The sequence below is a fragment of the Lutjanus erythropterus genome, chromosome 2 (genome assembly GCF_056507025.1).
Source record: "Lutjanus erythropterus isolate fLutEry1 chromosome 2, fLutEry1.hap2, whole genome shotgun sequence".
In the NCBI taxonomy this organism is placed as follows: Eukaryota; Metazoa; Chordata; class Actinopteri; order Lutjaniformes; family Lutjanidae; genus Lutjanus; species Lutjanus erythropterus.
In genome coordinates, this window is record NC_139318.1 from 34,815,972 (window position 1) to 34,888,060 (window position 72,089).

At 39.7% G+C, this 72,089-nt stretch overlaps 2 protein-coding genes across 2 annotated transcripts; one reads left to right on the forward strand and one right to left on the reverse strand.

Annotated features, from left to right (window-relative positions):
* Window positions 1-1,026: 1,026 nt before the first annotated feature.
* On the forward strand, window positions 1,027-26,912 carry LOC146332011 (vesicle-associated membrane protein-associated protein B/C-like). The gene is made up of 6 exons (XM_084738076.1): window positions 1,027-1,292; window positions 9,330-9,482; window positions 18,176-18,279; window positions 20,021-20,101; window positions 21,587-21,766; window positions 24,968-26,912. Exons 1-6 carry the CDS (start codon window positions 1,235-1,237, stop codon window positions 25,121-25,123), a joined length of 732 nt encoding a protein of 243 aa, XP_084594202.1. The 5' UTR covers window positions 1,027-1,234; the 3' UTR covers window positions 25,124-26,912.
* Window positions 26,913-45,248: 18,336 nt separating this feature from the next.
* Window positions 45,249-68,210, reverse strand: apcdd1l (adenomatosis polyposis coli down-regulated 1-like). The gene is made up of 4 exons (XM_084738083.1): window positions 67,691-68,210; window positions 50,260-50,443; window positions 48,097-48,616; window positions 45,249-46,823 (listed from the first exon to the last, which is right to left on the reverse strand). The coding sequence occupies exons 1-4, from the start codon at window positions 67,773-67,775 to the stop codon at window positions 46,053-46,055; spliced, it is 1,560 nt and encodes a 519-aa protein (XP_084594209.1). The 5' UTR covers window positions 67,776-68,210; the 3' UTR covers window positions 45,249-46,052.
* Window positions 68,211-72,089: the final 3,879 nt, after the last annotated feature.

Below are 72,089 nucleotides of genomic sequence, written 5' to 3' on the forward strand. Positions count from 1 at the left end.
AAGATAAAATGAGATTTTTCGTAAATATTCATCAATAGTGTGGATATAATGAGTAAGTTGGTAAAGGCAAATAAATAATACAACAGCTAGAACAGTCTGGTAAGTTTAGCAAATTACTTCCTTTTTACCGTAATGCAGACTTTAAAATTAGGAAAAGCCAAAACTTCTGTCATATCACACTATAATAATATCCAAAATCAAAGACAATATCTAGTCTCATATCATGAGAAAGGGATAACATAAAGTAAATTCTGAAGAGGTTTATTTCACAATAACAACTGCTCACTGTACATTATCCCACTTATTACATGGCTTATTACATGTATATATATATATATATATATATATATATATATATATATATATATATATATATATATATATACATATATATACATATATATGGCACACATTTAAGTGACACAAAATATTGATTTTAAAATTATTTTAGTGATTTAACAATGATTTTATTGTTCCTCCAGAGTTTATGATCAGAACTGTGTTCATAGCAGCAGTCTGTTCTTCATAACAAAGGTCTGCTATATAGAAATAACATTCCTTAGAATTCTGTAATTCACCAATCAGAATTAAGTATTTAACAAAGCCATGTAATTATATTGATATAATACTGATTTATTGTCCAGCCCTATAGTCCACCAGAAGGTGTTGTACTAAAACCTTTACATAAACAAGGTGTTATTATGTAATGTCATAAACTCCTCATAAGTGAAGGTAGTGCCATCCATATGAAGTGACTGACCAGAACAATATTCTTTAAGGACCAAGACAAGATTATTCAAATTTGTACAGCCAGAAAGGTGATAACTAGCAAAATTTTTTTGTGCTGAAATCAAAACCTACATATATACATATGTCTTTTCACTTGGTTGAGGTTTCCTTAAAAAAACAGTGAGGAGGTGGTGTCCCCACCATCCCTGGGTGCACCCTGGCATCACCCATCCTCACCCTGCTGGCTGTCACCCTCCCCGCTGGGTGGCTATGCAGAGGCAGTGACGTCACCGGGCTGTCTCTCAGTCCCTTCCTGCTGCATCACAACAGCCGTTAGTAGCTCGAGTAGCACCAGTGACCGGGGGGGACAGCCTGGATATACATCCACAGCTAATTCATTGATAAAATACCTCTATTGACGTTGCAACACTCAACAACATCCTAACACGGGGGTAGCCGACAGGAACTGGTTGCAGTGCGATAACCCCGCTCCAGCTGTTGGGATATGGCCAGGCCGGAACAGGTTCTGCTCTTGGAGCCTCAGCACGAACTGAAATTCCGAGGTAAGAGAGGGGAGGGAGGGCCTGGCCGGGGAGGGGGGAGCTGCCTCTGCTTGCAGGGTTAGGAGGAGGGGGGAGGACAGTGCTACGGTAACCAAAGAGAGAAGCCACACTACACATTTTGATAATATAGCCCTCGTATAGAAAGATGAAGGCTTCCCTGAAAGGACGGCAGGTCAACTGACAGCACGGCAGCTAGCTAGCTTGTTAGCTAGCTGGATTAGCTTCCAACGGCTAAGCTAGCCAGGCCGATGGAAGCATTTCTGCTGCAGCAGCTGCTTATAAATCACTCTACAAGCACCAGACACGAAACGTTATGTCCAATGGGAAATGAAAATCATAGTGAATATGTGACAGTGTAAACATGCCCTTTAATTTTACAACCTTTCATTGCACATGAAGCTGCAACATCCTTAGCATGTTTAGCTAGCTAACAGTAGCTCGCTCTCTGATTGGCTGTCTCGCTCTGATGGCCAGCCAGCTGTCATTTAATAACTTGACAGCTCACAGGACAAAATAACTGGGCAACCTCTGCTACTCAGTATGTCTTAGCTACGGGTCATCAACATGCCCACCGTCCTTATCATTTGGGCTTTACTATCGCTGAGAGACATCTTAGTCCAGGTCGGCATTTGGCTGCAAGATGTCACGTTGCTTTAGGCCCAAATAATGTTACATAAACACATATGGTACTATTGTATTCAGCAACAGATTGCAGAGATCCTGCCACAGTTTGAAATAAGGCACCTTTGTACTCTCGAGTAAGATGCTGAATAGTTTCATACTTTTTTGAATTATTCAAAGGGCAGTTGGCCTCAGAATACAGTCAAACTTTTACTCTGGTCAGTAGTGAGGTTTCAATATATCACCTACAGGTCTATCAAATACAGTGGTATTTCGTTTATGATGCTCGGAGCACCCCAAACAGTACACTTAAAAGAATCAGCGACACCGAAATATATATATACCACTGTTTACCCCAAAAGTCAGTGAGTTTCATCAAATCATGCCAAACTGATGGATTGCAGTATGGATAAGATGAGAGATTGGTAGGGCTGCATGATTTAGCATTTGTGATTATGATATGTGATACTGCCCACAGGCAGCCAGTTGAATAGCTCTGTTATGTATTGATCATGTTAAGGTGTTGTTATGCTTTAGCTACCTGTGTGGCTGATCAGAGGACTTTGACATGGTAAGCCTGGAAATTGTATGAGTAATAGTATTGAATGAAGTGCCCTGATATGTGGAAATAATTAACAAAGCATAGGTGAAAAATGTCAGTTTACTCCACTCTTATTTTCACTGCAAGACTCCTCAGAGAATATTGTAAGCCACTGTATCACATCATTATCAATCAGGGCAAGGTAGTATAATAATATTAAAAAAATCTCATATCACAAAATTGATATGGGATTTTGATATTGTTTCATTCTGATATGGCTTAAGTGATGTTTTTCCTGGTCATCCCTACAATATTGTTGCAATATTTATATCGGAGTATTTTGTCAAAAATAACATGATATTTGATTTTGTCCGTATTACCCAGCCCTTGCTTCACCTGTGAGAAATCAAAATAAGACTACCGTTATTCTATATTTTTCTTATTGTCTACAAATGCCAGGAAAAGACCCAGAAGGAACAAAATGTTAATCTGTTTCTCAATCCTTTTACAAATTACCTACCCTGTCTGTGAACATCAGCCTCCTGCCTATTATTTCTTACTGAACACATCAATCTTGGTTTAGGTAATGTTGGGGCTAGGGTTGCAAATTTTGTGTTTTCCTTAACCAATAGTTAAACATGCTTACAATCTATAATTAATTAATCAGTAATACGATACAAAACACACATCTTTTTGTAGCAACAATTCTAGCAGTGCATTCTTATGTGAAACATTCATTTATGAAACACAAACAGAACTACAAACAAAAGGCTCTTGTTTGAAAAGAGCTGCTCTTTTCCACCTGTCCTGATTCAACAAATATCTCCACCCAATAAAATAGTGTCAAAAGGAGCTCATTTACTGCTGTTTCTAAACCAACAAGGCAGACCAAACCAAACTGTTACATCCCTAGATTCCTTTGCCCTTATTGAGGCTAGTTTGATCCATAGATTAATGCAATTGTGAGTATTTACAGCACCTTAACTGTGTGGGATTGACTCAAATTATACTATCTTCATTGTAATAAAGGAACATGCCATTTAGTGTAGCAGTGGCTTGTTTATCAGTTCTAAATTGATTTGGGGGAATGAGCTATAAGAAAAAATAGAAAATTGCCAGCTTTATTCTTTAACTGGTAACTTAGCATGAAGCGGATGCTCTGTTGCTATGGTTACTTGTAGTTTAATATACCTCGCTCTGATTTAGAGCTGAGGTAATGAGCTGGTCCACACATGCCAACCAATCAGAACAAGTATGTTACACATAGACCTATATCAAGTGTCTACTCTACTCTAATGTGTTGATGCATGACTGTTTTTCGGACAAAAGGAACTTTGTCCCTTCTCAGTATACTAGACAATACCACAAATCACATGCCAGTACTCCAATATGTAGGCACACAGTGTGAAACTTCAAGGAATAGAGAGTACATCTGTTAGGAGCAACTTGTTAGCTCGAGGCTCAGACCATCTGTGGGCCAAACACTTTTAAGTGTTAAGGACTGGACTTTGTCAGGGGTAATATTAACAAATCTCCACAAAAAATCCTGGCTTCTCACTTTTTATCTGCTATTTATAAAACCTAACCTTGAAAAACGACAGCTTCAAATATCAGTTCTTCATAATAGTTTTTAACTGCAGTTTGTGGTTTTCATGAGTTGGACGCTGTCCCGAGAAACTTTCAGGAAGTAGTAGATCAGGTGTACAGTAGTCGGTGGCGTGAGTCCCTTTCATTAAAAGCCTTTAGAAGTCAGGCCAAGCTTGTGAGGGTCTGAATTTCCTCTCTGTCTTTGCTCAAAGGCGAAGGGAAGTGTCAGTTGCTCTGGATGTTTGCTGAGCTGAAACTTTATCTTGAATCTGGTGTATGTGCTAATTCTGAACTAGCTCCATATTTTCATGCATAGCACGTGTGCCTCTCTTAACTCCAAGGGTTTTTCTAACTATAATAGCTACTGTGGTAGCCTAATTTGTTATTTTATCGGAAAACTAAATTTGATTAGAAAACTTGGCTTGGCTGAGCTTTGGGGTTTGTAATGGGTAGAGTAAAACCACAAGTTAAAATGTTATTTGGATAACTAGAAGTTGGTCAACAAACACTGGTTTCACTGTCAAAACTTTTATGAAGTCATGAGTTGTGCTCTGAAGAATATTTTCAGTGGTTCAACAGCTTGAAAAACACCATCAGAGGATCAATGTCTCAAAACTGGACAGGACTGCAACAAGTTGATTAATCTGTTGACTCTTTTCTCAGTTGATTAGTTGTTTGGTCTATAATATGTCAGAAAATATTGAATAATGTTGATCGGTCTTTCCCAAAGCCCAAGATGACGTGCTCAAATGGCTTGGTTTGTCCACAGCTAGGGCATATGAGGTTAAGACCAAATAAAAATACAGAATGTTATCAGTAAAAGTTATTTTTATCTTTTGCGTATTGTGTGTTTTGTCATGGTGTCACTTCAGTGTGTGTCTGTTTGGAGCATTGGGGGAGGGAGACAAAGCGAGAGCGAAAAGAAAATTCAAAGCATACAGTATGTTTTAGAGGCAATTGACTATTTACACAATATTGTCACATGTGTAATATGATATGGTCAAACAAACATATCTTCTAACATCTGGAGAACAAAATTTGTAGTCCAGGACATACCTACAGCAGTACAGGAATTGTCTTTTTGCAATTTTGATAGTATTTAGACTGATTGTGCAGCCCTTGTTGACAAGTTATTAATCAATGAATTGTTGAAGCTCTTCTCAGAACCCAAATCAACTAATACAGATGTCTATGATGTGCAATATGCAGCAGCAAAGTGTCAAGTAAATTTGGACCTCCTTCATAGACATAAAATCATTTCTGAATAATATTTGTTTTATGTGGTTTTTAACGATACTGTAAAGCTCCAAAATGAAACTTAGTTTCCGTAAGTGTGACTGATGTAAAGTGTGAGTTGTTGGCACTGTATTCCCTAAGTTTGGGAAGTCATACATTCATTCGTCACTGGCCCTCACTTGAGTATGAATTAGCTCTGCTGCTCTCACTAGAGGTACTGGAAAAATACAGGAGTGACTAACTGTTGCCAGCTAGCTATCTGGATACATTTTGCTATGCAGTTTCTGGACTGTCCTGTCAATAAAGAAACTGTTGCCAGAAATAACAGTAATAAATTAATGGCATGTAACATTGTGGTTTTCGGAGGGAGCACTTGGGAAATACATAGAATGAGATTTGTTGGAATTAAACTGGGATACCAGTGAGTGTTGCACTACAATATGTGTAATGTGCCGATAATATCAAAGAAGACTCATTAGACTCTGGACTTTCTCCAGGGTCAGTGCATTAGCCAGATTAGGTTTGCACGTGTTGGTACTTTACTTACTGTACTCATGCAAGAGCTCTCATATCCAACAGATTTTCTGTTAATGTCATTACCACTCAAATGAAAAGAAAACCTTACACCAAAGTGGAAATTCAATCACTTCATTCGTCATTTTAGGATGAATCAAAGTGTTAGTTGCTGCTTGCTCATGTGGTGGTGGGTATTGAATGTGAGTGCAGTAACTCTACTTATGAATCTGCCTTCTGTTTTGGACCTCTGAACTGCTGCCCACATCATATTTTTTTTCAGCAATTCAAGTAGGTCTGGTGTTGTGGCTTTCTCCCCCCAAAAAACAAGCCAATCAGATCTCTGTTGGGGGTTGAGAATGGGGATGTCGTCTTTCAGTGCCAGAGCCAGAAAAACAGTGACAGAAGAATGTGCCCGAAATCAGAGATATCAGTTGCTGCTGATTAGTTTGAGCAAACTTACATGTTAACACATCAGGGTGCATAATGAAATCAAAAGAAATGATATTGATGATGATATTTTGTTAGACTAATCTGAATCCACTGGTCTTGAAAATTAGGCCACCCTAATGACAAACATTATGGGATCATTCAATCCACATACTGAATGTTTAGACTGAATTACTGTCTATATTACCTTCCCACCTTCCAATATTACCTTATTATATATTTTTCATGGGGGAAGGTTGGATTTTCCCCACTCACAAGTAACTGATGTATCTACTTGCTCTGATGTTGGTGAGGCTGCAGTATTACAAGTTATAACATAATAGAAGTTTGCTGTTGAGAATATTTTGTTCAGAGAAATATGATATATATATATGATAAAAAAACAGGTTTGCCTTGCCTCCTGTAGTATTTAAAATATAGTCTAGTATTTCCACAATGCAGTTCCCTCCATTGGCTGATCTTTTTTAGTTGTATCAAGGCATCTCATTTTTTGTTCACTGTAACAGTATGGACATTTAAAATAAATTAATGGGTAGGCTATTAATTTATGAAAAAGTCAGACACAGAAGCAGCATAGAGAATCGGGTCAGTTTTCAAAATAAAACACAAACATGCCCAGTGGAATCAAGAAGTAAGGGATTTCTACTGTTTTCTGTGTGATCACAGATATAACTCTCCCATCCTGGCCAATATCTCCCCTTGTCAGTCCAACCGAAGTGACCCTTGGCTGAAGTTGTTGCTAACTTAGGATTTAACCCCCTTCATCAACACAGGAACTTAAAATGTGACATGCACTCTCTTCTGTATCTCTTGACCACACACTCAGTCATGCACACAATCTACGCAATTTGTGTTATGTCTTACAGGATTTTGCTACTTGTATCCCACATATAATGATTATAGTTTAAAAAAACATCTTAAAAATATATATTTATATTTTTTTTAAATCCCTGATGCTTAGGCCTGGCGGGCTGCTGACCTTGCAAGTACACTGTTGGAAACCCTGAGGGCTAAACGGGGTAATTTCACACAGCAATGTGAACTTGGTTGGTTATTCCCATACCTCTCCTACCTTTCCCCTTCTTCATGTTCTCATTTTTCTTTACTCCCTCAACCTCAGACATTACCCAAGGTCGAGCCGTACCCTGACCACCATATAATTTCATAACCAATAGAAATTATGAGACACTAATTGGATGTAGCTTCTGTCCACCCGGGATTTTTAATGAGGTTAAGACTAAAGGAAAATGTGTCAGAACATAGACTTTCCCAGGTTTGGGAAAGAATTAAACAAAATGAAATTAAGCTAGCCAATTTACCAATACCAATACCAGTAGTTGATACATGTGCAAGAAAGACCAGAGACAAAATACCATTTTAAAATTAACATGAAAAAAGTTTGACTTGCCCTATCAAAACACTTCCAATCTAGTTCTACAGTTTAGATGGATAACTCGCTTAACCTTCACTCACCTTTTAGATAACACTGGGGTTTTTTTCACTGTGACTTTTTGTTGTTCAGGGCTTTTGTGCTTTATTGACAAATCTGTGCAGCCTAATGCATCTGGCCTTGTGAGTGCCTCAGAGAGATGTGGCCTGCATCTACAATGATAGCTGTAATTAGTTGAAGCTAAACTGCATCTTCTCTGATCACGTAGAAGCCCGTGATTGGTAGATTTATACATGCAGTTTACCCTTGTAAACAGATGTTAGAGTTGATTTTCTTAATCAGAAGGACAGAGGAGATATCAGTAGTCACCATCAATCTGGATAGTAACATAAAAAGAAAGTGAAAAAACAGATGGCTTAGTTTGCATCCTTGACATATTTACAGTTTAATTCTCACCACAGTGTGTTACTGAGACGCAATATTTAGGGTGTAATGTGAGAAACAGACTGGAATTATTTATCTTGAGGACAACTTCCAGTCAAACATATTAAAAACCTGCATTAGTTGCATTGGCAGTAAAACTCTGTTTATCTAAATGTCAGGTCAAATAAAGAAAATATGCGGCAGAAGGTCCAAATTCTGTGCAGTAGATTGAATTTGTTATAATTAAAGTCACATTCAGTTAGGCTTTGATAGACCACATTTAAATGTGTTAACATACATGTCATATATTTTTAATTGGCTTTACCCACTGGCATTTTAGTTATCTAATTTATTTAACATTTCCATGGGTTGAAAAAAGCTCAGATCAGCCTGTTTCTGCTATGTATATACATCGTAACAGTGTGTCACTGCTAAATATTTGACAAAACTTTATGAAATTCGGTTCACTGCTGTGACAAAGTGTTTCAATATGAATGATATATATAATTACAGTTTCCACACATCTACTGAATGAAATGAAGCTCCCATTCTACTTTCCTTTTTGATAAGTGTGTAGTGCAGTGTTAAGACGTAATATATTCATTTTATATAACAAGCTGTGTCTGATTGAGCTTTTCTGTTTATTTTTGTGTTTGTCAGGGCTTTTTTTAAAACGCAAACTGGTGTTTTTTTCTGCAGCAGAGGATGATGGATTTGCATTCTGATGTATTTTGATCAGTTGACTAAGAGACACTCATTTGCTGTGATTATGTCACTCTGACGGCTCAGCTCAAACACATTACAGGCTTCTTTGAGTTTACATGCCAGTGGCAGTATTATTCTCCATCAGTCTTTCTGTGTACATGTGTCATTTTCTCCAACCATTTGGCATTTAAACAATTTAACTGACGAATAGTATTTTGAAATTAATGTGTGTGGTGAGTGAGATCATATGTCTTTTTAGCCACGATCAAAATTAAAATGGCTCTCTGTCCAGTTTGAATTAATGTTCCTATGATTTGTTGCCATTTAATAAGACTTGTGCAGTTGAAAGATTTGTCTTTGCCTTTTTTATATTCTTTGCTTCTGCAATTTTTGATCCTTTTTATTTATTTTTTATTTCTGTTGAATGGAAGATTGCAGCCTCTGATGGACAATGTGTAATTTTTAAAAAAGTGTATTTTGTCAAAGACAACTTCATGTTCTCCTGAAGTACTCAAAGACATTCTTGTCAAATACAGTTTCTAAGTGTCCATCTTATTTTCCTTCTTCTCAGGTCCGTTCTCAGACGTGGTCACTACAAATCTCAAGCTCTCCAACCCAACAGACAGGAATGTGTGTTTCAAGGTTAAGACGACAGCGCCGCGCCGGTACTGCGTGCGGCCAAACAGTGGAATCATCGATGCAGGCACCTCAATCAATGTCTCAGGTAAAGTTGCCTGCAAGTTAACTTCATTCACTTAATTATTTACTTATAGGCTACTGTAACATATAGCCGCTACCATAAAATGATTAGTTTATCATCAAAAATGTCTTTGTTTAAAGGATCCCTATGAGCTGATGTTATAGCAATCAGCTAATCTTGTTAGGGTCCACGTTTGACATAAAATACATAACATATTAACTGATGAATATTAATGCATCCATCAATGCACACAAATACATTAAAGCCAGTCCACATTGTACATGTATTTAGGTAAAATACTAATTAACTAATTAGTTATCCTTCAGTCCTCAGTCTGTCACCTGCATGTCAATAAATGTCTCTGCAAAGTCATTAAAGGATTATTTATTTTTTATTAGACCAATATTACAGAGTGAAAATGTAATGTAGATATATGTTGGCTTTGAAACAGAAAATTATACGTACTTGTAGCCCTAATGGATACACCAGTGACTTGTGACGTCATCTAAATCAGGCATCAGCAACTTGCAGCTGTGAATCCGCTAGCCGCTGTGGCTTTGACAAAAAATGATATGGAAATAAATAACAGTTATTTTTTTAACATTGAAATTGGTTTTTAGCCTACAGCTCTACAGCTCGGCACATTTTCCACTACACTTTGCTGATGGCCAGTGTTGAGACTCCCTAGGCTAGCTATGGATGCCAAATCCAAAAAAAGAAAAGTCTCAGAGGAAAATAGATAATTTAATAGTTGCAGCTCCAGACAGATTTTCCTCTTTTTTGGCCTAAAAAACTGCTCTTTCAAGATGATCTAAATATTTGTTTTTATTTGTATTTTGATCTACCTAGTATCCTAAATGGGTGTGCTCTTTGTACATAAACACACACACTACTGTGCATTCCCTCGTCCCTCCTGGCCGGCCTCATTCCCAGTCATGCACTGAGGGAGACAGGTACAGGCTAGTGTTTCCACACTGTGCCACCTCTGCCATTTACAGCCACAGACTCATTTTACAATCTGCCCTATCTGGTGTCAACAACTGCAAACTGTGTCACTGGAGCCTGCGGTCAGCAGTGGGCGACAAATCAGCGCAGTCCTCTCTGTCAGTTGCCATCATTTTTAACCCTTATTAGGCTCAGAAAGGTCACAGGTTTGAGTCCCAAAAGGAGATTACTCTTCTGAGAATGTAGCGACTATAGGCAAACATATGGCATGGTCTGTAACCTCTTTCTGTCCAGTCTGTATTAAGGGAGAAATCTGAAAGCAGTGTACTTAACAAGATAATAAGTTGTTGTGGGTTCTTATCTTGCAGGCATTGTTTGCTTTTAAACTGAACACACATTAATTTACTTTGACAAAAAAAAGTTTTATTAACAGCCCTGCACACCCGTGGTAAACTCAAACAGGTGATTTCACCTGTTCTGGTTGGTTAGACCTCTTCTCAGGAGTGAGGGTGGTTGTGTACAGTACATATGTCTCATGTTTTAACTCGCGTCACATTTCAGTGCCACTCTTTATCATCTATGACATGAAACTAAACTAAAAGAGAGAAACTAAAAGTGTGTGTACTGCTCATAGTTCAGTTATAAAATCCTGCTGGGCTGTCACCCAAAGAGTTAATCACAGTAGAACTGCAGTAGGTTTGAAAGTGGTTTAGCCAACCTCACTGACAGTCGCAGCAGCCGTTGCCCTGCCTCACGGTCTGGTGTTACACTGCCTTCTGTTTCTATCACCTGTCTCCACTTCCATCATTGTTAGTTTTGTGGTTTATGGTGATTTAGATAATTTGCGGTGATTTTACAGCCTGCCATGCTGTTGCTCCTGGATCGCTGACGTAGTTAAAAAACAAAAATACAGAAATTCAAATGACAAAATGCAATTGATTTGGGTTCTTCTTGACTGATGACTCAAATCATCAAAACTATGAGGACAGCCCTACTTCACTGGCTTAAAACAGTATCTCCAACAATACTGTATAGTACTGATTATCAGCTGATTAGGGGTGTTACATTTTAAATATTCAATTAAAAAATCATTCAAAATAAGCATTCAAATTCAATAATAGAAATTAAAAACATAATCTGCTCACAGTATGTTTTTTTTTTTCTCTCCACCCCTGCGTACTTGTGGCATCCGGCATGTGTCTGAAGAAAAAAACACTACTTCAGAGACAACACAGTGTAGCTTACCAGTATATCACAGTTATATCACACATGGATCTTTTTAAAGAATTTGAAAATATAAATGTCATGAGTTGTGAGGGTATAAAACAAATGATCTGTTGAAGCCTCGTCATCTGACAATGGCATAGCTGTCAGTACTAAAAAAAAAATGTTGAAATCGAATTTAATTGTGACTGTAAAATCAAAAGTCAAATTGAATCATGACACCACTACAGCTTACAGAAACTCACTGCCTGGCATTGTCTGATTACCTGCAATCTGAGCAGAGATATGATCAGGAAAAACACCTGTGAGGGTGTGCAAGGCCATCAAATCCTAATAAGAGTTGCATAACAACTGGTCGCTGTGCTGTATTAATAATGTGATGTATGGATAAATATTTTCTGACTGTTGTGATGTAATTCACTATAGCTCAAAGTTGTGGAGTTTTTGGCCTCTAGTAGTGCTATGAGTGGACAAGGATATGAATACACATGCACATGGGTGACAATCTTTGCTGTAGTTTCATATTATTCAGTTGATCTACAGGTGCCTTAATATGCCAAGAAATGCACCACAACATCAGAAAAAGCAGTGAAAAGAGACTAGCAAGCAAATGCACAACAGAGGTTGCAGAATATTTAGAAACTTTGCAACTGTTCTATGTAGACAGAAATGCATTTGTTTGTTAGACCTCAAGGATACACACACTGTGTTTTGTGTAAAACTGAATGTCAGTATTACTTTTGTTTGTTTACCAGAAACCTCCACAGTGTTCTGTTATCCTGGTCTTAAAAACTACATCATAGACTGCTCAAGCTGAGATAAATAAACACTGTTTGGTTGTTCTTGTTCTTCTGTAAAGATACTCTGAAAGCACAGATAGTCATTCCCTAAAATAACATCACACTATCCATATCAGTATTCTGGCCAAAATATTGTACTATTGACTTTTTGTTCTCCATCTAAGCAGATTGCATAGGATTGGTGACTTGTTTCAGTCCAGTTTGTCTCATGTCTCTGGTCTGTCATTTTTAACAAAGCAGCAAAAAAGCTACATAGACGTCTACTTGCAGTCTGTCACTGGATAGTACCTACTCAAGATGTGTCATTTGCTGGCTCAGCTGAAGATACACAGTGCTTTTGAAGCTCAACCCATCTGTAACTGTATATGTTCAACATAGCCATGACCACAGGAATGTTGCTGAGGCTGATTGGTGTTATGTAGCAACAGCATCCAGTGGAAAAATATGTGGCGTGAATGTCTCAAAAATCCTTGTGTCCACAAATATTGAGCTGCTTCTGGGAATGTGTCAGAAGTTCGTCTGACATACTCGGGACATGTTGTCATTCCAAGGGAGGCAGAAAGCAAAATAACATACCACAATAAAAAATAACAATTCTTTTATTGCAGTTATCTAAATTGGCTTCATTAGCTTGTTCTTACACTGCTAATATGGCACACACATACACATGGTCCGCATCAGTATTTAAAAGCCACATTTGCCATTTCACTATTTCAACAGAATTTAACCTCTAAGTGGTAGCTGATTTCTGCTCAATTGTGGTGGATTGAATGCTGTCGACTCCTGGGTTACTTCCCACCCTGAAGTACGTTTGCTTCAGTATTTTCTTTCCTCTTGAATTATATTGAATTAGATGGGCCCAGGGGAGCACAATCAGAAGTGTGAGATCCTGCAACCCTGAGAAGCCTGAATATGAATATGTTTTATGAGAGTTAGCTCTTACATCCTGGTGAGTTTTCCCTCCAGGCCTGTATCTCGACAGCACCGGTTGACTTCACTCTCTTCCTCACTCCCACGCTATATAGTCTCGGTAGGTTTCCTGATCTCTGACCAGGTTTTTGTGTTGAGTAATACCGGACAAAGTAGACGGGGAGCACCCTTTTACATGCAAGGCTTTTATGAATCTGTATGAAAAGGTTACTGTTATAGATATGAGTAGAACAATGAGCGGTATGGTATCATGTGTCATATCACGTCTCGTTTTGTGTCACATCAGTGTGTCGTAATGTTCAAAGTGAATTCACCTTGTATTGTGTTCTGGATTTGTTGATCAGTGCACTGCTTTGGTTGTTGAACTGAGACATGTTTTCTGTTTCTTTATTTTTGTCATATTGTCAAGCACATCTTTTGATTTCTGCTATTCTGTCGAGAATTCACATTAAATGGGTCAGGGAAATGCTGAGGTCTCAAGTTTTATACTTTTATTGAAACTGAGTGACATTTAAAGAAAGGAAATGTAAAAATCTAAGACACATTCTCAGACACTGACTGGCTATTTTTCCTGTACTGAGCACATATCACATCATGACACCATGGTTTTTTATGGAACTGAGACACAGATTTTGTCAGTCATCACACCCAAAGCCAAAGAGAGGACCTGAAACAATTGATTCATAAATCAGTTATTTAGTCATTACAGTCAACTTCTCTGGATTAAATTTCTTTTTTCAAGCAAAGAATGTCCATACTTTCTGTGGTTTTAACTACAGTTGGCTGCTGGTCTTAAATTTTCCAACTGGCCACCGTCAGCCTAACAACCAGCAATTGCCGATATATTTGCACAGGTCTATGTGTCTGTCTCCTGTAGTTTCAGTTGGGAGATGTGTGAGTGGCGTGTTTGCTGTGTACGTTCGCTAATATTCTTTTACCTATTTTCCTTTTTAAACAGAAAAAAGCCCACCATGCACCTGCTGAATCCAAGTTTCTCTCTTTACTCTCTATTGCCTTATTAGCTCATTGTAAGACACACTTCCTTACTGGACAGACAAAAACAAAATAATGTTAAAACTCACCAAAACTGTCTTGATTAGTCTTTTCACTGTTTCAACAATTACCAACTCTGGTTTGGTCAAAGTAAGTCGTCAATTCACCAAGCTAGATGTGAAAATATTCTGACTCTATGAGAGGACTGAACGATTTTGAACAAATATTTAAATATTGTAAGGATTGCATGATTTCCGATATTAGAGGGAATGATCATTTTTATGTCATTATTCTGTTTTTCATTTAAAAACACATTAAAATGATTTGGCGTGATTTTGTGGGGATTTGTGCCAAACAAAGATGTTAAGTCTGTAGAGTCTGATGTTTAGACCATATTAAAATTTTGATAAAACTTCAATTATTTGTTCAGTCATACTTAATGTTGTAACCCTGTCACTCATATTTGTCTCAGTGGATTTGTATTATGCAGCTGAATGAGTCTGTCGCTGAGCAGCGGCTCTCAATTGTTCTTCAGAACACCATCATACTGGCCTAATAAAATGACAAAAATCACACTAAAAAACAACCAGTGATGGACTCAGCCAATCACAGATAGCTGATGTATTTGTCCAGTTGGCTGGCCCTAGTTTTAGCCTCTTAAATGTGATGATTTCCTCCTTTTCTCTTTCCATTGCAAATGGAATATCTTTTAGCTAGGCCTGTTTTCTAACTTTAAATAGACAGAACATCCAAAACCAAACCAAAACAAAGCAAAACAGTGGATTTTTTTTTAAAAAAGAAAGAAAATTATTAGTTGCAGCCCTACGGCAGTAAATCTTGTGCAGGCCCTGTAATAATTCTCTTCTGTTTGTGTGGTCATTATGAGTGAACAAGAACCATGGGTGGAACTCTGTAAGCACTTCAAGGTAAATAGTTAGTGAGCATGTGAGCATCTTGTCTCGTGGGACACAATTAATTAGCGACAGGAAAGGAAAGTTTTCTTGCCTCCCTCCCTCACCCCTCTAATGGTTCCATTCATCATCAACAAGCAGGCAGGCGATTACCATCCTGCTTGACCGTGTTGACTACAATTAGCCTCTGTGAGTTTTATAAATGATTGCCCAGCGTGAAGTACGAATGCTAAATCATGCCATTAGCAGGAGCAGCTTTTTGTGAAGGTGTGTTCAAAGACTGTAGATCAAAGATGATTTAAATAACTTTTTCCCCCCACCGTGTGTTGTTTTTTCCATCTTAGGCTTTGGCTCAGGGCCTTTTTTTATGTTATTCACTGTTGCTCAAAGAACTTACATGCTTTCCTGCCTCCATTCTCTAGTATTGTCCCCTTGGACCGAAGGTAGATGGCCGTGCAAATTGGGTCTGACTCAAACAGGACGTTCTCAATCTGTTCATGCCGTCTGTTTCTGGTTTGCGATATTGAACTGCCCTGATTGCTGTAATGGTGCACTACATCTCTGAGGTTTTCCACTCTGGGGAGAATTGGCATGTGCCATATATGAAAACCATCCTTGATAGCTCCACCGCCTTTGAAATTAGGAGGTCATTTGTTTCTAGTGAAAGCCAAAGAATCACGCAGGCATTGTGGACATAGTTGGTACTGATGTCAAAATATGCCTTTCAATTACACCCTCATTTAAAATACTGAAGTCAAAGGAGGAAAGGATCACCAATCAATAGCTACTTTCATCCCCCTCTGCACTTGAACACTGACATAAGAAAGCGATCATGGTAAATCATCGTTACAGCTTTAAAATACCTTCGCAGTCATTGGAATGACATCAAATAACACACCACTGACTGAGAGGACTGATGTGGTGATGGGTTAAAGTAGTATTCCAAACTCCACACCTGCTTTTTGTTAGAGCGATATGTAATGTTAAGAAAGAAAAAGACAGGGTTGGAAGCTGTTAGAAAGATTACCCCCTGGGGTATTTGTAGGTCTGTCAGTGTTTCGCCGTCATGGTAACACCAACTAAGAAATAAATCATGTCCACTTTTTCCAAGCAGCACGGGCAAGAGCTTCAAGAGCTTTGAAGATGGAGACCCTAGTTTACCGTTTGAAAAATACATGGGTATTTGATCCTCACTAATTCCTCTTTAATCCGAGGAGTGGACACAGTTTAGAAAGGGAGAGAGATGGAAAGTTCCTGACAAAGAGGAGTACTGGCTTAAATGCAGGGGTTCCAGAAGTGTTCATTTCGTATTTATGTATTGTGTCCATGTCTGTCTCCTGTAGTTTGAAGGATACTAACAAGACACTTCATCGGACGTTTTCCTGAGTTTTCCGAGGATGTAAAGTGAGGATGAGGTTTAAAAGAAAAAAAAAAAAACTAAAGGGAAACAAATCATCTTAAAATATGTTGTGTGAAGTTTATTAAAGTGACTTAGTAGTAGAACCATATGTGACTTCTTAGAGAAGTGGTTAACAATCTTTTTGGCTTGTGACATCTATAATAAAGCAAAGGTTATTTAAAAACCTTCATCACAGCACAGATATGTATGGAGGCAAATAATATTCCTAATATTCTTAGTCTTATAATTAAATTAATATGTCTTTGTGCATTTTAACAGCATATGTTGGTATTATTTATACCACTGAATTTATTTTAACTGTGTACTGTTTATGCTTTGGAAACCATGTGTCTGAATTCATGTGGTTTGGATTCCCCTCTTTGTAGATGAGATTTATCATTTCAAAAACTTGATTGTTAGTATTTTTATGGTTCACAAATTTGGATAAAGCACTTAAATAGATCAAAATTGAAAAATGATGAGTTGAGTTTAAACAAGTTGAACACAGTTATTTAAATATTGGACACGTGCATTTTCTATGAGTTTTTCTTTTTTAATTTTTACAGCACCACTTGAAATGACTAACTGTAATTTTAAAAAAAAGGAAATTTTGCCCGTATTCATTCAGACACACAATTTTTAAAGTAAAATATTAAAATGTTGTAGGATGCCCTGATGGACTTCAACCACAAACCTCTCTGTCTTCCTTACTCCTGTTATCTCTCTACTTTTCCTGTCTAATCACAGAATAAAATGCCCCAAAATAATTTAATGTATACAGTGTATCTCAATGCTTTAAAGTCACTGAGGTGCCCTTGGATAAAGTCCTTAACCCAAACTGCTCCAGTGGAGCTGCTCAGTGGCCGGCAGATTAGACTGTGGTTGTACAGGGTGGCTTTTACCAGAGAATGTGTAACTGTGTGAATGTGATCAGGGCATTACTAAAAAAGAGAGCATTGCTATCAGTGGAACTTCATATATTCATAATGGTTAAAAAAAAGATTAATAGTTACATTTCTGCATTTAAATGTGATGTAAACTTAAATACATTACCTCATCCATGAATATGATTTCTGCCAGTCACGTCAGATTTTCATCAGCAGTGGTGGTTGTTTAACAATGAAGACAACAACTCCCACGATCCCCCACACTACTTTATGATGTCCTTAAAGCTATCTTTTGTTGTTATTTTGATTCAGAGAGAAATTACATATTGTGCATTCAAGTTTTAAGTTTCTTACAAGACTCAAATTATTACATCCTTTCTTTGCTTCCTATAATCTGTGAAATGTGAACAGTGACACCAAATAGGGGTTTTCTCCTCCTCTATTCTCACAGCCCTGCAGGATTTTCTTATGAGCCCTTTGAGTGTTCTTAATCCCAGAACCGCTGTCCTCTGTCACTTTACAGCATTGCTATAACATTTCTCTTCATGAGGGTGAGAGAAAACATTGTAAAATCTCTACCTTATGTTTTCCTTCCTATGCTGACACTGACTGTCATTTTGTATTTCAGTTATGCTGCAGCCTTTTGACTACGATCCCAATGAGAAGAGCAAACACAAGTTCATGGTCCAGTCCATGTTAGCACCTCCTGACATGACCGACATGGAGGGAGTGGTGAGTATATCTCCTTCCTAAAGTCATCTTTCACCATCAGTATGTTTTTATCTGCAAATGCTCAAAGACAAAAAGGCTTTCCATGCAGAAGTAACTCCATCACTCATTCATCAGACACTGTGACCCCTCTTGCCCTTGATAGGACAGGAAATACATACATTAAACTATTACGAAAGAGGCCTACAGATCACAATCTCCCAGCTGGGACGAGAGACTGTGCTGCAGTGCTGACATACATGCAGCAATAAAAAAACACAGTGAACTCAGTTCAGTCATGACAGTGTGTGTGGTCTCAGTCATCTTTGCAATCACTGGCCAACGTACTTACAGTTAATCATCATTAACATGCCAAAAAGTGTTTTGAGAATTTGGTATGGTGTTGTGACTCACTCATGAAAATACAGACACTCATAATCAACCTGAGTGACGGTTATAAAAAACATGCTGCACTGAGGTAGAGCCTGAATACCAGTGAGTAATTGTGCAAGCCTGAGACTGTAAAAGAAGTTAGACTTGAAAGCAGATTGAGTGAAACAGAGATGAGCTACAGTCATCCAGGTGGTATATTTTTCTCCATTGTTGTTTCACATTAGATTCAAGGAATAATGGACAGATCAGATCTCCCCAATAACAGTCCAGCTGTGAAAATGAATCAATACTCAATACATGTTTTGAGAGGAGTAATCTGGGATATTATTTCAGGCCCATATCGCCCAGCCGTATTTGGTTCTTTCAATACTATAATTAATGGATTTGTATCGTTTAAAATGTACTGTCTCAAAAAAGGATGGAAGTATTGTTAATTATGACAACTTGACAAACATCCTGAAAGATTCTACTATAACTACTACCACAGAACTACAGCTTATTCTGCATACTGTAAATGCTTTTCCCACATGTATATACATCATTGAAATTTGAAAATATACCTAATTCCACAGAAAACCTAGTTTTAATAAGGATACACTGTCATAGACATGTAAACTGTGAACTGTAAACTGAGAAAGAAGAAGTGGGTGATCTAAAAGCGTTTATCAAACTCAATTTACAATGCAAGTCCAGAATCTAAATTGCTTTTCTGAAACTGTGAAAATACTAGATGAGGTGGTGGCAGAATACATAAAAATTAGGAATTCAGTCAGAAATGCCTTCATCTGGATGCTCTTAGAGAGAAAAGGGCATATTGGTCATCAAATAATAAATGCAATATTTTATTTATTGGAGCCAGACGGTGCAGAAACCTGTTATCATATCATAACTAAGACTCAAAGGATTTTACACAAAGACAAGTAAATCAGACAACAATAAACCCTTATCACCATAATCTCATAATTAAGAGTAAAGCACAAAACATGAACAACTTATTATTCCTCATCTCTGCTGTTTCTGCTCAGTGGCCTCAGCCTCAGACTCTCCGACAGCAGGAGGTTTTAAGTTATGTGAGCCTTCAGTGAAGAGCCATTAACAGCTGTGTGTTACCCTCTTACACTCACTTTGCTGCTCTTGTTCTGACATACTTGAAACCATCTTTTCCCTTTTCTTAGTTCTTAACATACGTGTTCATTGGATTATAACAGCATAGAAGCCAATAAACCTGATATGCTATAAACACATAACAGTACAACACAAATATGGCTGTCGTTTTGACCTTTTAACACAGTTGCAAAGGTGCCTTTTCCTTTGATCAGATAAAGTAACAATGTGTTAATGGTTTTCTTTATTTTTGGTTCTCTGTCTCTAGTGGAAGGAGGCTAAACCAGAAGAGCTGATGGACTCCAAGCTGCGGTGTGTTTTTGAGATGCCAGTGGAGAACGAAAAAACGGTAAGCACACGATACTGCTCCACGTCTCTCCTTGCCTCACCATGTCAGTTATGCGTTGTCACTACAGAGTCTGTATCAAAGAAACTACAGAGAATGATGTGTCCCAGTGCCTCCTGCTGCTATGTTCAACATCCCAGGTCTCAGCAGGGTGCCACGATGTATTTTTAATTTGTTTGTCATTCATTTTCTACCATGCTGCTGGTTTTCAACACATACAACAAATTTATACCTTTCATTGCTTTTTTCTGTAGAGGCATTTGTTTGCTTGTTGCTGTTTGTCTCAAGGAGGTGGAGCATTATTTATAGATGATGTTTATTGTTTTCTAGCACCCCTGGTGGAAAACAACAATGAATACAATGCTGTATCTGCCTTGTCTTTCTCTCTCTCTGTCCTGTACAGTATCTCTTTTGATCACCTGTCGCATTTTAGTTTTCATCTCTCCTCTTCTTTTCACACTCTAATCTTGTCCCAACTTCTTTGTCTTTCCTTTTCTTTCTCATTCTCACTCTGTCTGTCCTCTTTATGCTGTTTTTTAGGGATGTAACAAACAGCGCTTGATGGAAAAGATGTTTTTGCTCTCTTCCCAACCAGCTTCAGCAAGACTTTCAGTTACTAATTGGCTCTGCTGGTAGTAACCTGACATTGTTCTGACTGATTGAAGTTAGCTGTGATAGACAGCTGGTTTATCCAGTCACCTGCCCAGTGTTTTTTGAAAATGCCTGCCCTTTTCCAAACAGTTTCAAAGGACAAATTCGCAAATGGTTCTGTGTAACAAATCATTTGGTGTGTCAGGTTATTAATAAATGACCTAAGCATGAAAAATCGGCAGTCTTAAACAATAAATGCTTGGATTATGTATGCAGAATTTCAAAACAATATCACAATATTCAACATCTTGTAAAATCCCTACTAAATTTTTAGTATTAATCTCGCTCTTTTTCCCTGTCCTCCACCTCAGCCACCCTTTCAGGCATTAACTGCCCTTCAAAGGGCCACTTTGTTCATTCTCACATGCAGTTTGTTATCATTGTGATTCCCTTCAGACCCCACACAGCTGTAGAGACGTTATCTCTTCATGATATGAGCCGAGCCTACTGGCTTCATGAACACAAGGAGGGAAAAGGACCCATAGTAGTTGTTTTCAATTCATTATGAGCTGTGCGATACATACACACGGCTCCCAGTCAGCAGCACTGTGCACCACAGAGTCCGTTAGAGGTAATGCTGATGGAAACCAGCTTGATCCACTTATGAAAGACACTCCTGGGTGAACTCTCCCACAGACACAGAGATAGAGGCTCTGTGTTCCTGCAGCCCTCTGAGTGTGCATATACTGCACATGAAAAGCTGCAAGACTCTAGATATAAACATAAAATTGCACTTGTGTGCCAGCCAAGTCATTGGTCAGAATCACCATGGCAACACTGTAGCAGAAACAGACAACTTATTACATTATAACTTGTCGCCATGTAACCCTCTTACAGCATGACATGGAGTCCAACAAGATGATGTCGTCCAGCTTGCTGAAGTCAGATTCCTCCACGCTGCCTCCGAAGTCACTGAGCTCCACCCTCGATGATGGGGAGGTAAAGAAGATCATGGAGGAGTGTAAGAGGCTGCAGATGGAGGCTCAGAGGCTACGGGAAGAAAACAAACAGATCAGGGTGAGTGAGATGACTCAAAGTCCACAATCAGTTCATTTCGATAGGTAAAGACACAGGTATCACTGTATCTCAGTAGTCTCAGGGTTTTCCCCTGCAGTGGTAAATTATTGATGACACGGGGCCATCTGATTAGTACAAACTTTAAATTAACTTCAAATGGATGCACACTGTTGGCTAAAATGTGTCCCGGTGTACTGGTGATTATCAAACAGCATTTTCCATTTTTTCCCCCTTAACATTGCAACTCATTGCCTTTGATGTGATTGATCAATCAACCACCTGCTGAACTTAATCATATCCTGATGCATCTCATCTTATTATCCATGTTAGATGATGTTTGTATAATAAGCCGTTTATCTTTCATTAAAACAGAATTTCATCTAATGTTAGCAGAGGCACTGAATTTGCAGAAGTTGCTGTATAGATTTACTTTAAATTTAGTGCATTAAAATGAGTAACAAAAACAAACAAACAAACAAACAGTGAGAACAACCATTGATTATATGGCTTGGGTGTATTTTTATACTGAATATACACTCAGTGGCCACTGTATTAGGTACACCCATACATTATAATGCAACCCAATACAACAGTTCTACTATAAAATGTACTTTTATGAAGTTTATATGTTCAGTTTTTTCGTTGATGCGATAAATCAAGATGTCTGCTCTTCCTCTTGGCTCTGTTTTCAGGCTTTTGAAAATCTAGAATGTGACAGTAGACTTTAGCCATTCACAGATCATTTCAGACACAGGGTGCTCCTGTTGGCTATTAAAAGTTGGCTATAAAAATGTGGATGCGTGCATACGTCCCTTCAGATGGTGAAAGCCTGATTCAGTGGCTGAAAAACCTGCAACTTGTGATACATTTCCAGTAGCTTCTTTGCTTACAGTTGTCTAGTCTATGGTACACAACTTGTGCATGCACGTCCCAGCTCCACACAGAACTTCTGGCTCATTATGTTCAATGTCATGGTGCCTGTACCGATGAGTGCCAAAGAGGCATGTGGAGAATAATTTTTGAAGGTGGGGACAGTGGTGTGTGTGGTGCACTAGCCTCTCATCCCACTGTTAGACGGCCTCACAGCTGCCTCTGAGGCCTGGGGTGCTCTGCCCTGGGGCCACTAAGCGCTGGAGGCGCATCTTTGAGAGGGAACAGGGTCTTAAAATTGTTTCACCTCTTCTGTATTCTGTACATTGACTTTTGTAACTCAGGGTATAGTTCAAACATCCAACCAATCTGTCCTCAGGCTCAAATAAAAAACAGAGAGCAAAGAAAACCTCTTCATCTCAACCATCAAAATCAGCAGATGACCTCACTGAACATCCAGAGTCACATTTGTGTCTCTTGGTTATTTTTTGTACTGATTGATGTGCACAATCAAGATAAGCAAATTAAATGGGAATTGCTGTTGTGGTGTCCTCCGCCCTTTGCTCTACTTGAACAGAGACAGTAACTCAAGATTGAGGTTTGTGTTAAGTGAAAGAGCTCATATCCATAATCAGTGGCAGACCTCAGGGCTCGGAGCTCATAAGGTTGTTTTGCAAATCAATGAGTATGACATCAATCACAACGATCAGTGAAGCAAGGTTTAAAATTGGATTTTGTTAAGGTTTGGTTGGAAATGAGTCACAAACACACCACAGACAGCTAAGAGAAAGTCGTCCTCCCCTCAAACACCACCACCACCACCACCTCCTCCTCCCCTTTAAGTTCTTGCCAGAGGCAGAACGACTGTTGGCTGCTCCTGCGGCTGAGATTATACTAACAGAGAGCCCCCCCACCCGCTGCTGGGAAATGAAGTGTGTTAAAGCCTGGCGCCTTCTGCAGTCCTCGGGGGATTGGGTCAGATGAAGATTTAAGCAGATCCTATTTCTTTGAGCTAGTAAATAAATACTGTCTTATCTTATTGACTGATTGACGAACTGACCGTCTCTTTTCACTCTCCCACCACCAACAGCCCTCTCCCTCTTCCCACACACTTGTTGTCCCACAATTGTTGTCTGTCCCCCTCTTGTATGGTGTACCACAAGGATTATAACTTAGCTGTATTTTTCTTTTCTTTGTACATGTTTCTCGTAAGCCACATTATGAAAAACCACAGTGTCCTGTCACTGTTACGTTGACGATACACAGTTGTACCTCCCCTTGAGACCTTGCTACCCTGATACACAGAAACGCCTGTTTGACTGCCTAAATGATCAAGTATTGGATCACTAATAATGAGAGTAAGACAGAAATTTTTAATTTTTGGATCCCCATATATTCCTAAAAATGCAGTTTGTGACCTAGGGCAACTCTCTCATAATCCCAGACCCTTCAAGAATATTTGGGTGTCCTGTAGCTCAGTTGGTAGAGTATGCATCCTATGTACTGAGGCTGTCAGTCCTCTGAAGTGGTCGTGGGTTTAATTCCAGCCTGCAGCCTTTTGCTGCATGTCATTCCCTACTCTCTCTCCCCCTTTCCTGTCGTACCTTCATCTGTCCTAACTAAGTAAAGTTATAAAATTCCCAAAAAAATAAACAAGAATCTTGGCCTCTTTTTACCATCTTAGAGTTTTAAGCAAGGAAGCATATGTTTCCTTTTCGAGATTCGAGACAATAACCCATGCTTTTATTTTTTCTTGCCAGGATTATTGCAACACACTGTATCTCTGAGTCAGTCAGACTACTCTGTCATGCCCTCAGTTAGCAACAAATCTGCTAACAAAATGTAAAACATCCTGCCGCATTACTCAGATTTTAATGTCATTGCACTAGCTACCAGTTAGGACTGGGTGATATGTTAAAATTTTTCAATGAACACTTTCTGTTGCCACAGGTGATCGTTTTCAAAGCTTTGAATGAGTTAGCTCCATCATATCTCACAACATATGCCACTGTCCTCTTAGAACACTGAGGTAATCAGATAAGCTGCTGCCTTCCATCACAGAAAGTCATTTGAGGCATAAAAGTGACCGTGGTTTTTCTGTAGCCAGGGCCAAATTGTGGAATTGCCTCCCACTGCATCAGGATTGTCAGATATACGGCCCGCAGGCCAGAACCAGTCCACCAAAATAACGTGCAAAATAATGTCATTCAGCAGCCTCAAGTACAAACCTCTGTCCTAAAATTATTGGTGGAACCCTGCTGCTTCTCAATTATTTCTTTTGCCCTCCTCACACCTTTTTACACACTTTCTTTTTTCTCCCCTCTTTCTCAGGAGGACGATGGTCTGCGGATGAGGAAGAGCAACATGATGTCATCTCAGCACTCCTCAGTCGGCATGAAGAAAGAAGAAGGGTTGACCGCCCGCACGGTGGCCCTCATTGTGCTCTTCTTTGTGGTGGGCGTCATTGTTGGCAAGTTGGTCTTGTAGATGATGGCAGCGCAGTTCGGTCGGCCTCAGCATGCTTTCAGGGGGATGAAAACAAACACGGGATCTGGGATTTTGGATCAGAAATGCCATATCCGCTGGGTGGGGAGGGGGTGGTACTAGTTTTGATTCAGTCTCATTTATGTAAAAAATTTCAAAAGTAATGTATGAGGAGAAAAAAAAAGAAGAAAAAACGATTCATCATCTTATGAACAAACCTACTGTTACAGGTCTTGCCTCTACGTAATCATCACATAATCATTCTGGCCCTCTTCCCAAAGTTTCATGTATACAGATGACTGGTTCTGTGGGTGGGGGGTAATGGTAACAAGATTTAATGCTAGTGATTCAAACCAATGGATTTTCTAACACTGTCGAGGTCGTGTTGGTGCGATTGAGTCAGTTTGCAATTGTGCGAATGTCATTTTAGTGTATTGTTGTTTCTTTTTCTAAATGACGGAGGCCAGAGCCTATGTATATGTATACGTAATCCCCGCCCCACTGTACAGTATATCCAGGTGTTCCTTCCAGCTAAACCCCCTTTAAGGAAGGGATTAACCAGAGAGATGATCCACACAGTCGGGGTTTCACACACAGGGCTATCAAACTGACTTCTCCAATCGCTGGCTTTGTAAAATCGGCTTGTCTTTTGATTGTAGAGCAACCTTGATCAGTGTATGAAACACTATACCATAGGTATTTTCTTTCCTCGTGTCCTTTTTTAATTTTCACTCTACCTTACTCCCGTCACCTATCACTCAGTGCTCACCACATCCCCAGTTTGTCAGAGGGGGATGTTTGATTGCATGCGTTCACACAGAGTGTTGCATCTGGACTTTTTGAATCTAATTTAATTGCTTTTATAATGGTGATAATAATATGTCATTTGGCTGTAGGTTTGCACAACTACATTTTCTGATTTTTCTTTCTCTCTTTTGTGTTTTTGTTGCATTTTTATGATTTTAAGTAATTTTTTTTGTTGTTGTTAGGATTGAGAAGCATTTAAGAATATTGCAGCTACCAGAAATGAGCTCCAGATTTGTAGGATCTGTAAATGTTCTCCAGATGAAAGTCTTGCCTTGTGACCTGTTTGGGCAAGTTATTCTCAGGCCAAGATGGAGGTATATATACAGTACATTAACATATATATACACGCACAGACCCAGAAAGCATGCATACATATAGTGAGAAACCACACGTGCAGAAGGTGCATGTAGAAGCGACTGGTTATGAGTTTCCTTGACAACATCGACAACACTGAGGTCCTGTTACAGTGTCCTAACAAAGGGACCTTGGTCTTTTCCAGCTCTTTTGTTGTTTTCTCATATTTTCCTGCTGAGCCATACATTTGTTGACATTCTGTGTTGTTTGGGGCAAATGTATGTCAGAGATCAACTGAGTGTTTTAAGCTGCCTGCTCTCCACTGCTGGTGATTTTTGCTGTTCTTTTTCTTTTTTTTTCACTCCACTGCAGGCCTGTGTTCAGTTTTTTGGTGTTTGTTCAGCATTTATCCGTTGCTTATTAATGTTATATCCTCACTGCATTTGAAGTCGTGTTCATTTTTTATGCACTAGGATTAAGAGTGTCTCTCCTTTGATCTTCCTGCAGCATACAACGTTTCTGGGTTGGTTTTTTTTTCTTTTTCTTAAGCGAGAGGAGGTGGGGGGGGAGAAGCATACAGCCTAGCTTATAGCCTTGAGGAGACCACATGATGACATTGTACTGTTCCAGAGCCGATGGTTATTTTTTTGTCAGAAATAAATAAACAAAAAAAAAGAAACAAACTCTCAAATTGTTTCATCTCCAAATTTGCATGAGTAAAAAACAGCAGTGGAGAGCGTCGTTCTACAATCCCAATTCCAAAAAAGTTGGGAAGTTGTGTAAAAGGTGAAGAAAAACAGAATGCAATGATCTGCAAATCCTTTTGGACCTATATTCAGTTGAATACAGTACAAAGACGAGATATTTAATGTCCAAACTCATTAACTTTATTGTTTTTTGGAAAAATGCGCTCATGCTTAGTTTGATGCCTGCAACATGTTCAAAAACAACACTCAGTAGTATTTGGGAACTGAGGCCACTATTTGTTGAAGTTTTGAAAGTCAAAATCTTTCTCATTCCTGCTTGATATACAACTTAAGGTTTTCACCAGTCCGGGGTCTCCATTGTCGTATTTTGTGCTTCATAATGGGCCGCAAATTTTCAATGGGAGACAGTTTTGGACTACGGGCATGCCAGTCTAGTTCTCAAAACTCTTTTCTTACTATGAAGTTGTGCTGTTGTTACACATGCAGAATGTGTCTTCGCATTGTCTTGCTGAAATAAGCAGGGACGTCTCTGAAAAAGATGGCAGCATATGTTGCTCTAAAACCTGTATGTACCTTTCAACATCAATGGGGCCTTCACAAATGTGACAGTTACCCATGATGCCATGGGCACTAACACACCCCCATATCATCTGCTAGTTTTTGAAGTTAGCACTGGTAACAATCTAGATGTTTTTTTTCTCTTTAGTCCAGAGGACACAATGTCCATGATTCCCAAACACAATTTGAAATGTGGACTTGTCTGGCCACAGCAAACTTTTCGTCTCTCTCCAAAGTCCATCTTAGATGATTGCTTGGCCATCAATGACTGAGCCATTCGAGGATGCCCCTTTCATATCCAGTTATACTGTCACCTGTTTCCAGTTAATCTGTTTACCTGTCGAATGTTACCTGTCGAATATTACCGTCTCAACGTTTTTGAAACGTGTTGAAACGCATAGATCAGATTCAGAATGAGTGTATAATTACAAAGAATAATAAATTTTATCAGTTTGAACATTAAATATCTTGTCTTTGTACTGTATTCAACTGAATGTAGGTTGAAAAGGACTTTAAAAACATTGCATTCTGGTTTTATTCATGATTTACACACTCTCCCAACATTTTTAGAATCTGGGATATACTTTGCAATATTTGGTCATTTGTTTAATCCCACTGTTTTCTCACACTAGATAAGTGAACAGGAGTGTACTATCCCCCATAGCTAAACTGAAAGAAAAAACAGCAAAATGGAGTGGAGTTGAAGACAATGGATCTGACTAGTGGGGAAGAAATTAAAATAAACATGAGCTTGTGTTTTCACCGTATCTCTGTAAAGTTGTTGGGTTGAGGATGACTTGCTGCTTAGAGGGAGGGCAGAGCAGACCTGAGCTACAGTCCCATGTCGGGGCATCAGACCTGGGTCACATAGTACTTGCAGAAAATTCTTCTTGTTCAATAGATCCTGCTTGGAGTATCAGAACATTTTACACAAGAGAAAATATTTCAGAGTACCAGAATATACTGTTATATGATGAATTTACCCCCATATACCCCAATGTGGTACTCCAAGTAGGATTAACCAAACGATGATAAATATATGTAAATACTAATTGATCCAGGTCCCGGCTGAAAAACACACTACACACTGACCTGTTCTGGAGTCTCTGACCATCACCGTGATCAATGTAAGCAGTCGGGAAACTGTTTTGTATGTATATAAATAAATAAATAAGTCTATCTGAGAAGAAGATTAATATTCCTAGTCAAGTAGTCTCTCTGGTGTATAAAAACAACCCAACCTGGTTGGACTATGTAGCATCTTAATAAATTAAATGAATAAAGCCCCTACCCAACTGTGTGAAGTCATTTCCTGCTATGCACACAGGCTACAAGGTGCACATTTAGATGTATATGAAATCACAGAGCATGCTATCTTTAAAGAAAGGTGTCCCTAACAATCATGGGAGAAAAGCTAAATTTAATTTCTCAGTGGAAAAAACTATGATTCTCATTTTGACAGATTTTTGTCACATCAAGGACAGCACATGCCCATCACAAAAAGAAACATACTGGCTGTTAAAAGGTGGAGTTCAGCCCCAAATCAAAAATATTTTCCTCTTATCTGTAGTGCTATTTGTCCATCTAGATTGATATGGTGTGAGTCGCCAAGTTTTGGAGATATCGGCTGTAGACACGTCTGTCTCCTTAAATATAATGGAACTACACTGATCAGCCACAACATTAAAACCACCTGCCTAATACTGCTTCTTAACGTACGAGTGAGCAAACTTGAGCAGATGGAGGGAAAAGTTGTCCAGGTAAACTATGATCTGTGCAGCATCTCAGCTTGTGATCTTCATCTGCAGATGAGTAATTAACTAAAGTATTTTTTCTCAAGTCAGACTTGTTTCTATAAAGTTTGGGGACAGTTTACTTACTTGTAACTACCAACAGCTCCCTGTTATCCTACCAAAACTCATCCTTTTTGAGGATGTTCCCATATAAAGGGTACTGTGAATCATATAAACGGTGCAACTTCTCAACTTCGGTAGTCACTCTCTCACTGTGACTGTTGAGACATTTGATGGGAAACAGAAATGTCAAGGATGTCAGCCTTGATTTTGACCAAAGAAAATTGGTTGGAGATGAAGCGAGTATGCAAAACTTCGTAAAGATAAAGCTAGGTGAGCGTTTTTATAAACAAGCAACATGTTGCTTGGCCTGTTCACAGACACATAGCAGATTAGGACATCCCCATTGGGAAAAATTGAAACAATTTGATGTTTTGCATTTCATTTGCATTACTTTCAGTTCAGAAGTTGTGTAATATTGTGTGGGTTCTTGTCATTGCAATACAACCTCTGAATGTGTCCTGTCGTATCTGAAACCAAGATATTAGCAGCAGATCCTTTAAGCTGCAAAGTGGGGCTCCACGGATCAGACTTATTCATGCACATCTCACAGTTGCTTGATCGGATTCAGATTTGGAGTATTTTGAGGCCAAGTCGAGTCCAGGCCATGCCTTGCTCCATGGTCCAGTTCTCTCACAGTCAAGGGCCTATTGTAGGCACCTTCACTGGTGGACAAGGATCAGCCACGAACGCAGCAAGCAGTGATGCACTGTGTGTTCTTAGATCTTCCTATCACAGCCAGCATTAACCTTGTCTGCAATTTGTGATAAAGCAGCTTTTCTGTGTGATTGAACCATACAAGCTGGCCTTCGCTCCCCATGAGTATCAATAAACCTTGGTCCATCAAAACCCTGCCACCACTTAAAGGTCGTCCTTGATTCCAAAAATCATGACCTGGTTGTTTGAGATAATCAAGATAAAAATTGTTGTGAGCAGTTTCATGCAGGAACTGCTTTCCTTCTACCAAACTACATCCATCAACTATCACTGGACAGAAGGAAGCGTGCATCTACTCATGGAGGAGAGGCTTGAGGCAGTGTGGGATGTAAACATTAATAGCATCCTCCTCAGCTAAGCTGTCACATTAGCACTGCTGAGTTAGCTAGCATGGTGATGCGGTTGGAGGATGTAGTTTCAACGTGTTTAATCACAGGTCATCAAATACAGTCCATAGTCAAGCCCTTTGCAGTGTCACAGATGCACAATGTACGCTTTAGTGGCTGAACGAGACACTGTTAGGAAGCCTATTTTTTCTCATGGTTAACATTGTGGGTCAGAGTTTGGATAGGCAACAAAACTACCTGGACAGGTTTAGAAAAGATCATGATAAATTGCGCAGCTGCACGACAAATGTCACATTTCACACGTAATGTTATGTATCTTAAAACATTCAACATTTCGGTTTAAAATGGGACACAAACTGCAGTCTCCTGCCACAAAGTCTTGTGTCTGTCTGACCGATCCATCCAGCACACCTCCTCCACACAGACTCTCACTCTCTATACTACGTCATGCATCCCATACACCCGCTAAAGGGCACCTTGTGCGTCTGTACAAGTTGCCAAGGGGCATGACAAAACTATTTCACAACAGGGGATGAGACTGGACTGGTAGTTCGATGGAAAGACAATAATTCCTGCTGGGTAGGAAACCACAGCACAAGGTCTATGAAATATATTGAGTAATCAGGTCATAATTTCTGTAAAGAGACATTGCTGTTGACTTTTTCAAATGGATTTTTTTTAGCGCCTTGAGCACCACAAGCTGAGCGCCATCTACTTTAATTATAATCGAGAGAGGGCAGCCATCTCTACAGCTGACATCTGCGAAACAATCTAGATGAATAGACAGCACTACAGGTGAGAGGAAAAGTATAGGGTGAACTGTCCCTTTAAGAGACGTTATTCTCTACTCTTACTTCTTTCATCACCACCTGACCTGCAGCCACTGACATCCAAAGCTATTCTGGCTTGTTAGTTGCCACCACTTTGCTTTATTTGGCAGCGCCACAATGTGCAGTGGGATAAAAGTGTTAAAATATATAGCTTTGAGGAAATTAATTACCTCGTTGGATTTCTACTTCTGCAGTTGTGGTGTCGAGTAAAAAAAAATTGTGGTGATTCATCCTGTGTTATTGTATCAGTAACAACCAGACAGTGTTTCTGTCTGCACCTCGTGGTCGGACGCAGCAGAGCGGCGGTTGTGTCAGGAACCCCCCGGTGTGCACCTGGGCCTGGTAGCTCCTCGGCTGTTTGGTTTGGCCTCAGCGAGACACAGCTGCGAACTCACTGGTGAAAACCAACCAATATTAATTTACATTTCTGCATTCTGTAGGGAAATAATCCATTTCCAAGGTAAATCGCAGAGGAACACTTCAAACTACTAAGAAGATGAAAATTACAGGACGTCCCGAGGCTTGCTTCTCACCTGAAGAGGAGGTCAAAGAGGTAGCAACAGACTCTGCAAGGTTGCCAAGTAACCAGCGGAGAATCCAGGAAGCCACTGCTCCCAGCCAAGAAATAGTCCCCCATAAAACCAGAATTTTTTGTATTGATTTTGTATGGATTAAGGTAATGAGATATAATGTGTTAATTAGTGAGCTGTAGAGGTGCTGGTAGGTGGATTTGTTTCTTCTGGACAGAGCCAGGCTAGCTGTTTCCAGCCTTTATGCTAACATTAAGCGAACCAGCTGCTGGCTGTAGACTCATATTTACCTTACAGACATGAAAGTGGTATCAGTCTTAACATCTAACTGTAAGCAAGAAGGTGAATTAGCATATTTTCCAAATTATTGCTTTTTACCTTGGTCAAGGATCTCGTGCTTTTGGTGTCGTTTGTTTGTCTGTTTGTCAGAAGGATTACTGAAAAACTACAGGCCTGATTTTCATGAGACTTGGTGGAAGGGTGTAACACTGACCAAGGAAGAACCCATTACATTTTGGACTGGATCTGAATCACAGGGTGGATACACAAATTATTTTTCAGAATGACTCCATATCACAAACCACATTCACTGATGTCTGTAATCCTCTGGGGGTAGCCTACACATGTAATTGCTCAAACTTCATCCAGAAAACAGTTGTTATGGAGGACAGTGGTTTCATGGATGAACACAACTGTAACATTGCATTTTTTTTTAAACTAAGGTGTGGCTGTGGAAACATAAAAACATATATAATATGCAACTAATTATACTCTTACTCACAATCAAAAGTGAATTGTCTGCAATAAACTCCAACAGAGATATTAAGGAAAGATGTTCTGACTTTACACTTCACAAGAACAAGCAATAATATTGAAGTTTGCTTTTGCAGATTTGCATATCATAGAAGAGTGGACTTGGCAGAGGTTTACACTCTCCCAGCGCCCTTCTGTTTTTTAAACATTACACTATTTCCTTTACATTTTTGCTCATCTTCAGACTAAAAAACGAAGGTGTCAAAATATGAAAATACCTGTACTGTTATGACATCAAATAAGGACACATTTTACATTTTATGTTATATTGCTATGCATAAACAAATATGTATTCTCTGCCAAAAAGGAACTCAGAGACAAAAGAAATTATAGGGGTCAATCAATAATAATAATAACTTTATTATATAGCACTTTTCAAAACAAAGTGCTGCAAAGTTCTTTACGTACATAAAACAGTAAAATGAATAAAACGGACAGAAAAAACAAAATAAAATGGAGATAAAAGCATGGGAATCAAGAATTACTTACAACTTTAAATAAGAGTGTTTTGAGGAGTGATTTAAAATGGGTCACCAATTCAGCACACTTGATCTCCCCAGGCAGGTCTTTTCAAAGTCTGGGAGCTCTAACTTTGTAGCTGTGACTTTGGAACGGATAACAGAGTTTTCCTCAAGGATCTCAGGCATAAAGCGAGAGTGGCTCAGAGAGATGTAAGGAGTTGTCGAGCAGGACATGGGTACCCAATGTAAAAAAAAGTTAAATGTAAGAATTTTTGGAACCACTTAAGAGCCGAGCTGCAGCATTTTGTATGAGTTGGAGGCAATGGAAAGACCTTTGGGACAAATGTGTGTACAAAGAGTTAAAGTGAAGACATGATGAGATGGACATGTGAACAACCTTTTGCAGATGAGTGAACGACACAAGCAAGTTGATTTTGGTGACACTGGATAAAAACAACCTTTTTTTGTGGTCAAAGTCAAATATTACAGCAATATTTCTGGCAGAGGACTTTAAATTGGAAGCCAGTGGACCAAGAAGGTTATTATCAAACTGAGCAAAGACGATGACTCAGACCTCAAAAAGGGTCCAACTCCCTCTCAGATGTCTTATCAACAATGATCAAACTCTTACAAAACTCTAATAACAGAAATCCAAATAGATATACAGTAGATAATAATGTGAAAATCCACTGTATTTAACTGTGTTTTACAGCTCACTGGGTCTCTGACCCCATGGATTTCAGTGTTGATTTAGTTGAAAACTAGTTGATATTCAGCCTGATCATTTGTTCTGTTGTAGTTTGAAAGAGAGAGAATAAAGATTCGTGTGAAGGTATTTCTCCAAAGTCGTATTTCTCATGTAGGTGAAATCTGGTCTACATGAAGACGTTATTTCGATGCATTTAATGTTTCATATAAAATCTCATAAATATGAACTAGAGAGGCCGTTTGCTGCCAACGAGAAGCTTCCAGACATTGTAATGGGACAAGTTCTTAATGTAAAATAAAGAAATTGTGCTTCTTGTCATGGCCAAATGTGCATATGAGTACTTATTACTTAATTTTTTAGAGAAAATGCTATGAAATCAGGAGTTTTAGGCCGCAACAATCCACAAAACAGCCCATGAAAGCCTGGCAGGACTGCATATTGGTTACAGCCTCAACTACACCAGGATGTATACACCAAGATGTAGTATGAAGAACAAGAACAAGTTAAACTGAGCAGAATGGTGTGGTGTATGAGTGGGTTAAACACAGAACTTCCATCCAGCCAACTGGGGTTTGGGTCCTGTGTGAGGCTTTTTTTTTTTTATTTCTGGCTTTCAACTGAGAAATTTGGATGTAGCTTCTCAGTGAGGGTCCAAAGTGACGATATGCTATTATTTGCACATTGTTAGAGGATGAAAAATGATACTGTTGCAGATCCTGGTGAAATATGGTCTAAATGTGAACATCCAATCAATGTCTTAAATAGTCAGTGAAAAAACTTTCAGTTTTGAACTTTTGAACATCTTTTCACTGGTGACCATACTCATTTTTTTAAAATGCGCTACAGACAAATGCTCAGTGAACAGTTTGTATAGACTTCAGAAACTAAAATCAGTTCAAAATCAGTTTTTCAAGCAATTGTAAATACAATTCATGGAAAATAATGAAGTATTAATCTGAAAAAACAACATTAGATATGTTTTAAACTTTGAAAGAGCGGCCCACGGTCTCCACGGTTAAAACAACACAAAATCACAACATACTTATGTTACATCTCACCAATTGCTGAAGGACAAAAACGTCCTCAGAAGACACTTTACATACAGTAAGTCAGAGATACAGTATAACGTCTCCACATCACAAGAACACAAGTAATTGATGACCTAATTAACTTTTCCTTGATTTCATCCTGAACTTGTGTTTCTTATTATTAATGCTGACCACAAGGAAACCACATCAGACGCTGATCTCTGGCCCTTGTGCTGGATCGTTACCCATCCTGCCTCACTCCTCACTACCCTGTTTCAGTAAATCTGGTCTTCATTGAGCTCTGTACAATAAACCTGCTGTCTGGCTGTGCTTCCACGTTGTAAAACGTATAAAACATTTAATTATGCATCAGCCTGACACACTTCTATTCTTGGTGTTAACTGCGCACCATAATTACTTTTGGCAGCGTGATGAGTATTGTTTTACACCGTTGTTAAAATATCCAGAGAAAACAATCCATCATCAACAGGTTTTACATATTTGGCATGTTTATATATGACCTTAATTTATTTTCCTTCTCAACGTTGCACAAAGTGAAACAAAATCCTCTGCACGGCACATTCATTTGGCACATAAATAAGCCAAATTTCATGCAAATTTTCTCCTTACAAGAGGTCCCTGTAAAGAGTTTCGGGGCCGTAGCTGTTTGAAAAGGATTTGCAGCGTGCCAGAGAGGTTGGAGGCAGGACAACTGGCAGCGAGGGACGCAGTCTGGAAGAATCGGCCTGTGGCAGATCGCTCCAGTAAAAACCTTTTCAATCATTTGTGTGATTTTAACCTGAGAACAGAAACATGACCTGGTTTAACAAGCCACCAAGACTGACAGATAGCTCTTAGGGGGAATTCTCCTGTCAGAATGAGTCCCAAAGGCAACAAATATGTTAAATAGGTTGTCTCATACTGACTGATGCACAATGCTGTTCATTTGTTATGTTTTTATGTGAGTAAAGGAGTAGATCTGATTCTCTGTTGTGCCCTGCAGTTGTGGAAAATAACCAAGTACATTTACTCAAGTACTATACTTCAGTACATTACTTCTGTATTTCAATCTAATGATACTTAATACTTTGCATCACATTTCAAAGGAAAATATTGTACAGATTTTGTTCTCCTCTACATTTATTTGGCAGCTATAGTTAGAAATGACCCTTCAGATTAAGAGTTTACATTAAATTAAACAAACGACAAGATGTGTGTACTTTGTTATAGATTAAATCAACAGTTGGTTCTTAACCTTTTTGGCTTGGTGAGCCCTTACACAAAAGCAGCAGAGTGTAGTCAGGGCCCCTCCGTCACTTTTCAGATGTCTTTGAGATTTTTTCAGTTCCAGAAAGTGAGTGATTTCACCTCTAATCTTCCCAGATGGTCCCATTTAAATGAATGAATGGTGAAATGAGGTAAGATTATCAAACATTTTACAAAAAAAGCAAATTTGCGTAGAACATTTCTTGTATTTTCTGACCCATTAATCATCTCATGATCTCTGATTTATGTGAGTCTTTAGAAGGGGATTGACCCTAGCTTGGGAATCTCAGGACTGAACCATCAAATTGTAAATAATGTAATTAAGACTAGTTCCACCTCGACCAGCAACAGTAAAATCCTACTTACAACCAGCGGTGAAATATGACAAAGTATATTTACTCAAGTATTTGTGTATTTCCATTTTATACTGCTCATTTAACTCCACTGTGTTCATCTGACAGCTGAAATTACTGGTTACTTTACAGACTGAGCTTTCATTGAAATTTTGTCCTATAATATGTTACATTATATATGACAGTAACTGAATGTTGACTATAACATATATTAGTCACAGGAGCCCTTTTAACTGCAATAATTCTCCTTTTTTTTTAACCTGGGCCTAAATTTGAAATATGTTGGGGTCTAAATGACTACAATAATAAATGTTCATCTACTAAAAGCGTTTGTCTTTACCAACAGACAGACAGCTATTGCTATGAAGTGTCTGACAAGGTTATGGAATCAGTCCCTACAGAGAGAGACCTTTTCAGGCAGCCAATGAGGAAACTGATGCCAGTTTATCGCTCTCTTTAAAACCACCAGACTTCATTGACAAAAACAGTCATTTTACCTCACAGGACAGAGGAGTTTCTGGTCTGCCTCAGTTGGTTAGATTGTTTGTGTTGTTGTGTTAATTTGTTGTTTTAACGGTTAAGTTCACATCTGAACTAAGCCTTTAAGTACTATAGTTTTTCCATTTCATACGACTTTATACTTTTACTCCACCTTGGGGCACCCGGGTGCTGATTTGGTAGAGGAAGCACCCCGTGTAGTGAGGCTCTGCAGCAGCCCTGTTTCCAGCCTGCAGCCCTTTGCTGCATGCATAGTCTTCATCCATGCTATCCATTAAAAAAGACCAAGACAACTTAAGAAAAAAAACAAAAAACTTCTACTCCACCACATTTAGCTACAGTTAGCTACTTTTATTAAGATTTTATTCACAAAAAATCATATTATATCATATGTCAGATTACATATTACAGTCAGTGAGTCTTGACAGTAATATGTACAAATAATTTGGGACGGCAGTAGCTCAGTCAGTAAGGACATGGCTTGGGAAGTGGTGGGTTGCCGCTTTAAGTACAGCACAGACCAGTTTGAGGCGTGGACTGGCAGCTGGAGAGGTGCCAGTTTACCTCCTGGGCGCTGCCAAGGTGCCCTTCAGCACGACACCTGAGTATATGTATGTACATGTGTGCAGTCCCCTCGCTCTGTTTGTAGGTCCTGCTCAAACATGTGTGTGTGTGTGTGTATTTCAGGGCCTGTGTGTGTAAAATAATAACAGAGTGAAAACATGCAATTTCCCCTAGGGATTAATAAAGTATGCCTTCTTCTTCTTCCTATAATATATCAGTCAAAGGGCCCTTTTTCTTTTATTTAATTTATTTAAACTACATTTCACTGTTTATATGGATACTTCAGTAGGATACTGAATGCATGACTTTTACATTGTTTTAGTGTACTTTTATGTTAGTAAAAGATGTGAATATTTCCTCCCCCACTGGTGTCCTGATGGATGAGGACCTCATTTTCAGAAGAAGAAAATTACGTGCAGGAATGTGGTGTTGGATAGGCAGGATCTGTTCAGTAGTTGGTTAAGTATATGAGGATGAGGTCATGTCAGAAAGGAGCCCGTTTTTTTTGTTTTGGCACGAGATCAAGCAGGAAAGTACAGTCGCTGCCCCGCGCTGCAGCTCTGTGGGCAAAACACATCACTTTGTTCATTTGTCCCCGAGCCAAGAGGACACATTTTTCAATAGAAACTCATTTGTTTCAACTGAGCCAGCCAACTTATGGCTGATGTTATCTTTTATGGGGCAGCTGCAGCTCATATTCTTATAGAAATAATGGGATTTTCTTAACAGAGCCTGAAATTTGAATGAGTGAGAGAGGTTGGAAGTTACCGTACTACTGCACTGATGTCATCTCACTGGTGTGTGTGTGTGTGTGTGTGTGTGTGTGTGTGTGTGTGTGTGTGTGCATTAACTGCATATGCAAGATTTTTATGGGAAGGCAGGAGATGGGACCACTGCTGTATTTTCTACTGAATCTCTGTCCAAAAGCAGCACTGTGTCTTTCTTTTACCAGAACATTTGTCAGACTAAACCACCAAACTGTTTGTGGTTTGGAAACTTGGTTTAGCTGAAAGGAAACTCCTTAGGGCTTGTTTTGTTTTCCTTTTTTTAAAAGTCTATAGGAACATTCTTCCTAAAGAGGTTGGGTCTTTTATGACCCTCATTCAGAGAAAATCAAACAACAAACTTATGTTATTTAAAAAGGTCAGCTAAAACCTCACATGAGAAACAGTGACCCATGTGAACGTTTTTTTTTGTTTTTGCTTTCCCTCTTGTACTGTACTGGCCCTTAAGAGTTTTCTCATTAAATTTGTTGCTGGACCAACATAATTTTGGATATAACTTCTAGTCTGGAGCACCTCAACTTTTTGTGAAAGAATTTTGGCCGTTTTGTTCATTTATGACCACACGTTTCCCTGAACTCTAGTGTTGTTTTGCTTGGTTTCCTCTTAAAATATTAACAGTAATGCAAATACCACAATGTTTTTTTTCATAAAGACATTTTTGGAAATACACTTTATTGCTTTTTGATATGAGAAGAGCTACTGTATGCCACTCTACCATCTGTCTGTAAATAAAACATTAATAACAGGATGCCAGATGCAACGATGGCTGTAACTCTGTCCAGTGAAATTTGCTCACCTGGTGCACACACCAAAAATGTTTTCTAGCTCTCAGGTTTAGTTTTAGGGTAAGTAGCCCGCTGAATATACACAGTATTATTTGTTCAACTGGCCCCACCCACAGGCTCCCACTCCCACAGAGACTTGATGACGTGATGACACCGCAGATTTTGAAATTGATTTTCTTGGCATGAGGAAAGTTTTACAAATATGAAACCTCCATGGATCAAAAGATTATAATTAAAATAGTGATAATTTATCTTGTTTGCTGTTGAGTGTGTCCTGTTTTACAGACATCTTTTTTTATAATGGTGGTGTAGGGATGTGCCTGATTAATCCACTAAATAATTAAATGTCAATACTCTCACTAATTGGCAACAGAAAATTATCAATATTTTATTCACGTTAAAAGCCTTGCAGATCTTATGCAACCACCCACCACTACCTGGACTGTGGGTGCTAGCAATGCTAACATTAGCCACACCATGTAGGAGCTAACGTTAGCTGGGGGTAAATGATGTTTAACCACGGATGTTGTGATCCTGACGCTCTGAAAAGATTACGCATTTAGCAGAGGTGGGGGGTTTGAGTCACATGACTTGACTCAAGTCACTAATTTGAGTACTTGAGACTTACTTGATTAACACTGATAAAAAACTTTTAGTTTTTTAAATATTTGCATTTTTTAATAATGAGAAGTTTTGTTTATGAAACAAAACCTGAAAAGGAAGGTATGTTAATGTGTCTTTTTGCTAACTTATTAGTTGGTCAATCATTAGCTAGAAACACTACATTAAAGCTCTGTTAGACCAGAATTTGACCACTGTCTCTTAACTTACTTAAATGTGGAAACTGGGGTAGGTCCTCAAAACTTATTTATGGCAGGATCTCGACTTGACTTACTTGATCCTCCTCACAGTAACTTGAGACTTGCTTGTTACTTGTACATATGTGACTTATTCCCACCTCTAGCATTTAGTAAGTTGTATTGTTCATTATGCACAGCATAAAGAGCCACACGCTCCAGGTTTGGATGTAATAAACAAACAAGATACAGCATATTATATATTGAGCTTCACAGGTACTGCCAATTTTACTATACTGACAGAGCCAGACTAGCTGTTTCCCCGTTTTTAGTTTTTATGCTAAACTAAGTTAGCTGGCTGCTAGCTTTAGCTTTCCATTTTGCACACAACCAAGAGTGGTATCAATCTTCTCTTTGATACCACACCTTCTCAAGAAAGCAAGCATTCTTGTTGATTTGTTGATTTCCCTCTCATATAGCTAAGAGACCTTTAGCTTAGCCTAGCATGAGTGTTTGCTAGCCTCATCTGCTTTTTTAGACTTAAGACAAACAAGATATAGTGTGTTAATTAGTGAACTTCAAAGGTACTTTAAACTAACTGTTTCCACTCTTTATGCTAAGCTAAAATAACTAGCTGTCGGCCTCTAGCTTTATATTTAGCAGGCAGATAGGAGCGGTATCTCACCCCTGCTCAGCTCTCCACCAGAATGCAAGTAAGCACATTTAAAATAATTGATTCCACTCTCTATGGCTAGTTTGGCTTAGCATGAGCTTACACTTCAAACAAGATATAGCGTGTTAATGAGTGAGCTTTAGTCGTACTGGTAGTCAGACTTTGCAACCCCGACAGACCCAGGCTAGCGGTTTTCTCCCGTTTTCTAGTCTTTATGCTAAAATAACTGTCTCCTGGCTGCACCTTTATATTTATGAAAATTGGACTGATATTTTATAAATTTATTTCCCACTATGTCAAACTATTCTTTAATTGAGCTCCAAGACTGAACAACTTGGCTTCGGCAAGTTTGCTTCTTTACTGCAGATCCACGTTATTTTATTAGTGACTCAAAATATCAGACTGTTAAATTGCTGTAAACACACACAACCCCATCCAAAATGCAATCATGCTTTCTTTTTATTTTACTAACTAAATGAGGTCTGTGTTTAATCTTTTTTTTGTGTGTTCTTCAGTGGATACATTCAATAAGGTTGATTGCAAACAGTTTGGCCCTGCGCTCCTCGCTGCAGTCTCTCTGCTTTATGGCGCGCAACAGAAACCACAAACAGACGTTGAAAAACTGCTCTGCCCCCCCCCCCCCCCCCCCCCGGCCCTCCTCTTAGTCATCATCACCACCCAGCCAGCACACAACAGCCTGGGTGGACCCATGTGGGTTCAAGTCTGGTAGCGAACGGGGATTTATCCAGGTTCATTTAATGACAGATTCTGCAGACAGATAAATGCCACTCATCCACTCTCAGTCCTTCCTTGTCTCAGTCTGTGTTCTTTGTGTGTTGGCTCGGGGGGGGTTACAGACCTATATTCTCCATCCAAGCCTGAAGGATGACCTCATGGGGCTAGCAGCTGCCATCACCATTCTCGCAGGAGTTAATAGGAACAGCATGTAGCCTCTGGAAAGGACTGCCTCTTTCTCTCTCTCTCTTTCTTTCTTTTCCTGTCCCCACTATTTGAATACTACAGAGCCAACTAACATCATTTTGCCTGCATTATTTATTTATGGATTTTTAAAAAACTTTTGACAGAAACCATTTTTTGTTTTCTGCAAACTAATTTTCTCATTTCAAAGCTGCATCACAGATGATGTAGAATTGTGTTACATTACAGTCCCTGAAAAGTTGGTTTCAAATCTTTAAGCAGCTATAATCAATATTTTTATATTAACACACAAAGCACTATGCCCCGAGTCTGTGGTTCTCCGCTCTGCAGAGCTTTATAGTGTCTTTCAGCTCATTTCTTTTGGTTTTCCAGCCTTCAGCACAGTTTTACTGTTTTATTTCAGTCTCTAATGGACTTGTTTCCAGCCATTACAAAACACATAGACAAAGTTGGCAGCTACTTTAAGAACACAGTGGAGCATTTAGCAGCTTAAAGGGATAGTTCGGATTATCTGAAATGGGTTTGTAGGTAGGAGGTACTTCTTAGATAGATGATGGTCACCAGGCCCCAAGTTTGCAAAGGCAGCTGGAGTACCGATGTAGGAAGCTATGCAATGTACTGCTATAGACAGCAGCAAAGGGTATTTTAGCCACTTAAAACAAATCAGTATCAGGTCAACTCTATGGTAAATCATTTCCACAAGTTTACCTTGCTGTCAGTCAGCCTTTTCCGATGGGCACCCACCATTACATCGGCCAAATACTGGTTTCTCCAAACCAATCAGACTCAGTCAGTCATTAACTTTGTGTGATTATCTGACTTTAGTGTTTCAAAAGGTTAGTTTGAAATCACTGAAGTCACACAATAACACAAACTATCAGATTGAGGCAGCAGTAGACCAGCAGCTCTGAATTAAATGGCTGTTTTTGTAAAGAGAGTCTGGTTGAGCGAGAGAGAGAGCTTTATTTGACTTATATAACAGCAGTTTCCCATCTGAAAAGAATGTTTTATGGCAAAATAAAGCAGTGAAAATATTCTAATTATAGTGTGCACTTGTGCTGGGATCGCTTAGTTTACGTGTTAGATCTCGTCTCAGCTTCTTCATAATGGGGGCATGCCAGCAGGCATCTCCTGTTGGAAATACACTGATTGTGAATAAGTACCTCATACAACCCCATCTCATATAATTTGAGCAATGTCTGTAATAGCCAGATATTTCCCTCAGGACTTGGTGGAGAAAACAGACTAAAGCACCAAAAACAGAGCTAAAAGTAGAGTGAATATTGGACTCTCCAGGTGGACAGAAATGCTCTGTTGCTCTCATAAGCAACAATTATAGATTAAATTCTCCTTAGTTGCTATTTATTGAGTTAAACTCTGAAAAACTTGGTGTGGTTTGATCCGGTTTGATTGACATTTACCAAACAACCCACCAACTGTCTCTCTGCCCACTTAAAATCAGTGAGACGAGCACAGAGAAACAAAGAAGTCTGTCATGTAAAATAACAAAAACGATTCAAGCTTTGAATTAATGTCAGATCTCATTGCTCACAGCAGAAAACTGATTGAGAAAATATGTCCTCGGGGCCTTTAAAAGATTTTGTTCCGATGTGTCTTTGTATGGAAAAAGAAACAATTTGATGATTTTGTTTTCGTTGGCTCACGGATCATTTATATGCTAAGTTGTGTCAGAGGTGGTAATTCTAATATTGTGTATTAAGTTGAGCTGAACTGCCTGCAGTCATTCTGTAGAAGAAGGTGTCACGATTTTACAAATAGGGGATATCTGTCTGTGGAGCACGACGCTTCACTTGCTTCAGTCATAACACTGAAAATCTGGAGCTATATATATTCTTCTGTCGTCTCCTAACTGCTGCTCCTCTCGGCTCATTTATTATCAGAGCGACTGCAAAATCTATTTTGTTGGCTGGCGGCTGTGCATTCTCATGAAACATTGTGCATCCAATCTGATATCCCTCTGTGTGTTTTCAGCAGTTGGACCTGCGCTGGAATGTCTTGTGTAATGTGTGAGCCATATGACAGTTATTTATCAAACAGCAGTACGCTCACCCACTATCTGGGCTTTGAATCAGACCACAGTATGAACACCAGAGAGAAGACACAATCCAGCTGATGCTACAGGCCCAAATTTTTGTTTGGTTCTTGAAATAAAACAGCAGCTTTGGGACCAACCACAAATAAACTTTCATTTTGTGCTCTGTGCTGGTTGGATGGTCCACCCCTTTGGTCCAGACTGAGATATGAGATGTCTCAACAAGTACTGGAAGGATTGCAGTGAAATTTTGTACAAATAGTCATAGTGCTCACAGTGGATCAATCCTACTGACAACATGCCATGCCAACATGAAGTTGACATCTGTTGTTTTGACTAACAACTACTGGATGGATTTTCATTAATCGCCATTGTGCAGGATAAATTCTGTCTCAGTTGTACTAAGGTGGTGAACATGGAAAGGATTATACCCGTTAAAGTCAGCAGTTTAGCATTGTCACTGTTAGCATGTTAGCATACTGATGCTAGCCCATACCTGTGTCAAGTTACAGCCTCACAGAGCTGCTAGCATTGACTGTAGACACTTGAAGAACATTTATACAGCAATAAGACTTGGATGTGTGGCAAAAGAAGTGGGAGATCGCAAACAGCAGGCTTGTGCATTCCCTGATCTTTCACGTGCAACTGTTTAATCAAGCTAAACTAATGTGCTGTCTAAAGAACAATTGTGCCTACCTAAGCCCCGCCCATTTTCACTCTGTGCTCCAATGACAGCTGATCGAGCTTGATACCTTGGAAAACTTTTTTTGTTTCCTCTACTTAGATAAGCTATGCACTAGGGTTGTCTGAGTCAAAAAGAAAACTAAATGGTTAAAAATCTTGCTGGAAAACTATTCACATCTTAAGTCAGCTGATGTTAGCAAAATGCTAGCTAACTAGCTAGCTAATCTACATTAACAACTAGCTTGTGTTTTGCTAAGGTTAGCTAGCTAATTGACTTGCGTTTTGCTAACACTGGCCAACTTAAAATGTGACACTACATGTTGTTTTGCAGGAAAAGGGAGAGAGTTGAAGTTTTGCTCAACTGTGGAGCACAGAGCAAAAAGACAACAACAACATGTGTGTTGTTTTCAAACACAACAAAGGTTTTTATGGAGGTCTTCATCCTTGTTGTCTGACTTGCTTTACTGGACTCGAGTGCGATGTCCCAGTTCCGACTTTTGAGATACGTAACATCAGCACACATAAGAGGCCACCTCTGACGGTGAACGCAGGACATTGTTTTCTACCGTGTCCAGACTGAGCTATCTCAACAGCTACAGGACAGATTCAACATGGAAGTATTAGGAATGACAGGATGACATTTCTTCAGTCTAATGAGAATTGCATGCCTGGTGGATTAACCAAAAAGAGTTTCTTAGCTTCCTTGTGTGCTTCTGTGGTGTACGGCCAACTGAATATGCACAGTAGTGAATTCACTATTCTCAGTGCTAGGAAAGTTTTACAAATATAAAATCACCACAGATCAAAAAATCATAATATAAAGAGCTGGTTTGCAGTTTGAGCTGTCCTGTCATCAGCTTACAGATGTCTCTTTTATAATGGTGGCTTATAGGGAAATGCTTTTTGAGCTGAAGGGGAATCTTTTGCCACAGTAGCGTGTGTGGCCACTAGGAAAAAACTGGAAGCAAGGCTGAGTGATACAGTCACACCATATCCAGGTTCTCCTTCATACATTCAAATCCAAATGACCAAAAATAACCTTTAGTCGTGTTTTAAAGACTAACTGAACACAAGATGTCATGAAAAGCCATTTTTAATAAACATACAAAATAATCACTTCTTAAATGGCGAAACTAACTAAAATATTAGACCAAAATCTTCCTCTTATCAAAAAGTACAGTATAAATGGTTAAAATAAATATTCATTTGATTTGTTTAGATTGGCTGCTGATAGAAAAGCAGACTAATACATGAGCTTTGAAAGAGGACGGAGAGCAACATTTTACACCACAGTGGCATCAGACCAGTGAAGATGGCTGCTATTAGAGTGCCGATTACTACTTTCCAGCTTTTCTTCTCTCAAGTGTGTTGAGAGAAACTATTTTGTACAAAGTGCATCAGTTGTACTGCATCTTGGAAGAAAATGAGCTCTTGTGAGAAGCCCGCTGGAATGTCCATGGCTTTCATTTTGACGTGGAAATAACTGATCCACATTTTAAAATCTTGTTTTGTAATATGCAGAAATATGCAAAAAGGAATTAATCTGCGAACATTTGATCATCATACAAAAGGAACACGGTTTAAAAGAATATATTTTTACATACTGACACGATGGCACATGTATATATTGGTGGCTTATATACAGGTTAGTTTTAGGTAGAAATGCAGCTGAAGTTACGAGTCATTAAAGTGAACCTACAGGCAGCATCTGAAGCCAGATATCAGAAATTATTCAGCTCTCCCGAGTGTCTCATGATGTTTCCTGACTGTCACACATGTGGTCATCATCATCATTCGGAGGAAGAGTGAAAGAAAGCTGCCAAAAAACAACGTCCATCATCACTTCAGCTGTGTAACAGGCTCTATCTGTGAACAACGTCTCTAATAAACACAGAAGCAGCTGCACAGCACGGCTCCCAGCACCAGTAACACCAGCTGTGCCACTCTTTCTGTCCCACTGACTGCTAACTGGACCTGCTTGCTGTTAAAACTATAGCGATATGAAGGCCGTGCCTCCTCCTGACTGCAAAGCACCATGGGAGCCTGAAAGGAAGTGGGCCTCCTCTGCGGTCGGTCTGGGCTGGAGCCGTCAGTCGGCCTCTCTCCGATGAACAGCAGCGGGTGTTTCCGGTGGTCCAGCTCCGTCTTGAAGAGCTCGTACTCTTTATGCGGCAGTTTGATGCCCAGCAGGGTGCACCCATCTGTGGGGGTCAAGTCTTGCTCCACCCCGACCTCCCAGCCTCCCGCCCGACCACACTTTCCTGGCCTTGTTCCATTCAGCAGCTTCGCCGTGGGCTCCTCTGCAGCAGTGGCTCTCACCTGGGTGACCTTGAAGACGAACTCAGTGGCCCCTGCGACCTTGGCGGAGGGGTTTCCCTGAGCGTAGTGGCCCGAGGCTCTCAGGGTGAAGGTGGGCTGAGAGCAGGCGGGGTCCGAGTAGTGCCGGTAGATGCCCTCCCATGCGTGCCGGTCAGGGTCGAAGGTGAAATCTCGGGTGAGGAAGAGGATGTTGGGGCGGGTTTCGCAGCGCTGGCTGACCCAGCGGCCGGCCAGAGACAAAGGAGCTGCAGGAGGGCCGCGGGGCAACACTGGGGGGCGCTGCTCCGAGGAGCGGTACACCAGGGCGCACACAGGGCAGGGGTGGATGTGATGCTGCAGAGATTAAAGGAGAGGAGAGAGAGGTAATGGTTATTTTCATTAGCAATTAAGTTGTCAATTATTTTTTTCAGGTAAATGCACAATATGCAAGTTCTGCCACTAGGGGTCCCTCTCACATTACAGCAATAATAAAAGACTTATTGTTAGAAGAACTGTCTTCACCACCAAAAATCTATCTGACGTGACTCAGCAGAAATCACAAAGTTTTATTCATGTTACATTTGACTTATCCGATGTATCCTGCGTTTCCCCTGAAGTTATAACTACACACAGCTAGCAAGGAAAAGCACCATTACCTTGAATAAATTTTGGATTTCTCTGGATTTGAACATAATTACACAACTCAACAAAAGATACAACATATGTTTGAAGTTTTTAAAAAAATTAATCTGGAACTGTTACATATATCTTTAATCGCTTAATTATTTACAATGTCAGAAAATTGTGAAGAAGTCCAAGAAAATGTCCTCAAATGTTTGTTTTCTCTAGAAATCAGCCCAAAACCCCAAACTAAAGCGGAAACAATCAGATAATTAATCAGTCAACCAACAGAAACTTTATCAGTAACGATGCTAACAATCAATTAATTGTTTGTCATTTTTGAGCAAAACTGCCAGACGTTTTATGGTTTGAGATTTACAAAGATAATGATTTGCTGCTTCAATTTGTCATTATGATGATTATGATGAATTGCAATTAGCTTTTTCCATTTTTTTGACAATACATAAGCTAAACAATTAACAGACTGATCAAGAAAATTATTGCCAAGTTAACTGATAATCATTGGCCGCAGCCCTGATTTCATTCAGACAGACATAAATCTTCACATGAGATCCAGGAACCAGTAACAATTAATCTGTTTATTATCCGTTTGTTTATCTGTTTAACAATTTATCTGCTATACACTTGTATGAGCAGGCATGTGTTTGGTTCCAGACTACAATGATCAAATTTTTAATCTTTTGCAGTATGGTTACTTCTACACTGTAGTATTGGTGATATAACGGCCCACTGGAATATGATGGACTTATTCTTTTGGAGGATGATTTTCTACATTCCTTGAAACAACAGTTAAAGCTGGGCTTGACAGTTTGTTTTTGATATTTAAAACTGCTAATGTGCTGTTTTCCTGCCTCAGTCAGTTTTTTATTACAAAGTACTCCTGCTGTAATATGTAGTTTATTCTGGCATCCATTTGCCTTTGTGCATTTGACCTATTCTTTGATGTGTGTATATTAGTGTATTTTAAGTCACAGGAAAGTCTCACCATGGCGTTCTGCAGCGGCTGTTGGTACCCTGTGGGTCTGTACTGAGTCCTCTGTGTCCAGTCGGTGTGAATGTCTCCTAAGAACAGCTGTTGGACCTTCCCTCCATGGCTGTGGTGCTGCGTCTCCACCCGTATGAGTCCCAGCTCCATCATGGAGAAGCCCAGTGCTGACAGACACCCCCTCCCTGCCCGGGTGTTGTACAGCTCATACAGCTTCCCCGGCACCACCCGACCCAGAGTCAGACCCACGCAGCTCGCAGGCAGCCCGGAGACCAGCCTTTGTTTGGCTGCCAGGCTGTGGACCATGATCCCCACCTTAGTGAGGTGGTGTTCAGCCTCTGTACCTCCGCGGGTGATCCAGGAGGCCTGACGCAGACGAAGCTTCCCCCTGATCATCAGGGAGTAGGCTGGGTCCTCACAGCTGCTGTCTGTGTAGTAGTGCTGCAGGGCCAGGAAGTGACGGGTGGGGTGGAAGGTGTAGGAGCGGGTGATGAACTCTGGACCGGGCCGAACTTCACATCTGAACACAGAGGAATGACGTGGTTAAAATGAGGTAAAATCAGTGATTAGTTGTGTCGTGCAAAGTCAAGTCAAGTGAATTTTACTTATTTATATAGCACCAAATGACAACAGACGTTATCTCAGGGCTCTATTCATTCAGAGAAAGTCTAGACTGTACATTTACACAGTAAAAAATATTATGAGTCATGCATGTCATGTTGAGATTTCAGGCAGAAGGGAACAGAGACAGTTCCCTTCCATATCCAGAGCCATTTTTACATCTTTTGTGGCACATCTCAGTCAAGTCTTGCAGAACAAGCCTCCAGTCCTTGTGGGCACGTCCAAGTCAAGTTTTAAGTCTAAAAAGTAATCTAGCTACTCATCTACTCTTTCTCTCTCACTTAGAAGTTCTATGTCTGCCCATCACCGCTGCTTGCACTAGGTTGACCTGTGAAAGAGCAGTTTGCATTAAGATGGCTAGTGTTAGCGTTAAGGCCCCAACACACGATCAGTGTGTTGCTTTCCTACGGAGAGCGGTGGCGTCCGACTAAGTGGCACCGCTACCCTTGGCATGACACACTGTTCAGATCTGCTGCTGACCAATGCACTCAAAGTTGACCTCATTTGCTGCTGACCTTACAAAGTGCAACCAATGAGATAATAGCTGTATGTGATGATTCAGGCGGAAGAGACCACAGATGTATGGAAGTGACACAAATAGAGGAGGAGAAATTGACGGTCGAGTCTGGAAAGGAACCCTAGACCCGTGGAAGATCCCAAGAGAGTGATCATTTTAACGTCTGTGCAACGTCACAGTGAAGGAATAATGTACACAAGTATTGGAGAGTTTCACAAATCAAGAGTTCCCTCCCAGACACGACGGAAGAAAAGTGTTTCCCCAAATTCTATAACATGACATTAAAAACAGACTACGATCTTGCTAATGCACATAATGCATGGCAAAATGTGAACAGTCAGGTCAGGCTATAAGATCTGTGAATCATATAGTTTCTGAACTTAGCTAAATCCAGAACTAAAGATAGATCAGCCATGTGACAAACTTTTCACATGCAAGTCACTAGGTCAGACATTTTAGGAAATAAACATAAGAAAAACACGTTTGAGTACAGGGGATCTTCATATGCACACATCCAGCAGTTACAAAGCAACAATGTCATTCACTTGAACTCCTGATCCTGTCTGTCTGACAGATTTAAGTCCATTGTTCACTCTCCTTTTAGCTCTGTTTTTGGTCTCCACCATCTCTTAAAGGAAATTTGTTTTTCTTTACCTACTAAATGATCCATTATGCTCACCACCAAGTTGCTAACTCTTTCTTTCTGCTCTTTGGTGCTGACCATGTAATGTGCACAGGGTTTTTAGCGCTCTTTTGTTGAAAACTGCTGCCTGCTGCTGCTGAAAACAACACTTAATATAAGCTGTGAGGGAGAACCAACACAGTACATTTGCAGGCCAGAAAAAAAAACAAAATAATGAGGAACTACAGAGTCAGGTGATTGTGGGTTTGTCACCTTGAGTGACTCCTTTCACATACAAGTAGTCAAGTGATCCATCGTTTTAAATATTCAAGGTTCCAAAAAAAAAGGATCAAATTGTACTCAATTGAATAATTTACAGCAATTTAACCTTAATAAAATTCACCTTGTGGACACCCAGGTGCCGTCCAGTCTTGGGGGGATGTCTGCTGTGATCCTCACTTTGTCCTGTAGGTGGCGGTACTGACAGTCCTGCTCCCACTGCAGGCTCTCACTGTGGTTGGAGGAGGAAGTGAAGGAGGCCGTGGGCACCTCCCACAGTTTGCTCCCAGTTCCAGCCACAAACACAGCTACAGAGGAAGAGAAAGTCAGAAAACAGTGAGTAAATAATCACAGTTATCCAATCAGATAAACACTCAGGCTCTATTACACTTCATTTAGATCTCCAGGCTGATTTTGGGAGGATGTAGGAAATTGAAACACTTGATTATCCTCCTTTGTCAGAAAATGAAGGGAACAGATAATAGCCTCAAGGGAATATTCACATCTTCTCTCTGTTAAAGCTAAACACAATTCTGGTTGACTGCAAGCTGTTTCAGGGCTGTAATTTTGGTAAATTTTCCATGTAATGAGCGGAGAGCAGGGTGCTATAGAAACCATACGTAGCTGTGAATCAGGACGTTGGCCACAGTGCAGACAGCTTTGGCTTGTCACTTCAATCAGCCTGCAGCTGCAACACATGGGCCTTGTTTTGGGGTTTGCTTGGAGGCAGGAGGTGTGTGTGTGTGTGTGTGGAGGTGACTGTCTGTGTGTGAGCACATCAGCACCTGTGTATGCTTTTATACACTTCTGTCATCCAGATAATCAGAGGTGGCAAAAAGGTCACAAATTCTGTGCTCAAGTAGAAGTACAGATACTTGTTTAAAAAAACAGTAGAAGTACAAATGTAAAAAGTAAAAGTAAAAGTGAAAAGGTTTGTTTTTTCATCTTATTACATTTTTAATGTTGTGTTTTGTCATGTTGCATCTTTTTCATTTTGTTACATCTTTTCCATCTTGTCTTTTTTGACTAGTAACATTTTTTATGTTGTTTTCCACCTTGTTACATTTTTTTTGGTCATTTTTAGACTTTTTATGTCTTTTTTGTCTTGTTGTGTGTTTGGTCTTCTTAAGTTTGTTTCGTCTTGTTCTGTCGTTTTTCATTTCGTTACACCGTTTTCGTCTTATCTTGTTACGTCTGTCGTTTGTGATATGCATTGAGGATACAACAAGGAATCATTTGTCCTATGTGTTATTGTTCAATTCATTTAGGTTGAAATCAGTTTTGATGTTGGGAAGGCAGTCTGCAATAACATGTAAGGAGTAGACAGTACAGTAGATATCTATGTATAAATGTAAGGAGTAAAAGTAAAAAGTTGCCAGAAAATGAAATACTCAAGAAAAGTACAGATACCTGAAAACTCTACTTAAGTACAGCAACAAAGTAATTGTACTTAGTTACTTCCCACCTCTGGCAGGAGGTGTGTGTGGAGGTGACTGTGTGTGTTTGTGAGCACATCCACACCTGTGTGTGTTCCTGTGTGTTTCTATGATCCATATAAAGCAAACAGCGGGTCACTGACAGCAGCCGAGGCAAACACATCTGTTGATGATATGATTCAAAAACACTTATAATGATGAATGTTCTCGCCTGAGTTTTCCCAAACATTGCCAGTTAAGTTAATCCAAACGAAAGCATTATTCACTCTGTAACAGTTATTGATCTGACACGTGCACATCTGTAATCTGTAGACCTGTCATTCGTCATAACTGCGCTTTATGCTCCATCCACTTGTTGTGTGCGTTGTCGACATGGCAAGGAGACTTTCTGATTACGCCCTCATGGCTGCAATGTGAGGAAGCCCGCTGGGGTCTGTCCTGGCAATGTATGTGTGCATTTTTGCGTGTGTGAAAATTATGGCTTCAGTTTCATCCTCCCAAAACAAATGTCAAAAAGCAAGGAGGATGAGTTCTCACAGACGCCTCCATCTCCTGACTTTTTTGTCTTGTTTTTCTCTCTCACACTCACTATTTTTGCATCATCTTCAAAGATAAGAAAACATGGTGTTGCCATGCCTTTTTTCCATATAAACAAACATAGTGTCAAAAAACATCAGAAAAACTGTCTTCCTATATATCCACAAAACAAGTAGAGTAAAATAGAAAAGAAAGAACATAAGACCTCTGACTGATAACTATACGATGGCTGTCGCTGCTGGGGACATGGCCTCAGGGTTACGTAGAAGGTAATGAGACACTGGATCAGAGGGACAGACTGAACACTGCTCAGTGTAGTGGTACAAGGGAGTAGTCGAAGCTAACTAGCCAGGGGCAGCTGCTGTCAGACTCAGTGTCCGCAGAGAAACGCTTGAAACACCGAGAGTCTGCTGGTGATTTGACAGTCACTAGAAGCACATTTGTGGCCCTTTTCGAAAAGGTCTCTGTACAGTGAGGCTGCTCTCTCTGATGTCAGCGTGGCTGCAGGAGAGTGTCTGAACACCGCAGCCCTGTTGTTGGAGTCTAGTGGAGCTTCTGCAGCCACCGAAAGAGCCAAAATTGAAAAAACACCAAGAAGAGGATTGGCAAAAAAACTCCTCTGAATGATGCATCTCAATCAACAAATGAGCACTGTCTCACAAAATCCTAATCAAGAGCAGGGGCCGGTGGCTGCCCAACTCTGATTAAAGGGTGTTAACGTCTTTTTTTTTTAACATAAATCTCATGACATAGAGCAGTCCCAAATGATGGCTCTCAGAAATGGCCTCGCAAGTTTCAGGATGATCTAAAACAGTCTTTATAGCCAATTTCAACCCACATAATGAAGATTTTTACGAATTTATTAAGGACTGTCAACACTGATGTGTTTCATCACAGTACAGTTTTATGATTCAGTTACTTCTGCGAGATGAGGGACTAAAGACCACAAAATCTACGTCAAATCTTGTGTCCATCAGCCATATTTTCAATATTTTAACTTTAACCAACATAGTAGGATATGTTTTTTCTTGCAGTGATAAGGCCATATGCCAGGAGGCACTATTGTGCCACTTTTAATTTCTTTACATCTTCAGATGTCCCCAGAATTATTAATGTTGGATCTGGGTTGATATTTCTTGGAATAGTGTCATATGCGTATGATACACTGTATTATACAACAGTTAGTTCAAACCGAGTGATTTGATTGGGTGAGAGGCATTGTTTTGTGATTGTTGTCACACACTTTTTATTCTGAGAAAGTACGCAGCACAACATTCAGCAGACGGATTTATTAGTAGTTCATCTTTTGAAATCATGCTAAAGTCACATATCTGCTCTCATAAAATCTTGTGGTTGGTTCCTTTGCTTTCACACCACAAACAAGCCACACCAGAGTGCTGTTGGAAGCGGATCAAGACCACCCTTCTTCTGAAGCGGTCTCAAGCCGGTTGTTTGGTCCACACCAGAGTGAGCCTCAAAAATATTAACATGGACATTTAGCCCTTTAAGAAGACTGACCTCAGTGCAGTCTTGATGCTGTTTTATGGATCCATCTGGACAAAGGAGAGCTCTACTGCGGTAACATGTCGGCCAAGCTAACATCGGTGTGCAGGAAAATGTTTGGGAACGGTCCAATCCCAGACCAGTTGTGGAAATATTTGTGTTGGTGGAGCCAAATAAATGATATGACCAAAATCACAGACGTGCTGATATTCAGTACAACAGGACACCCTGTCGTGCAATATTGCTTTATTATTATATGGCTTTGTAAAATACTCGATTCTGATTGGTCAGTTAAAGTATTCTAAGGACTGTTATTTATGAAGAACGGACCATTGCTATGGACACAGAATGTCATTGTGAAATAAATCCCGATAGGAATGCGCAAAGCGGGAGGTCTTGCATCATCCTGATTATCCCTTCCTTAAAACAACGCACCTTTTTTAAATGGTGAATTTCCATTTTTCTACTTTGGTTTTTGTATGAATTAAACAAACTGAATATATTAAATTGTGAGCTTTGGAGGTGCTGGAGGCAGATTTTGTTATCTTTAGACAGAGCCAGGCTAGCTGTTTCTCCCTGCTTCTAGTCTTTATGCTAGGCTAAGCTAAGTGGCTATTCTTATATGTAACAGACAAATACATGTGTGGTATCAATCTTCTCATCTAACTTGAGAAAATGTGAAGGTTTTGCGCTAAGTCAATGTATCCAGCTTGGTTTTTCCTCTTTTCTCCTCTCTTATTCCCTCTTGCTCCCCTTCGGCCTCATGGCTCTCACATTCCTCCTCTCACTTTCTCAACTTTCCTCAGGGTCATCTGTGGCGGACAGTTTTATGGGTGTAATCTCACTCCGTTTTTCTCTCTTTGACTGACTTAAGATGCACTTGGGGAGAACATCACCTGTCGAGCCGCCAGTTGAGCTGGGAGCCACAGATCAGTTTGCTCTCTCATGGCTGAGCGGATGGAGCAGAAGGAAACTGGGGACTTGGGATGGAAAGTGTGTGATGTTGACTTGTTGACGGATGTTTTTTTTTTTTATGTAAAAGGGCTCCAAGATGGTGGCTGAGTGATCGGCATTTATTAAACTTGTTAGTGTCAGAGGGAGGATATTTTTTGTTCCCCTCACTGTTGGAATGCTTCCCATATGCTGACCACAACCACAGACATGTGTGCAGCTCGGTCATTTCCAAGCATCCCTCCACCTGATACACACACACACACACACACACACACACACACACACACACACACAGACAGGCTTGGGGAGTAACAGATTACATGTAATGGGAATAAGTAATTAGGGCACAAAAAAAGGTAACTGTATTCCATTACAGTTACAGAAAATGGATTGCAATGTTATAATACATTTTAAAATAAAAAAAATGATATACTACCATGCACAGTGCGCACAAAGTTCACGAATCTGAAACACAACTCTGGTCTCAGTGAAACCAGTTAATTTGACAGTGTAATCACTATCATGACCATCTGGTGAAAAAATGCTTTCAATAGTGGAAATTCAAGAAAAGAGAAACAACATCACACAGTGACGGTTCTGCCTTCAGCTTTGACAATGCTGTCATCATCCAAGGATTCAAAATTTAATCTAAATAAAATTTTACAGGGACCAACCGCTAACATTAGCTACACAGATCAATCACAGATATTAGCTACACAGATCAAACGTTAACATTAGTGACACAGACCAATGGCTAATTTTAGCTACAATGATAGACGTCTGATATTAGCTAGCGAGATAAATTGCTAACATAAGCAACACACACCAACCACCAATGTTAGCTACCCAGACCAATAGCTAACGTTAGCTATAATCCAGTTAGCTCGCAAACCTGTCAATATTATTGCTACTATTGAAAAATTCACATTCACTCATAACAAAGGAAAGAAAAAGTTAGACAAACAACTAGGCTAATAAACCTAAAACAACAAACACAAAACATTATATTAGGCTAAGCAATTTTGGTATTTAAGTAATCCTAAAATAACAGAAAGTAATCAAGTATATTACTTGAATATTGTGGTACTTGGATTATGTTACTGACTACATTTTATCAGGTAGTTAGTAATTAAATGGGAATAAATTTTTTAAGTAGACCTGCACACGGACTCACACATATATGTAGAGCTTTTTGAACTATACAGTCGCTGACCACAAAACCAGATTTAAGCCCGAGGCACATTTCTCCTCCCTCAAGCAGCCTGTCAAATTGTTGATATGATTAATACTCCTTTTTCCTGTCACAGGCATTGAAACATGTTTGCAATTTTCCCCGTGCGGTGATGCGTTTGTTTATGCTCCATGTCACTGCAGCTGGCGAGGGACCCCGGTCAGGCGAACCCAGCTGCGCTCCCACGGGAGTGCTCGGAGCAGAAATACTAATCAGGATTAATTAATTTCCACCGCTCCTTGCGAGTCATCCAATCGGCCTGTTTTGTGTTATTCAGCCTTTGTAGCTGCGTGCAACATGTTGCAGTGGTTACTCACTCACAGTGCATATGAATGGACAGAGAGGCGAGCAGAGGTGGCAAAAGTACACGCATTCTTTACTCAAGTAGAAAAACAGATACTTGTGTAAAAAAAGGACACTTGTAAAATAAGTACTGATTCTACTTCTTTACTGAAATAAAAGTGCGGACTCTGAAATGTACTCAGAGTATAAAATTAAAAATTAGCCCTCTGAAGGACATTTCTACTGTCCGTTTCTGTGCAAAGTCAACTGAACCTCACTTTTTCTCCACAGTCAAGTCTGTATGTTTCGTCTTATGTCTTTTTTGTCTTGTTACATCTTTTAAATAGTTTTTCGTCTGATGTCTTGTGACGTCTTTAACTTTGTTCTTGTTTTGTTTTGTCGTTTTTGTCTCGTGGCATGGTTTTTTTTGTCTTGTTCTGTCTTTTACATCATTTTTGTCTTGTTGCGTCTCGTTACGTCTCTCACGTGGTTTTTGTTTTTTGACATTGCTTTTGTCTTGTTACATATTTTATGTAATTCTCTGCTTGTCTTGTCACATTGTTTTTGTTTTGTTTAATCTTTTACATAATTTTCATCTTGTTACATCATTTTCGTCTTATGTCAGTTTTGTTTTGTTACCTTTTTTTTTGTTCTTTTTGCGTCTTGTAACTTCCTGTCATAGTTTTTGTCTTGATACATCTTTCATGTCGGTTTTGTCTTATCACATCTTGTTACGTCCTTTTTGTCTTGGTTTGTGTTTTATGTCATTTTCATCTTGTTACGCCATTGTCTCATTACAGCTTTTTTGTCATGTTATGTCTTTTACGTCATTGTTGTCTTATTACGTCATGGTACATCCTTTACATCGGTTTTGTCTTATTACGACTTGTCACATTGCTTTTATCTTGTTGCATCTTGTCACATCTTACCTCCTCAAAGTATTTTCCCTCATGTTACGTCGTTTTTGTCTTGTTAAGTCTTTTTGCATAATTTTCTTCCCGTTAAATCTGTCGTGCTTTATGTGTTATTGTCCCATCTGTTTATGTTGAAATCAGTCTTGATGTTGGAAAGGCATCGCGCAATGATGCACAAAAAAATATTCTATAATTTTCCTCTCAAATGCAATAAAACTAAAGTAACAAGCCTGTTTAGAAAATGTAAAAAGTGGAAAAATGTAGGGAGTAAAAGTAAAAAGCTGTCAGAAAAATAAATACTCAAGTAAAGTATGGAGTACTGAAAACTCTACTTAAGTGAAGTAACAAAGTAATTGTACTTCATTACTTCCCACCTCTGGAGGCGAGAGTCTCAGTATGTGATGTGGAGTCATTTGGGTTGCCATATTTGAGTTTCTGTTTTTGCCAAAGCATTTCTATAGTGTTTCTTGAGGTCACTTGTCATTCAGCCTCTCTCCCTCGCTTGGATCTCATTCCAGTTGGGGCATATGGTTGCATTTACCAAAAGAGCACTCATAAAAAGCAGAGCTTAGTAAAACAAAATTGCTCATCGTGGGGTTTTTTAAGTATTCTTCTACAAAAGAGACTATTCCAACCACAAGTGAGGCAATGTTGTAATACATATGATAATATCCAACCCCCATCTCAATTTGGAGGAGATGGGGGACCATTTTAGTTGATTCACTTCCTACACAGGCAGTCAGATATCATTAGTTTTACCCTGCAATGGTTCCCACTGATTTATTTTTCCACTATGGGCCCTAAAACTTCCCCCTGATGCAGTCTGTACCTCCCTGACACAGTTTAGCGCGCAGTGCATCTCTCAGAAAAAGATTTCATGTATTTTTACCAATAAAACTCACTGTAAAACTGATTTAATGCAGATTCTGATTCAGGATTATAGTTGCCTGTTTATTTGGGGGACTTAGCTAAAACACATGCAGTCTAATACAACAGCCCTGCATATATAAGTGTTTGTTTTTTGTTGGAACAGTTTTAGAGACAAGATTCAACTGTTTGGAGGCTTCAGTTTGTCGAGCTGTTGATCTGTATTACCTTATACTGACAAGTGTTTCTATTTATATATCTGTGTTTCTACAACTCTCATGTTGTACAACCCTCAGTTCTACAATGATGATCTTATTTACATATTCTCTTTAATGTAAAAATGTCAAATCAGTTTTGTTTATATATACACAGTCATAACAGAAGTTATCTCAGGGAACTAGACCTCTACACCTTTTTCTTTATAATATTAGTTACAGAGACCCAGCAGTTCTCATCAAGAACAAGCACTAAGGTGACAGTGGCAACGAAAATCCTTCTCTAACGAGGCAGACAGAAGGGTTGGCGGCCACTCGCAGCTACTGGTTGGACAATGTGGGCAGACTTGGCAATATAATAGCAACTAAGTGTATATTTACATACACAGAATTTAGATTAATCCAGAAAATGTTACAGAATGCTTTTTATTAGAATTATGTTGGTGTAAAATACAAAATATCATTATACAACAGTAACCCAGTAACTAATAAATGAATTCTAAGAGATTTTTGGTGAAACTGACAGCAGAAGAATGACTACATCATTTAATACTGAACAATACTTCCTGGATTTTGTATATTTGTACTTTCCCGTGCCTGACTCATGTTTTCCAAAAGTCACACCAACCTAACCTCTATACTATATATATACTATTTATATATTATTTTATTATTATAGTCGATAAATAACACAGGCATCTATACATGAACTCTTCCCACATTAAAGAGAATGTTTTCAAGTCTTGCCCGTATGAACACTGAAAAAGTTCTTGCTGTAATCATTCCCCCTGCTCATACTTGCCATTACAACATCCTTTCCTAATGTGCTTCCAGTGTAAGAGCAAATCCAGTCGTTATTTTGTACCATAATGTGTGCAAAAGTTTATCTAGTTCTAATTAAAGTTCAATTTTAAAGTTAATATGAGGCTTCAGAAGTCTATGTTAATAAAACGAGTGAAAAGTCTTTGGGGTTACTTGACCTCTGTTGCAGCTCAACACAGAAACCCACCCTGCCTTTCAAATTGCACGATTTTTCTTTTTACATTTAGTTTGCATTTCTGTTGCATGCAGTATGCATGCAATTGTGACATACTACTTCATCATAACATTGCCCCCTAAGAACTGACCCTCTTGCTCATATAAGAAAAAGTATCCGGGATGCAGCAGCAGTAACCTTTCATCTGTCTGTGCTCTCTGGACAGCTCAGTTGATGTGACATATCCTCTGCTTTCCAGAGGACTGTGGGTCAGAATAGCCAGAAAAGCATGCTGGCTTGCATACTGCAAAATTCAACCAGATGCAGTGAACATCCTGGTATTTTTGGCATGCTGCATGTTTGGTTTTGGGACATACTAACTCTTTTTCTGGCATACTAAATAGTGTGGTCGTATGGGTATTGGAGGGCACCCCTAGTTTCGTTGTTAAGAGCAGCTGAGTAACACACTGCAGGACTCATCCCCCATTTGTCCTCATGCAATATCATGATACTTCCACAAGGGGTCAGTGCAGCAGTCTGTGACCTGCGTGTGGTCTGGACGGTCAGTCTGTCATCACCACCAACACTGCCGCTGCCACTGGCCTTCACTGCAGCTGACTGATGAGTGGCCAAAGTAATCTACCTGTCTTTGAGCTCCTATATTCATCCTGTTTCCACACTCATGCATGCACGCACATTCACAAAACTGCACACACTGATTTACAGTCGACTGCAGAAGGGATACCATTTATAAAAGACCACCAGGCTGCACTCTGTTTGTTTGTTTGCATTTGTGATTACGGTTTGGCAGCCCCATCGCTCTCCTCTCTCATGTCTCATCAACAGCGCCAGCATCAAAATACAGTTTTTATGTACTTCTTTATTTGGAGCTATCCTGTAAAAACAAGAATCAGATCCAGGTACTTTTGATTCAGAGCATGCAGGGGGAATCAAGTGCTTGATGTTTAAGTCAGTGCCGTGCCTCCTCGTTTATTAGAGAGAGACGGCTTTGTCTGCTTCACAGCCGCTTCTATTGAGGCTTTTAATGGAGAATCATTAAACCTGCCAGAGTGGAGGCAGTGAAGGTGAAAGAAGAAATGTTGGTGCACTGAAATGATGGCAAAGCAGGACCGATGCCTCCATGTTCTAGTATTTTAACTGCTTCCTCATGTGTTTCCTACTTTTTTACTACATCCTCACCCTGTTTCTTTACCCCCATCATCCCGTAAAGCCATTTTCTCACAGACGTGGGAAATAATTAAGTATAAATACTTTGTAACTGTACTTAAGTAGATTTTTCAGACAATTCAGACATTTTCAAAACAGACTTATTTAGCTTTAATCTATTAGAGGGGAAGTACCTAAATGGATGGGACAATAACACACAGAAAAAAAAAACATATTTTGGTGTATCCATTAGTACTGATCATGCACAACAAAATGAGAAACAAGGTAAAAGATGAAAATTACCTAAAAGGATGAAAAACTTATGAAAACGAAAAATTACGTAACAAGACAAAAAAAACTGCGTAACAAGATGAAGAATGATGTTACAAGACAAAAATGACTTAACAAGATGTAATAAGACAAAAAATGACGTAACAAGGCGAAAAAGATGCAACAAGATGTAGAACGATGTAAAACATGTAACAAAACCGAAAACTGACGTAACAAGACAACAAAAGTGTAGTAAGACAAGATAGGCAGAGAGGGAGACTCGACCGTGGAGGAAAAGGGAGGTTCAGTTAGTTTTTTCGCAGAAACAGCTGGTGGAAATGTCCTTCAGATGGCAACTTTGGGTACATTTCAGAGTCTGAACTGTTGAACTTTTACTTGAATGAAGAAGCTTAATCAGTACTTCTACTTTTACAGAGTTCTTTTTACACAAGTATCTGTCTTTGTACTTGAGTTAAGTGTGTGTACTTTTGCCACCTCTGTTCTCTCATCTCTTTTTGCCTCAGTGCTGCAGGACAAAACCCTCCAAACTGTCCCTGAAGTGGCCGTGCCCTCCTGGCCCTCCTCCTCCCCCCTCCGCTGATTACGGCTCCCCTCCTCTGATGAAAAAGCCATGATGTTTACGGCTCATTTCTCCTGGATGGATTTCAGATTCCTCCCTTCGTTTTCCCCGTCTTTGTTTTCGTTTTTTTTTTTTCCTCCCTGTGTGTCTGTCAGTGGTTGATGAGGTGAATGAAGTTGGTCAGAAGGATGAGGGGTAATAGGAGGGTGGGGTGAGGCGTCTTCACGGGCTGGAATGACAAGATTAGTGAGGTGCATGTGTGTGTGAGGGTGTGTTTTTTGTGTGTGTGTGATGCTACAGTAGCTCAGAGATCCTGCTCATTGCACATATTTAGGTGACTGCTGCTCATTATTCACAGTTCACAGCTGCTTTTTCAGGCACTCTGAGTAGCTGAGTCGTCCTCCAGATCTTGGATAGGTGTCATAAGACAGGGATTCCCAACTTTTTTTGGCTTGTGAGCCCTTACAATGAAGAACTGTCTACTTGTAATCTCTCATCAAGTTGCACAGAACTATAAATTGTGAGCAGTGAGCACCCAAGATTGAGTTACTCTTCTAAAAATTGGCAATTATTTAATTTTAGCAATTGCCAGAGGCCAAAAGAAGCAAAGCTGTTCAACATATTGCAGGTAAAAAGCAAAAATGAAGAGAGAAGAGTCCAAATACAATTAACAGAAAAAGAAATGTTTTCAGGAGAAATTGATAAACTCCCAGTAAAGTCCCCTCTACACTGTGCGATTTTGATCTGTCTGAAATAAAACATAACAATTGTGACAGAAACGTGGTAAAATGTTTCATTATCACTCCAAAACTCTGAGCAGCCTAAAACAGGGGTCACCAACCTTTACTATTAAAAGAGCGGTTTTCATCCAAAAAAGATAAAGAAAATTTGTCCAGAGCCACAACTATTTATTTAGTTTACTTAATATTTACTTTCTTTCTTTCTTTTTTTTTAAATTTAGCATCCATAGCTAGCTGAGGGTGGCTAGGGATTAGCCACTGGTAAAAGTTGAGGGAAAATGAGCTGAGTCATAGATGCTGGCTATTTTAGTTGACGAAATATTATTTTCTTTTAATTCTGTGTATAGTTACACATTTTTACAAGAGGAGAATGTAAGAATCACTTTAGACCTACAACAATGATTCATCAGAAATAAAAGAAACATTGTTCACTTCCATCAGAGAGGGATGCATGTGGTTCCAGAGCTGCAGGCCGCAGCCCCTGGTCTAGGATCACAGCAGTTTGTGACATAATCATGAAATGTAATCTAACTGTATAGTTTCATTTACATTGACATGAGTTGTCTGTATTTTATGCTTAATGGACTTGCATTAATATAACACTTTTTCTGGTTTTTTAACCACTACTCTTTACACTACATGTCACGCTGACCCAGTGAAGAGGAGGCTCAAATTCTGGACTTTCACAAAGGAGACTAGGGTTCAGTTCCAGTGTGAGACCAAGAGTCAGGGTTCATTGTTTGAAGGAAGTAGTTATTTTAACCCAAAACACAATTATTTCTTAAACCTAACCAAGTTTTGGTGCTTAATCTATTGAAACTGCTTTATTTTTAAAGTGTAACCAGACGCTACATATTTATTATTGCTAACCTGACTGGGAATGAGAACTACAGTGGAAAATACATTAGTTTGAAAGTTGTGTTGAGTGTCATGAAAAAAAATGAAACTTTGTGTCTCTGTTCTTTATTCTGTTTTTTATATCGCAGCACTACAATTCACCATACATTGATCACAGTCTGACACAGATTGTGACCAAGATTTTTTTTTATTTTAAACTGTGTTAGAAACTTAGACAGAAGTTGTTGTTGCCCAGTCTGAAGGTGCCTGAACGCAGCAAACATGTTCCTCCAGACTCTCTGTTTGTAGCTGTAAAATATCTGAGCGTTACTGGGATTCATAACTGTAATGTAATTACTGAATTACTTGTTACTAATAAAAAAAGTAATCACACATTACTAAATAATATGTTTCTGTTCGACCCTGTCAGGGATTGAGCACTAATAGAAACCATGCAAAGCATGTTTAAATCTCATCTGACCCGGGCCTTCTTGCTGCATTGCCCAGTTTTCTGTTTCTCCGCCTTAACTCCACTCTTGTCGCCAAAGTCAGGCGAAGGTCAGGTTGATTTAGAGGTTTTTCAAGGAACACGAGGTCTGTTGTGTTATTCTAACCCGGAGTCCCCCTTCCTTTTTTGGGCTTTAACCCCAGCATCTCATAGCGGTCTCCAGGACCAGGAGTCTCCCTCTGTCCCCAGGGCAGTGCATGGACGACTACTGTTGTCTTTTCATCACAGTGTAAGCTGGTTAATCCAGCGGCCTCGTTTATTTAGACAAGGGATCTACCGGGGTTTGCCCAGCGGACGCTGCTGCCAGTTCCACTGTGGTTAGCGAACTCTGGCTGCTGTTCACAAAGCAACAGCACACACATCTCACACCCTCACCATGAATAAAACAAATGCCACACCAAGCTAACACACCCACCTACTCCACCAGAGATCACATAATGTTATTCTAACTTCATACACCACCAATGGATGCACAGTCAATTCCATCATTGGATTTTGCACTATTAGACAGTGGTAGACAGCAGAGAGGATTTCTGATTATAATAGCACCTGACATGCATTGTGGTGTCTCTTCTTGGTGGACAGCCGAGGCAGTCGAAATGTAGATAACGGACGAGAGAAGTTGATGGTTCATTGGCATTTTCAAGCTGATATTACATCGGTTTCACCTTAATCCAAGAGTTCGGTTTGGAGACATTAAAGAGATCCGGACGGTGGCTGTTTCACATACTTTGAGAGTTTTGAAGTTGGAGGACCGCTACACGCTGAAACAGGAACACTACATCCAAAGTTTAGTTTATATGAATCTGATCAAAGGTTTTTCTGTTCGGGAAAATGAACCAGTGATAGGGTGGGATCATGAAATGTTCCCATCCAGTCCACTTCAGTTTCAGTTTAGGAAACACAGAAAAAAAACAGGAAATTCTTTCGTCCAAGGATCCACCAGACCTTATCCAAATATTCACTGTGGTCTCGTCCATAGAGCAAACTGGTCACTTTTATCTTTCTCAACCACTTCATCAAGTGGGGCAAAACTTCAAGAACCGAATGTCTGAAGCTTTGAAGTCAAAGTTTGGGTTCAAAGGCTTCTCAGTAAATTACAGAGGTGTGGACTCGAGTCACATGGCTTGGACTTGAGTCACAGATTTGTTGACTTTAGACTTGACTTGACAAAATCAAAAAAGACTTGCAGCGCAACTTGGACTTGAGTCTTTTCACTTGAGAAGACTTGGTGGCTTTCTCTTAGCACAGAAGTATGCTACTAAAAAGGTATGTTACTAAAAAGTGTGCCGCAAATCACTTGATTTCCCTTCATTTCCAGAAACAACTAATGTTGAAGCTATTCATTCTCAGCACTCAGTCCACATGTGACTCCCCAGATCCACTTTGAATCAATCCAACAGCACCCAGTCAAGTTGCAGGAGAGAATCATGAATACCTAATGCTATGTTACTGAGCTCCAGTTGGAAAAAAATTATTCCAAAGATAGTTTTGTTCCCTTTCACAAACTACAGAGTGGTCAGCAAAAAGTGAACTGCAGTATACAAAACTACGGAAAGCAATGCAACAACTTCCAACTTGGTTTAACATTTGAAGTTTCACAAAGAATGATAAGTCGCTGCTGATATGAACATAGTTAGCAAGCTAATGCTATCTTAGGTTAGCTAAACTTTGTGAACTCACTGTTACATTCTGACTTGTTTAGGACTCAACACTCAGAGTTTAGGACTTGAGACTTGTTAATTTCGACTTGGGATTTTGGTGCAAAGACTTGAGACTTGTAAAACAACTTTTTGCAACATTTTAAGTCAAAAAGAACAGTAAGTTGAGGCTAATATTAACACAGTTTGTGAGCTAATGCTTAGCTAACATTAGCTAAATAACTCATAACTTTAAGCTGGACACTCATTGTTACATTATGACTTGTTTACAATTCAAAACTTAAAGTTTAGGACTTGGAATTTGAGTGCAAAGACTGGAGACTTGCTTGTAACTTGCAAATCAATGATCCCACGTGGTAAAGTAGAGTTGTTCACCAGTTTGTAATCAATATTTTTCAACTCAGTCTGTACGATGCACACTCAAATGGGAAGTTTTCCCCCTACAGAAGTCACATTGCACCTGCCAAAATTCTTCTGAACACAAATTTAATGGTCCATTTTATTTTATGATCAGTTTTCAGCTCTGTTTTGGGCTGAAGCCCCTTACGGCATCTGTTTAGCGCCAGCAACTCAACCTCGCCTGTCTCCTCTACTCAGCTTGAGCTGTGAAAAAGAAACCAATTCCCAGATACCACTCTGGTCAACAAAAAGCAGAGTATAGTATGCAAAACATGCAGGTCGAAAAGTCCAGATGGAGACTCAACTGGACATTTTAAGTTGCACCAAGAACTATAAATAGAGTCTAATTTTAACGGTTAACAAGCTAATGTTTTGTTAACAGCTAACAGCTAAATAACTTTGTAAATCAGTGAAGCTGGAAACTCACTGTTACATTATGATTTGTTTGGGACTCGAATCTCAAAGTTCAGGACTTGGGACTTGACTCTAGGGCTTGAAAGATTACACCTACACTTCAGTTTTATTTTTAAGAACTTCCAAGTTTGGTTGACATTGGTAAATTTAGGCTAATAGTTAGCAAGCTACTGCTTAGCTAACATTAGCTTAACAGCTAACTAACAGTAAATCAGTGACATTGGAAACTTAGTGTTACATATGACTTGTTTAGGAGGGGAAATTTGAAGATTAGGACTTGGAACTTAACTTGGGACTTATCAGTTTTGACAAGCAACTTGAGTACAAATACTTGAGACTTACTTAGACTTGCAAAACAATAACTTGGTCCCACCCTCTGGCAAATTATATGCAAAGAGTTGCTTAAAAGTCAGGAATCAGTATTTTTTGACTCAGTCTACCTGAAGCGCATTGGCTTGTGAAGCTTTCTCCCCACATATAAATTACATTACACCTGTCAAAACTTATCTGAACACAAATTCAAATGGTCTGTTTTATTTTTAATTTGACGATGAGTTTTCTGCTCTGTTTGGGCTGAAGCCCTTTACAGCATCTGTTTAGGGCCAGCGACTCAACCTCGCCTGTCTCCTCTACTCGACTTGAGCTGTGAAAAAGAAAACAATTCCCAGATACCAGCCTGCCAGTCTACCACTGAAGCAGCTTGGGATGGAGGGAGAGAGGGAGGGGTAGGGGTTGGCGTTGGGTTGCTGGATGATGATTATAACTGGGCAGATGCCTCCTCCTGTCTGTCTCCCGCCGCTCATCAGCCTAACCAGCCCTGATGGCCAAAATGCTGCGCTTCCGCGATCGAGGCTGCAGCGGCAGGACATTGGGCTCTGTGCAGCAGCCTGAGGTAAGGTCAGTAATGGCTGTCTCCTGTTATTCTAGCCATTAACATAATGGCAACATTAGTTCCAGGGCCACGCTTCCCTGCTCCTAGGGAACCATTGTTTAAAGGCACCAGCCAGAGCTCTCTTAAAGACTCCTCCGCTGGCCACAGATCCCACTGACGCTTTGAAGACACACAGAGGAGGACAGACCAGCTATTCATAAGTCCAACACCAGCATAGGTTGTGTTTTTATGTTTCAAAGTGCTGAGCCACATGTTGAACTTTGCAAATCATTTAGATTGTGACAAATTGCTTAATAACTTCCTTGTAATTATGAGTTTGTCAGTTATAATCCCTTCCTTTTTGTCTCCTTGTGTCCTGCCATGTGTTCTTTGAGCTAAATCCGCAAGTGTTCAGCTGATTTCTCACATGAGAGAGCGTTTATCTCATTTTTTGTTCATACAGGAAAAGCTTTGGATTAAAGGAGGAAATCTACTACGATATTTCAAGCTTAGATTCTTAATGGAAGATTTACACCAAGAGAAGTTATTGCCATACTTAGGAGTCATAAGTTCAAAAGTAAAATGCAGTTTTGACTAGCTTTTGGGACTCACAGACCATGTGATTATGAAAGTTTAAGCTTTCTTAATCTTTTAAAACTTTTAGAGCTGCAACCAGTAGTCAACTGTTTGTTAACTATTAAATTAATCACCAACTATATTGGTTATCAATGAATAATTTTGAGTTATTTAAAAAAAAGTCCAAATTCTCTGATTTCAGCTTCTCAAATTTGAATATTTTCTGGTTTCTATGTTTTTTATGACAGTAAACTGAATATCTTTGAGCTGTGGACAAAACAAGACATTTGAAGACACTGACAACCAGCATTTTTCATCATTTTCTGACAAATGGATCAAACAACTAAGCAATTAATAGAAACATGATCGACAGATTAATCGTCAATTAATATAATCGTTAGTTGCAGCCTTAAAAACTTTCTTTCTTCAAACTTTTGATCAAAATCTGTTTTTAAAATTCATCTTTGTGTGAATTTACTCAGGTGGAACTTGCACAAATCCACTGTACAAAAATCTGGGAGTAATTTAAGACAGACTATATATTTAAAAAGCTGTTTAAACAGCTGTAAGACTTTGAAAAAACACCCTGTCATCCTGCAGACAGTGCCTGGACTCACCTTGCCACAGCCACAGCAGCCAGATTCCCCTCAACAGGTGACTGAAACGTCCGTTTGACATGTCTCCTGCTTCCGCACACTTCATTCACACACTCTGCTCAGAAAACAAACTTTGATCCCGGGGAAATCCAACTCACAGAGAGGCTCCTGTCAACAAGAGACGATCATGTAGGAGATCACCATGTCCAGTAATCCCCTCAGATGAAACTCCTGTTCAGCCAGCAGGGAGGGTTTTTTTTTCTCTCTCTTCTTCTTCTACCTCCACTTCTTGGCTTCCATGGTCTGATAAGAAAGTCCTCACGCTTCATGCAACGTCTCCACACTGGTGTTCTCCTCAAGTTGGTGAGAGGGAGAGTAAATGCTCTTTCTCTCTCTCCAACCCCCCTCTTTCAGTCAAGCACACACCGTGGCCTCACTACTGTGCAGCTCTGTGGATCTGTTCCACTCGATGCATGTGCAGCCAGTGTGTGTGCGTGCATGTGAGCTGCAGGAGTGTTTGGTGTGTGTGTGCACTCCTGTCTGGCTCTTATAGTTGTGAGCTGAGAGGAGGGAGTAACACACAGAGAGAGAGAGAGAGAGAGAGAGAGAGAGAGAGAGAGAGAGATGGAGGGAGGGCAGAGATAGAGAGCACTTTAGTGTGTGCGTGTGTGTGTGTGTGTGTGTGTGTCTGTGGAGGAGGGGGTTTGAGCTTCAAACTTCCTAAAGTGAGGCTCTGGGGAGCTTTTAGAGCAAGGTGCAAAAGGGCAGCGGTGAATAGGAGTTAACACAGCAGCCACATCTGATGGTACATCTGAATCACAACAATCCAAAATAAAGCAACACATTTTCTCACTCTCGCAGTAACCAGCCAGGCATTTGTTTTTGTTTTGAGTTTCCAGCCACCAATCCAATAAAATGCACATTAATAGAATTGAGTTTGTTGTGCTTGGAGCATTAAAACGAAATCACATTTATTAACTTTGTTGAGCAGTAGGTGTTACTGAGTAATGTGCCACACTTGTGGGATTATTTTATTTCGTCCTCTTCAATCTGCGCACAAATAAGATGACTTTACTTTTTCAAATTGCGTGCAGTGCGTACGCCAAAGTCCAATTTTTTGTGTGCAGGTGATACACCAGTCCTTTCCATTAAGTATGGAGAACAGATCCGTAGTCAGGTGACCTTTGTCGTCATAGTAACAAAAGCAAACACATGGTGAATGTTGTGAAACTGTTGCTATTTGGTTAGGTTTACAGGGAAAAAATAAAAATTCAGTGGTTAAAATGTGTTGTATAAGTCACATGATGTAAGTGAAGTAACACGTGATCCAAATCATGCAATGTGAGTTACGAAATGCACTTACCTTTATTTTTCTTACATCCATTGTGCAAGATTTTCTGAGATTTATTAGTACCTTAGAACAATTATTACCTGCATTAATATCTATTGAGGGGGTGAGTTCTCTTCCACAGAGCCCAGAAAAGTCAAATCAAACATTAGCTCTAGATACGGCCTTTCACATTTTGCAAGTTTCATGGCCATTGTAGTTCCTGAGGTGTTTGCAGACTGCAGGTTCACTTGGTAGATGCCTCTAAATCCTACACACTGGCCCTTTAAAACTTTGAATAATGATGATTTCTTGTTCCATACAAGAAATGAAGTCTGGCCTCCTAGTTTGTTTGGCTCTTCCAGCCACTCGACCTCCTCCATATGTTTTCACTCTTAATCCTGTGTCACCTGACATATTTTTAATAGGACGTTTAAGGGTTTCACCTGCACCTAAAACTGGACTTTGGTGTTCGCACTGTAGACAATTTTAAAGTCTGAAGTTGTATTATTTGCATGCAGATTAAAGAGAATGGCCTGTTTATTCCGTCACAAGTAGTGTAAGGATTATAATTTGAAATAATTACATTAGATTTACTGATTGTAGTAACGCTGTGTAGGTCAGCTTGTTTGGTGTCTTACTGGGGTATTTGGCAGCAGTTTGGCCTCTCTGTGTTCAGTGGAGAAACTAGTCTGTGATGTGTTAACTTGGCACAAGAGCTGGAGGTGTGGGAAGTCGGTGAGCATCTACAAATAGAGCAGAAATGCACCTCTCGGTGACTCCAAAGTTATTTCATTTACATTTTGTGCGTTGTTAACTATCTGGATTTGGACGATACCTCTGTTTGTTAAACATATTGTCTTATGTTTTATTTTTATCTTTATTTTAACAGGAAGTCCCATTGAAATCAAAAATCTCTTTTACAATTGATACCTGAGGCCAAGGTAGCAGCCGCACAAAATCACCACATATAAAATGCAACATATTCAGGATGACATACAAAAATCCACAATAAAACAGAAGAACAGCTATTTAATCACAGCAGTCTATCGTGAAAAGAAACACGTCTCCTTCACCACATTCTTTATGATGTCCTGAAATTCATCAGTGGGTAAAAATGTGTCCAATTTTAGGTCTTTTTACAGATTATTCCATGCTCAAGGTGCATAGTAGGAAACTGCAGTCTTTCCCACATTCAAAAGCAACCACCTGGAGGAGTGTGGCTGGCAACTACCAGAGCTGAGACAGATGTGTACAGAGGTAAACTGGGAGAGCACCCAGTACCACTTTATAGATAAAAATATACCAGGTGTTACGGGCACCTTTGACAGAGCTGATAACAATAATCAAAATGTAATTATGGATTGATAACTTGTGCTAGCACTGTTTATTAACCCCTTAACACCCAGTTTCCTTTGATTTCTTCTTTAAACAGTCTTAAGGCTGGAAAAAACTTTTAATAACTTGTTCCACCTCTTCAGTGAAGCTCTATTTTTACATAATGAGCAAAATAGTCACACGCAAGACATTCAGATACATGGAAATGTCTTGTGCATCATTTTACACACATTACGCATTTCCCCCAAAGTTCTGCCCACTTAAACATATTTGGACAGTCCAGGATCTTCTCTAAAATTTAAAATAAAGTTCTGTTGACTGGAACAATGTTTCGTTGCACCGTTTGAGTTTGTATTTGGATTGAACATGTTTTAAAAAATAAAAGTCAACCGCCACGTGTCTAAATGTCTTACTGTCTGTTACTCTGGATAATCCACAGACCTCACTGTGGGGAGTTTTCATTGGAACTCTGTTCTACCAAAGAAATAGTCCCAATGAAAACTGTTGACAGTGAGGTCTGTGGCTTATTGAGAGTAATGGGAACACTGTGTCTGGGAAAAGATGCTGCTGTTGATATTTTTAAACGTCATTCTTGAATGCTGTCAGAACCACAAATGAAATTCCATTCACCTCCATTTTATTGGAATGGAGGCAGATCTCATGATGTTTGCACATTAAACTAAAACTATCTGCATGGCTGAGATACCCATGGAGGTGAGTGTGGTAGTATGTTTTTTTTGGTAATTTGGGTGAACCGACCCTTTAAGCTGAGGGAAATTCAGCAGCGAGAAATGTCTGAAGTCAAACCTGCAGCAGCTGCACATGCACAGTTTGCACAAACCCATATCACACCCCATTAGAAAAGCTCATACACACACAGACGCTCCAGTCACACTGATTCATAGGCTCTGAGCACACATGTGGTCTGACGGAGCTGTTGACACTGTTGACCGCTGCAGAGGTAAAGACGGGTTTCAAAGTGCCTGCCAAGCGAGAGTTGGCAGCACATCTGCGTCGGGTGGGCTGACCAGAGCCCTGGCACGCAGTCAGGGGTGCATGCACTCCCGACACCGTTACACACGCAGCCAATGGCCAATGCAATTGCGCTGAGTAATTTTACCACCGGCACTGTGTTTTATATGGCAGATCTGTAATGCAGCATCTTGCTTACATTAACATTTCTTTGCCAATTGTCAGTTCGCCTAAATCTGTGTATGTTCAAAGCACCCGCACACTGTTTCTCACAGTCTTTCAGCCATGTTCTCAAGGTCATGGAACACTACGTGGATGGTGTTAAAGGATAACTCTGTTTTATTTGTTTTTACAATCTGGGTCTTATTTTTGTATTTTTTGCCATCATTCCCAAGCAGCAACCTCCGGGGATGAGAGATGAGGTCAGCATTGAAGCGCCAAAAACTGCAGTTCCTTGAATGGCCACTTGTGGCAAGCCAATCCCTATAGACTGCCATATTAAAGTCCTCAACAGCAGAAATAAACAAACACAAAAACAGTTTTGGTCTCTACAGCTAATTTCCCCATTACCAGGTGGGGGGGGGGGGGGGGGGGGGGGGGGGTTGCTAAAGTTATATTAAGGCTTAAAGTTATATCTGCTTTGAGCTGCAGGTGGGTGCGATCACAAATGGTGGCCTCTAGGTGGCCACTTTCTTTTGGCCATCTTAGCTCCACCTTCTTGCCCATTATTGAGCCGAGCCAGGCAATGACAAGATAGCAACAGCCATAGCCATCACACTGAGA

Coding starts and splice junctions, on each gene's coding strand:
- apcdd1l (XM_084738083.1), bottom strand. CDS start 67,775: ATGAAGTGTGCGGAAGCAGGAGACATGTCAAACGGACGTTTCAGTCAC. Junction 48,617..50,259: donor GGCACCTGGGTGTCCACAAG/GTGAATTTTATT, acceptor CTCTGTGTTCAG/ATGTGAAGTTCGGCCCGGTC. Junction 46,824..48,096: donor AGCCGCTGCAGAACGCCATG/GTGAGACTTTCC, acceptor TAATCTCTGCAG/CATCACATCCACCCCTGCCC.
- LOC146332011 (XM_084738076.1), top strand. CDS start 1,235: ATGGCCAGGCCGGAACAGGTTCTGCTCTTGGAGCCTCAGCACGAACTG. Junction 1,293..9,329: donor GCACGAACTGAAATTCCGAG/GTAAGAGAGGGG, acceptor CCTTCTTCTCAG/GTCCGTTCTCAGACGTGGTC. Junction 18,280..20,020: donor TGACCGACATGGAGGGAGTG/GTGAGTATATCT, acceptor CTCTGTCTCTAG/TGGAAGGAGGCTAAACCAGA.